Source organism: Streptopelia decaocto, assembly GCF_964273445.1.
Source record: "Streptopelia decaocto genome assembly, chromosome: 1".
Taxonomy (NCBI): Eukaryota; Metazoa; Chordata; class Aves; order Columbiformes; family Columbidae; genus Streptopelia; species Streptopelia decaocto.
In genome coordinates this window covers 117216606-117268217 of record NC_138663.1, presented here as the reverse complement: position 1 = coordinate 117268217, position 51612 = coordinate 117216606, and the positions used below count along the sequence as shown (strand labels likewise).

At 43.0% G+C, this 51612-nt stretch overlaps 2 protein-coding genes across 2 annotated transcripts; one reads left to right on the top strand and one right to left on the bottom strand.

Annotated features, from left to right (window-relative positions):
• Positions 1-9301: 9301 nt before the first annotated feature.
• TMPRSS3 (transmembrane serine protease 3) lies at positions 9302-24920 on the bottom strand (the record flags this gene model as incomplete). The annotated part of the gene is made up of 12 exons (XM_082076336.1): positions 9302-9502; positions 10967-11109; positions 12063-12158; positions 13759-13928; positions 15444-15609; positions 16423-16466; positions 17200-17325; positions 18361-18484; positions 20316-20432; positions 21325-21435; positions 23325-23469; positions 24903-24920. The coding sequence occupies 12 exons, from the start codon at positions 24918-24920 to the stop codon at positions 9302-9304; spliced, it is 1461 nt and encodes a 486-aa protein (XP_081932462.1).
• A 2089-nt stretch (positions 24921-27009) lies between these two features.
• Positions 27010-50380, top strand: UBASH3A (ubiquitin associated and SH3 domain containing A; the record flags this gene model as incomplete). The annotated part of the gene is made up of 14 exons (XM_082076324.1): positions 27010-27122; positions 30553-30606; positions 32104-32290; positions 34584-34782; positions 35500-35669; positions 36733-36941; positions 37802-37928; positions 40304-40412; positions 41826-41948; positions 42756-42848; positions 43926-44070; positions 47501-47607; positions 48122-48228; positions 49097-50380. 14 exons carry the CDS (start codon positions 27010-27012, stop codon positions 49232-49234), a joined length of 1881 nt encoding a protein of 626 aa, XP_081932450.1. The 3' UTR covers positions 49235-50380.
• Between the last annotated feature and the right edge of the window lie 1232 nt (positions 50381-51612).

The window sequence follows — 51612 nt, the reverse complement described above, 5'->3', positions numbered from 1 at the left end:
TGGTGGTGGTGGCTTGCTGGCTTATTTCAAGCCTGTCTGTCTTTTTGAGGCTTCGTTCTTTTCTCCACCACACCCAAGAAGAAAAATCCCTTAAGGCTTGATTGCCCAAGGCCAAAGGATAAGGTGGCCAGCTTGGCTGTGCTTGCCCTAGGATGGAGGGGTGCAGGGTGCCCAGACATTGTGGCCACCAGACGGGGCTGCGTGTGGCTCCCCCTTCCTGGAGTGGGTGACCCGGCTCTGCCAGGCTTGGCACCTGTGTGGGGACAGCAAGAGAGGCTTCATCCCTGGGGGATTGAGGAGTTGAGGAGAAGGAGAAGCTGCTACCTTTGGGAGGGAATGAAGGCTTGAAGCTATCCCATGCCTTGGGGATACCTGTGGGGTTTCACCTGTTTTTTTGCCCTCCTCCTGCCTGGTTTCCAGGTCCCCTGATGGCTCCTGAACCTGTTGAACATTTTAAATGAATTTGAGAGAGAAACTGGAAGATAAACTATTGAAACAGCCATTCTGACAAGTTTTGTGCAAATTTGCAGCTGGGAGGAAGAAAGAGCTCTGAATGACTGTCCCCATTGAAGGAAAAACAGGGAGGTTTCAGGCTTTGGTTTGGCATCAGCAGATCAGCAGTTGTACTGACCGGCTGGCTGCTGCTTGTCCTGCCTCCTGCCCAGCCACATCCCATGGGCAGGGGACACCAGGGGCAACCAGAGGAGGGAATGTGTGTATTTAGGGATACAGAGGAGTGGAGAAAGCAAGGGGCTTGTGAGGCAAGAAAGAGGTCTTGAGAGGCAGAGAGGATCTGGAGGTATTGTAGAGGAGGTGCTATAAAAAGCAGGGATTATGGTGGTGTGGGTGGAGGTGGGGACGCAGTGCCATGGCAGGACAGGGACTGCTGGCTCCCGCTGACATGGCCCTGCCTTACTCCTCCTACAGGGAGAAGCAAGAAGAGGAGGTGAAGGAAACCTTAAATAGAATCATAGAATAATAGAATAGGTTGAGTTGGAAGGGACCTCAAAAGATCATCCAGTTCACACCCGCACTCCCTTCACTCTCACTGCAGCCTCAGCTCAATGAAGTAATTTCTTTCTGGAGAAGCTTAACTTGCATTTTCCTACCTGCTTTAAGGGTTTATTAAAATTAAGCTATCTAAGGGGCATCTGAACATGGCAAGTATCTAGCACTGGGTACCTCTAGAGAAGTACTTGTATGTGAGAACTATATTTTTCCCCTGAACTCTGTAAGTTATGAGGCCATCCTAATCCTAGTAAAAGTGCTAGTAAAAAAAAAAAAAAAAAAGTTTGCTAAATCTCTAAATAAACTTTTTTCTTTCTGCCATTAGTGAGCGACCCAAGATCATTTGTAGCGAAGCTTTTCTTCTTCACTGCTATTATTCAATTATAGCTTCAGTCTCAGACATGAATAGTCTAGCAAGGTAGCTGGAGATGTGGATAACATACTGCTCCACAGATCTTTCTGGATCAAAACCAGCTTTGCAGTTATACCTTACTGCTATTCCGCTGTAGTTCTTTAATATATTAAGTATATCAAATATATCACTTTTAAATGCTTCAAAGCATGAGAAAGCCTGAGGCCATGATTTCCAGGGCATCCCCATACTGTGAGGAGCCAGCAACACCAGCACACAGCACAGCCACACAGTTTGGGGAGCCACGATCAACGCTGACCAGAGACCTGGGCAGGCTGGTGGATACTCTGACCATTCTCTGGGTGCCTGGGAGTCCCCAGTTCTGCTGGGACAGCTGCATCTCCCCAGTAACCTTTCCTCAAATAGCCAAGAGTGCGATGGGGACCATAATGGTGTTCTCATTGCCCATTTCTGGCAGTTGAGGCTGTTTAGTCAATTTAGTCAGTTTAGTTTTGTGGTTTGTTTTTTGGGCTTTTTTTAATGGAGGGTGCAGGCAAAATTTTGAGGTATGCTGCCATCTGCTGTGGGCTCAATATTATCATAAGCATTTCAAATTATTTTCTAATAGAGGTAATACTGCTGAGAATAAGGGTGCTCAAATAAATTATACATGTCAGTCACACTAGTTGTAAAAAGAGGATCTAACACTCTCATTTGACTGTCTATGCAAAAAGTGGGAAATCTTTAGAAAAGAGTTATAATTTACTGGTAATTCTATTTTTAAGTACAAATCATTTCCTCCCTCAAGCACTTTATGCTGTGGTACTTCAAGACAGTCTTACTCTTTATTCTCCCCTTCTAATTTTTTACTCCCTCACTGCCATCCCTCTCTCATTTGAAAGCTTCGAGGGGACCATATTTATTTTAAGATCACATGTCAGAAAAGAAGGCCGCATTCCCACTACTGCTCTTGGGAGCCACTTTAATTTAAATCAACAATAATTAAGTAAATCCTTTCTTGGGAAAGCCACAGGCAGTCACCCAGCCACCAGAGCCCCACCAGCCTGCCCACACCAGGCTCTGCAGGGAACAGTCTTTGAAAAGTGGATGCACAGGGTAGCATCCCACTTGCTTCAGCTTATTTGCATTTATTTAGTCCTCTGCTACAGGACTGAAGCAGTTGCTTTGGCCTTCTAAGGCTGCATTTTATCAAGCTTGTTTTCACCACGCAGCCCTGGCTATGGGGACACACAGATGTGTGCTGCTAACCTCAGAGCAGAATTAATGTGGGTACCTGAGGTGAGGCCAGGCTCCTCACTCAGCTGCCAGTTATGTGCCTGCATTTACCGTGTGTAAATGCACTCTAGCATTAGGAAATATGAGATCATTATTTTTTTTTACTTTTGCCCATTGCACTTTGAACATTCATATTGCTCAGACTTGCAGCTACCAAAGCGCTTTTCAGAAAAAAAAAAAAAAAAAAAGGAAAAAAAAAGGTACAGAGTCAGTTTCTTTTGATTGGGAAAAATTGATCTGAGCATTTTGTGCCATCCACAAGGCTACATTTTTATCTCTCTCCTGCTGAATTTTGAAGCAAGCTGTTCAAAATCCTTCCCAACTAACCAGCCTAGATGTTGGGGTCACAACCTGCTGTCCTCTACTGAGGTTGGAGTTCCACCAGCAAGAAAATGTGTGACAAAAGCAACAAATCAAACTCAGAAGCCTCTGTTTGAGTAAAATACAAAAAAACCCACCACAACCAGAGATTAAAGGCAATGATCTAGTGCGCTCTGTCAGTTCAGATAAGAAAGACTTCCTTGTACCTTCCCTAAAGTTAAACAGCTGAAGTAAGCTCACTTCTTACCGTGCTTTATGCAATCTCAGGCTCCTGCTGCCCACACGAGTGATAGTGCTTCTCACAGGGCTATTTGTTGAAGAAATTTTATCTGCATAACCTAAAATAGTACTACACTCGCGGAGATATTGGAGAGTGTGTGCCTTTCAGTGATCGAACTAGGTTTGTCACCACAACACCAAGATTTACAGTGCAGCACTTAGAATGTAAGATTTCAACCTGCTTTCCTTGGATGTTGAAGGCCCTCAGAAAATTGGATGAGCCAGATCTATTTTTTTTTTTTTTTAATTTAATGTTCAGTTCTTGTATTCACACTTACAGACTTACACGAGTCTTGACAGTGAGGCAGCCTCTACAAGCAGAGCTGTGTGGCATCCCCACCTCTGCGCAGTGATTGCTTCCTGGCGAAGGATGTGTTAGCTTGTTAAAAGCATGTCACCTCTCAGAAAACACTTCTGCTTTCTCAGACACCAAACTTAGGCATTTGTTTTTATGCTTAGGTCTGTGTCTTTACAGAAACTGCCTTTTTTATTTGTACATCCCAAGTGAAAAAAATGAACTTCACATCGGCCAAAGGAGAGTTTATCTATGTGATGTTTTTCAGCCTGTTCAGGAAAAGTGCATTTTGAACACACGTTACATCTGGTTCATCCAAACTTATCAGCTTTGTCTCAGTTTCTGGACTTAAACATCATGATGACAGGAACAGCTGATGAATGGCAAAGGAGTTTTTGGGTTTTTTTATATACTGGACATTTCCTGTGAAGTTATACGCTGAATTAATTTTCTGAGAGCCTATTACATGTTGATGTGAGTTTGCTCCACAGGCTATGCATACAAGCAGGTTGTATTTCTGAGGGATACTACGGCTGTAATGCAATCCTATGGCAAACCAACCCTTTCAACCAGTGATCTGAGTCCACAAGTTAGAAAATGCTTCATCAATTCCACCTCTCTTTGAATAATACACAATGCTCATGTCTGTATAAAACCCTTCCCATAGAAAATGTCCTAAAACCTTGTATATCTTCACTTGTGTTAACACAAAGAAACATGTTAATATTCTGATTATATTTATTTTTTTTTAAACCTCTGGCATGCATGTTAATGGCATACACTGGGGAAGGAAGATCCAGCTTTACGGAGACACTCTTTTGTATTCTGCCTATATCTAAAACACCACAGCAAGGGGCATAACAGAAATCAGAAAGAAAGACTTGCAGCTCTGTGAGCCTTGGTTAAGTCTACCCTTAAGTGCTTGCCATTGACCTGGGGGTGGGGGCAATGTGGCTTCTTGTTCGTAAGAGTTCACTAGCTCTCTACATTTTACATTGGACTTCTTTCTAATACAGAGGCAGACCACGAAGGGTATTTATTGTACAGTTTTTTGTTTGGTTTGGTTTTGGTTTGGTTGGTTTTTGGTTTTGTTTGTTTGTTTGGTTGGTTGGTTTTTTTTTTTTTCTTTAATGTAAATAGAAGGAGTTCAAAATGAATTTTCAGGGGTGTTTTCAGAAATATGAAATAACAGCTCTATGAGCTCAGGAAGCAGTGTCCTTATCTCCAGACTGCTGATAATACTAAAACATGAGCCATGTTGAGGCTGTGAAAATGTTATAACAGTGAACATTAAAACTCTGGTTCTGTCTAGTTGAAATTTACCATTTCATTCCAGTTTTTGTGTCAGCTTTGCAGTAATGCTTCTGTCTTCTTCCCAAAACATGCCATTTCTGGAAGTGGTCTTTCCATTGCACTGCAGTTTCTTTAGCCAGGGTGAAAGATATTGATTCAATGTCCTCTAAGATCAAAGTTTGTATCCACAGAAGAACATGGAGGTTGACAGTTCATACAGGTTTCCTGTTCTTTCTCAATTTTGAGCTAATATGTTGCAGTGAGAAAAGAGTTTCAATTCCACTGATGCTTTCTTGCATCAGTGATGGGTGACAGTGGTGATGCAGATACTGATTCAGAAGCATACAGACTGCATCCAAAACCACATTTCAAGAAAGTCAGCAGCCCTTGACCAGATGATAAGATCAATTTTGGCTGATATTCAAAAACTCTGGCGATACTATCCAGTATTCAGCCTACCTAGTCCCCGGCAGTCAGTTCTAAAATTGACGACTTTCATCCCAGGATTTAAGAAAGGGCAAGTACAAAATGATAGGACACCTTCCAACTTAACAACATGAGGCTGTTCTCTTAAAATGGCTTGTAAAGCAGGAAACCACAGCAGCACTTCAGATATTTTGTCCCTTGCCTGGCTGGCATCGGTTCATCCACACCACTGATGTCACCAACAGGCACAAAGAGTGTGGGATCTTCACTGTCCTGTCTGCAGAGAAAGGGAGGGAAAACAGGGAAGGTGACTCAGTGTGAGTGTATTGGTGGACTGTACTACATGGTGTGAGCTGGGGAATACTCAGTGGCTGTTGCACTGCATGGTACATCACAGGTAGAGCAATGGGTTTGGCTCTCTGGCCTATTGGAGGCAGTAAAGAAGCTCCTCTTCCTTTAAGCTTGTTCTGTAATCTCCGAATTTTTCAGTAAAGTTAAAACCTGTGTGGTGTTCATTTCAGAGCTATTTACCATAAGGAAACACCTAAGAATTCAATTTTTAGGGACTTTGTTCACAGCCACATTATAAAAGATTTGGATCCAGAGATTTTTTCTATTATAAGAAGTTGACCATACTTGCCAAATGCTTGCCAAAATCACCAGCTGCTTGCTTCCTGCTTGCTTTATGGCTTCAATGAAAGATGTTGCTGCCTGTGCAACAGAGCATGAGCCTTATATATGAGTACTTTCAGGAAAAAAAGTATTTTGAAGTCGGTTCTTGGAAGTTAAGTACTAAAGTAATAGCTTGCAACCTGATCTGAAGGTTCTTTAGTCTTTTGCTCATTGTGCCTGCAAAACTTTATCATGATAGCATCCTGGGTTATCAGTCTCAGCATTTTTTCTACATGTGGAATTTGTAGCTGACAGTTGATATGCATGCCCATCATCCAGCCTCCAGCTGCCTCTTCCACCCAAAATAGCCTGATCATGCAACAGTTTTCATTAAATACTGGTTCCAAAAAGGAATGGTAAAAAGTAGTGTATGAAGGTACAAAGCCCAGAGCAGGTGTCCAGAAGAGCGTGGTGGGTCCTTCTGTGGGACTGGAGCATGATGCAGGTTTTCAGAAGCCCAGCACATTGCCGCTGTCCTCAGGTCTGCAGTTCTTCTCTCTGAGAACAAAAATCAGATGTGCATCTATTCAAATATTCATGTTGCCACCTATTGAACTCTGAAAGAGAATGACATTTTTTCCATGCTGTACTAGGATCACCAAAGGAACCAGGGGGCTGCTGGAGCCAGTTCCGCAGCTGAAGTTCTTCAGGAAAACACACGTGCTCCAATTCTCATTGCGTGCACTGTGAGCCTGAGCAAATGCCATCAGCTTGTCTCACCACTTTAATTCACTGGTTCTCAGCTTATGCAAAGCTGAGGAACATAATGCTCATAAAGAACTATGGTTACAGGGCATGGAGGAATATGTTAGTAATAATGCTAGATACTGCATGCATGGGATACATGCATGTGGCGAGCTAAGTAGCCTTTGAAAGGGTTTATTTTGTTTCCTCTTAGTTGTTCCATTACCTTTTTTTTTTTTTTTAATTGGGATGGGAACCTTTCATATCTATTAGATTTAAAAGTTGAGGCACAATATTTCTCAGACAGTAGGTCACTGGTACTCCCCTTAGTGCTATAAACTTTTTTCTTTCTCCCTAATGGGAGAGCTGTTCAAAATGGAGGCAGCAGAAATTCTATTCAATGTGTTGGAGAAACATCTTGCTAAATGACATCAACTAATTTCCACCATAGTGGAAAGCAAGTGTTTTGCACTCACAGGAGAGAGCCTTTAGCAAAATGTTTGTATCCTCCCAAAAATCTGAGCGACGGAAGTGCTTTATTCATGTTTCAAAACTGGAAATGGAAGATCAGAAAACACAAATGCCTCTTCTTTGATCATGGCTTGCATTAGATTATTGGCCCTGATGGCTGAGCTCTTATAAAGCTAATTTCCAGAAAGAAAGCCTCTAAGGGCATGCTGATGGCCAAATTCCTTATGTTGCAATTTTGCATCTCTTAGATCAAAATGGATCTTTTTCCTAACTCATTTGCTAAGCCTTAGCTATGAGAGTTAATTTTGTTTGAAGAAACTTCTGGAAAGACCAAACGAACCCCAGTCCATGGTGAGCAATGGCAGGTAAGAGCAGATCAGCACCATTATGCCAGGTGCAAGCCATTACCTTGGTTCCATTTTTGAAGGCACACTAGCTCTATTTTCTTTCCATTTGTTTCAGAGTCCATTAAAGAGTGTCCATGTTACTGTGCTGTAGTTGAAAATCCTTTCTAAGAGGATAAATTGATTAATTAATGTTTCCCTGTGAAAAATTATAACATCTTAGCATTTAGCTAAACAAAGATTTAGCTGTACTTTTTTTCCCCTTTGATCACTTCTTTATAATAGGAATCTACGCTTTCATTGGATATGAACTCTTCATCTGAAATGTCTGGGCTTCTTAGTCTGCAAATGAATCACAATGATGTGTATATTTGGGGGGAAGAAAAAAAAAAAAGCTAATATTAGAGGTCTTCAAAATTCCGGAGTGCATTAGGAAAGTGTGACCAGCAGGTCAAGGGAGGTTATCCCCCCCTACTCTGCCCTGGTGATGCCACATCTGGAGCACTACGCCCAGTTCTGGGCTCCCCAGTTTAAGTAGGACAAAGAATTACTGGAAGGAGTCCAACAGTGGGGTATGAAGATGATTAGGGGTCTGGAGCATCTTTCTTATCAGGAAAGACTGAGAGAGCTGGGTCTATTCAGCCTGGAGAAGAGAAGGCTGAGAGGGGATCTTATCAATTTTTATAAGTATTTCAAGGGTGGGTGTCAAGAGGATGGGACCAGACTCCTTTCAGTGGTGCCCAGTGATAGGATGAGGAGCAACAGGCACAGATTGAAGCACAGGAAGTTCCGCCTAAACATGAGGAGAAACTTCTTTACTTTGAGGGCACCAGAGCACTGGAACAGGCTGCCCAGAGAGGCTGTGGAGTCTCCTTCTCTGGAGACATTCAAAACCCTCCTGGACACATTTCTATGTGATCTGCTCTGGATGAACCTTCTTTAGCAGGTGGATTGGACTAGATGATCTCCAGACATCCCTTCCAACCCCAACCATTCTGTGATTCTATGATTTGGAAATGTTATTCTATCTTCTTTAGCTTTGTTGAGTGACAGATTGGCCTGTGATAGCATAAATCTTCATGTGTAATATAGGTTGTGAAAACAGAATGTGTCATACAGTATACAGATGGGAGACTGAACTGAAATTACACACATAACCTTATTTCAGGCATTTCCTTGTCTGTGAATGCTTGATATTGGCACTTTGGTTTGAGGAGGAAATCTCACATATTTCACAAACGAGATGGGGGCAGGAGTGGCTTCCTCCTGTGCCATCATGGTGACACAGGCAGCTGTCAGCGCTGGGGGCTGTATTGCTAGTGCTGGAATAGCATCATTGCTATTCCTTCTTTCCTTCCTTCCTTCCTTCCTTCCTTCCTTCCTTCCTTCCTTCCTTCCTTCCTTCCTTCCTTCCTTCCTTCCTTCCTCCCTCCCTCCCTCCCTCCCTCCCTCCCTCCCTCCCTCCCTCCCTTGATCTCCAGCAGCTGATCTGGAAAGTCTCAGATCTCACACAGATCCTCTGTCATATCTACCTGAGCCATTTCAGGGTATCTGAGACATCCCTATGGGGATGGTGGATACAACCTAAGGCTAGGTGCAGATCCTTGCCTTTCTGCAGGGACACCTGTGGGCCAGGCAGGACAGCCTGGGGTCTCTAAAATGCCTCTAGATGCCTCTGCTTAGGCACCAGAACCCTTTCTGGGAGTCAACCTGAAGCACAACAACTCTCCCTGCTCCACTGGCTGAGCCCGGCATCTCTGGCACCACTAGAGGGATGCTGACAGCATAGGACCTGGTCTCTGGAGAGTGGCACACCCTCGGGTCAGGGAAAGGTGTCTGCAGCGTCCCCCCACTTCCTTGTCACTGCAAAGCAACAACCAGAGATGGAGACACAGGGCAAAACCTGACCTCCATCTGTTCGTGTATCCAGTCGAGGAAGGAGGTGGTTCGGCTGTAGACACCCGGCTTGTTCTTTTCTGCACAGCCTACTCCAAAGCTGGTGGTCCCCACCAACTTCCAGATACTCATATCTTCACATGCTAAAGGGCCTCCACTATCTCCCTGGAGGACAAAGAGAGAAAACAAACATTAGTGCCCCAAAAAAGGAGGGGAGTTGTCTGTTTGGGGAGATAGAGGAAGAAGCATAGCCCAGTAATTCAAAGTCTCCTGTTTCTGCTCTGCTCTGGATCCTCAGAAAAGGATATTTTTATTTCCCCAATTAGCAGTACAGTACAATAGAAACAATGCTGAAGCCTGCTATTAAACAACATTTAGGTGTTGAGGACTATGTCTGTCCTGCAAGGCACGGCATTACTAGTCTGCGGTCTCCATGCTGTGGTCTTGTTTTCTCACAGCTGCTTCTCTCAAAAAGCTCATAGCTATTGAGCTGAGCTAAGCCCGGGTGCCAACAAGAAGCTTATAACCCACCTCCTTCCCTGCCTGCTTCTGCACACAGTCTCACACATTGCTTTTCTGGCCCTTCCCAGACACTTTGCTAAGCAGATTCAACTCACTGGACTCACATCTAAGTACTGAAAACTAATAATTTACTTTGCTTGGGCAGTTTCCAGCCCTATAAGCAACAGAGACAGTACAACAAAAGTAAAAAAAAAAAAAAAAAAAAAAGTAATTTGGAATAAGCCTGTCCCTTTGGCAAGTAGGGCTCATTGTGCCACATGGAGCCATGTGCTGAGTGTGCTGCCTTTGGGCAGCTCTCCCAGCCTTAGTGACGTGCTGGTGCTGGGTACCTTGCTGGGGAAGTTGTGCAAACAGGCACTTAAATTAAGATCTATGCACTTAATGCCTTTGCTTTGTCTTGTCCCATGCTTACTGGGGACTGAGAAAATCTAGAAACACAAAATTCTCCCCCAGCCCTTGCTCTTCATCTATGACTAGCTAGGTGAGTCCACATTAGTGTGTATGGAGATGAGACCTGGCACTAGGTGGGCACTGTCATGACTCTGACAGTGATTTTGAATCATCACCACCCTGTGTTGTAGAGGATTCTCTGATCCATTGCTACTGTGAACCCATCTCCCACAGAGTCATTACCAGTCCTCCGAGTTACTTAAACACTTCTCCCTTTTTTCCTTCCCCTGCCTCACTCTACTTTTTCCAAAAGCACACGCTTCTGCTTCTTTATCAGTATGTGCTTTGGCTGCTTTTCACTATGGGGTTTCTACACCTTGCAGGTCTCCCGTGCTGCTCACAGTGCAGTGCAGAGGCCACAGCCAGGGCAGAGAAAGGATGGCACCATGCTGTAGCACAAGCAAGAAATTAAAACAATGTCCTAAGTAAATTTGGTTTCAGAAGCAGCAGATACGGTCTACAGAAGAAACATAAGAAGGGAATTGTAGCATATGAATGCATGCAGTCAGTGATAGATATTCATGGTAAATAGAGTAAATGGCACAAAACTAAATGTTTGCCCAAGAAAAGCCTGGGAGTGCCTTCTGATAGCTTATCACTCATGTTTTTCCATTTCTGCTCTTAATGAGCACAATTGCAGTTTGGAAACTTCCATACCTGGCAGGTGTCTACCCCTCCCTTTAGGAAACCAGCACAAAGCATTGAAGAAGTTATGATCCCACCATAGACATCCCTGTGATTGCAAATTGCATTAGAAATCAGAGGAACACCTGCATAATTCATGATGTCGGATGTATCACCTGTTAAAAAAACAAGGAAAAAAACTCTCTATCCTTGAAACTAATCTCCAATTATAAACAGAAAATATTTTAGTATATGAAGAACAGGCAAGAAAGGCTGAAAGAGATATCATTAAAATGGCAGCATCAAGTAAGGAAACTAGGTGTCTCATCACTTACAGAATCCAGTGACTAGCAACTCTATAAAGATGTAGATTATCATAGGATGTAATATAAAGCTGCACATCGTATGTTTCTACTTCAAACTAGGCAGTCAATGACAGTAATGAAGTTAAAAGCTACTTGGACACTGTCTCAAATTCTAGTCTCACAATTTGTTTTGAATTTATTACCTGTTCTGTCAGTCAGCAAATCATCTGACAACATCTGATTTATTTTATAAATATCTATTTTATTTTATTCAGAGTTTGAATGGATCATTTCTACAAATGAGAGTATTTGCACGCTGTCTAATGTCAATTTTTATGTGGTAAACCTTGCTTTCATTTTTTTCCCACCTATTGCTATTATCTGTAGGTCAGGTAACATACTGTTCTTGTTCTCTGAACAATGGGAACATGTTAAATGAGATTAATTGGAGAATTATAAAAAACAGTGACCTAAGAATTCAAGCATTTTCACACAAAAGTGATTCAGTATGTATTATTGATTAACATGACCTGTGAGTCATGGTAAACAAAAGAAAGAATTCCCTTTTCTTTGTGCCATTATTCACAGATCCAATTTCTGCATCATCCACCCTGCCTGAAAATGCATACATGCTTTCTCTTGAAAAATGCATGGTGGATTCTTGCATTAATGCTGTGCTTTCTGTGCATTTAGAAATAAGTCTTCTTTTCAACCCCAACTATTCCAGAAAACTGACTGCTGAACAATGGTCCAACCAAATCCTGTATTTAGTATATGTGAGATGCTTTCATGTAGTGCAAACAACAGCAGACCATTTAAAATACCTCCTTCCACAGTTGCTCCCCATCCTGACACCCAGCACATTTTCCCTGCTGGGAACTGTTCACCAAAATTAGGCAGACAAATTGGCTCTATGTGACCTATTAAAAAAAAAAAAAAAAAAAAAGAGGGAGAGAGAGAAAATATAAATGCTTTTTAAATTAAGCAAAAATGTTGGCTTGCAGTGAACGTGTTATGAACACCATCCACTCTCCACATAAGTAGTCTGGCAGTTGTGCAGGTCTTTTGTCATTTGGCCAATACCGTAGGTCTGAAACAATACCCACACCAGGCCTAATTAGTTTCTAGTATAAAGCAACAGAAGGAGGTCTTGGCAGGTGAATAACCTGAAGAATGAGCAAACAAGAAATGCACCATTTATGCAGCTTATGGGCAGATCAGACCCCAGAGAAATGGCCATGGCTGACCACAACATGACCACCTGGCACCTCCTAACAGGTTATGTGCAGCAGCACGTGTGCATGTCTCTGTCCTCTTCTGAAAGGGCAAAAAGACGTCTGGGGTGCTCTTGGCATCCCACTCATCAGCTCATAGAGTTTCAGTGCCTCTGTGCTCCAGGGAACTCAATGCCATGCAATATAATCAGTGATGCTTGCAGGGAAAAACTGTGATGTGTCAAGATGAACTGACACTGAGCACAGGGAGGGAAGATACAAGGTATCACTGGGCAACTCCTGATGGTTTGGTTTCCCCCAGTGCAATGATCCCAACTCAAAGCATCAAGCCCCCAATGTGGAGCCTCCAAGTCCCCCAGGCTGCCGTCCTCACCCCAGGGCATAGTGGGTACCAGTTTCAGGTACAGAGCCATTACTGTTCTTGACAGCCTCCCAAACCTATTCCCAAGCAAATGAAAACAGCACTAGCTGAAATATAACAACAACAAAAAATCAAGCTTAATTTCCATTCAAAGTGGCAGTTTAAATTATTTCGAGAGAATTGATTTTGGAACCGACAATCTAGATGCATCAGAGAGAGCCAGCTCCCCTTTGCAGAGAGCTCACAGTGATTAGGACGTATTGGCAGGTGATCATTTAAATTCATACAATATTATTGTACATTATTTCAGTTCACTAACTGTGTCAACTGTAGGTAACATCCTGCTGAGAAAATAAAAGTAGTTTTAATTTAAAAGCATCATTATATTTGAATTGCCTTTTCTTCTCTTTGCAATTTTAGCTTGATTTTCAGCTTTGGACACTGCTGGATCTCCCTATACTCACAGCAAGGACATGATAAAAATCTCCGTGACCTCCAAGTACAATGAGGTGGGGTGTTTATTTTAGATAGGAAAAATATTTAAAAAGAATAAAGTTAATGTTTGCCTATTATTAAATGCCTTCAGTAAGCCAATACTAGAATGGACTGGGAACATTTTGCAGAGCCCTGTGACCACGTTGTTGCTCTCTGTGCCTGGATATCGAGTACAAAGGAGTTCCTGATACTGAGACCGAGGGACTTCTGCTGGGGTAGTCTGAACAGGGATCTCTGCCTTGCCCTCACAGCAGCTATATCTACACTATGCATCTCTCATTGCTCTTAGAGGTGGTGGGTATCTACTCAGCTGTCCTGGGTCAGGCATAGGGCACCAACAGACATTTCCCTATCTGTACTACAAAAGACCTTTCTCACTTTTGTCTAGTAAGGTGAGGAAGTCAAGTGAAAGCTAACAGAAAGAATTACCATTGAGAGGAAGTGTTGCTGACAGTTTCATCAGTGCTATATCGTTTCCCATTGTCTTGGGTTTATAATTTCGATGGTATATAATTTTTTCCACTGAATATGGGTGAACCGGGGTGTCTTGCTGAGTCACAAAACCAACCTGCACACTCCATGAGCTCGGCAAGTACAGGCTGAAACGAAGAGGTAAGAGAGAGTGAAAAACCTTCAAGAAAACCTTCAGGTTTTCTAATTGTCTCCCGGGTTTACAAACCATGTAAAACTCTACAGGCAAGTATCTATAGTCAGCTCTATTTGCTTACTTATCTAGTAATATTGGCTATGTTTTGTGTCTAGTTTCCAAAAATACAGAAAGGGTGACTAATCTTAGTAACACACTGCGTCATTAGTATATTATCTGTGCAGCTTTCTACAAACATATGAGAGTTTTGCATTGGCCTACCTATCTGTCCTCCTGCGTGACCCACAGCAGTCAATGCTACCGCCTGACATGTCTATGCTCAGCCATCGGCTCAGCGGCACTTGTGGCAAAGTCTTTCCAAGGGCAAGACTTTCCTTCTGGAAGGATTTTCTGCCCCCAGTTGATGAGCAGCCACATCTTTCAGCCTCCAGCACACGAGCAGCTCCTCATCTCCTGGCTTCACCCTACTGGGCTAACAGTGGGTTAGTGGCCGTGCAGGGAAAAGGCTCCAGGGATGTGGGTTGTGTTGCCAGCTCCCATCCCCTTCAGCCTTTGAACATGTCAGAAGCAACCGGGTTGTGGGGGACAAAGCTAAGGACAAAAGTCCTAAAATGCTGAATTCCTAAGTAATTATTTTCATGGCAACACAGGGCTCTAAATAGGATCTGGGAGTGGGGTTTGTCTGTCCCATCTCTTCTCTCTATTGGGTATAAAAGCATCCTATGGGACTTGCTCAGAAGCGGGCACCTGTGTTGTGGGTGCGTAAAAGTGGTCAGACAAATCCCATTTTAGCTGTCTAAATGACCTGGGTGAAAGTGGGCTGGAGTTTGTAAGAGGGAAAAGAGCTCTCCTGCACTATTAGCAACAAATGAGACTGCAAAACTGAAGAACTCATAAATAAGAGAGAGGGCTACCTTTACAACTACACAAAGAAGAGGAGTCCAAATAACTGTTTAGTATCTATTTACAACTCAAAGACTACTTCAACAGCATAAAAAGGAGCACTGGATATGTTGTAATGGGCACTAAGTGCAGTACAACTCACTAACTACCACTGATTGATCCTGTCAACTTGAAAAGGATCATGGAATTTACTTTGGAGCCTCTGAGAACCAGAAGAGCCAAGTACATATTCCTCCTGAGCTGTTAACTCACATGCAATGTACAGAAGTTGCAGATTGGGACACCTAAAGACTAGCATTGAAGTGTTGTTTTAAGCTGATTTCCCAGGAAGCTGGAAGTGTCCAGTATATTGGAAAACTAGAGCCCCTGATCTGAACCAATTCTTGGGGAGCCTTTTTCAATAAATACTTGCACTTGTGCAAGAAGAGAAAGAGATGGTTTGAATGTTACAGAGCAATCCTATGAAATAAAGATAACCCAATCTCTCCTGAAGTTTATTTTTAAGACAAAGTACAGTGCATTGGCCTTCTTCTGCAGTGGCCCCACATCCAGACCTGCTGCAAGCGTGGTGAGACACACTGAGCAAGGTGATTTAGGAACTTACTCATAGACGCAGTGGGCGGCTGTGATGATCCAGCGTGGGGTGATGACAGACCCTCCACAGAGGTGATGTCCCTGGAACTGCAGGCTGACCTGCCAGGGCCACTGCCGGGGGGAGGACGCATTGCCCCCCACAATCCGCGGCCCGTAGCTGGCCCGTGTCCCACACACTGCCAGAAAGCAAACGTTATGGTCCGTGGAGGAAACACACTCATGGTTTTGGACACCTTCAGCCCCTCTACTCCTAGCCTTGCTGAGTCTGCGAGGTGTCTGCAGCAAGACTGTGCCCATCCCCATGGCTCACATCTCAGGCTGTGCCTGACCCCAGAGGTTTCTCCTCCCCGCTCCCATCCCTGCAGCAGCATGACAAGCAGCCAGAATGGGGGCTGTGGGGCTCACATCTTCTCTCCTGCAGATGTAGTGCTCAGCTGAGCTGCAAAACCCACTGTTCTGCCCTCCTTAAATGCACAGGGCTTCAGGGGCACACACAGACAAGCTGAAGCATCTCCTCTTCCCTGGTGATTATTTTGCTGTTGTGTGGTTTTGTTTTTGTTTGTTTGGTTGGTTTTGTTTTGTTTTTGTTCTGTTTTTTACTTCTTGTAACCTGATCTGAAAACTAGCTGACATGGAGAGGTATGGGATGGAAGTTCACATGTTAAGACAGAATTTACTTTCTCTTACCAAGAGGTCAAAGAGTTGGACTTAGAATATCAGTCCACGGACTCCACTCACAGTCCTTATATGTCTGCTTCCTACTGTGATTCTCACCGAAATGCTCCTGCTACCTGATGCTCCCAATCTGCCCTCCCAGCCTATTCTCACTTTCTGAAATTCTTTTAAATTTTATACAAGAAATATAAGTTTTCTTTGGTGTGATAAATTGATGGTATAGTATTCCCTGAGTATACCGTTCCTCCCACCTCCTGCCATGCAGTGGATGAAGGACAGTTTATTATTGTATTCTCACTTTTCCTGATTCTTACCCAAACATTTTAAGATGATCACATTGCCAGAAGTGCATTCCTCTCTAAGATGAAAAGACAGTGCAGTATTAGTTCCAGTCCATGGATACTGGTGCTTTTTCTATATTGTTTCATCTTCCTATACAGCTATGTGCACATAAATATAAGTAGCTCATATATTGAAAAAGATACAAAGCCGTGTCCTAATCCAATCTACGTAGGCCATTTGGCTGAAGTACTTAAGTTAGGAGTTTAGACACCATCAGGAGCCTACAGACCATATGTTCCCCTGATGAAGAGTGGTTTGCTTTTCTGTGAGGGGAGGCACATCAGCAATTTTCAACATGTGATCTGTAGTCTCCTTGGATCCATAACTTGCTTCTCAGTGAAAGGTAACTAAGAAAAATAAGCAATCGTCAGGAGGAAGAAATGGACCATAAAGGGTTCATAAGCCCACTGGGAAACATCTAGAAATCTGTAAACTGAAACAAACTGCATCACAATGGAAAAATATAAGTGTCTGGTGTCTATCCATTTGTAAAAAAGGGGATCATGGAATAAATAGGCTTTTCAAATAGCTCATTTTAAATGCTTCATTGATTTTAATGGGCCTTGGATCAGGCTCTGAATTTGCATTCCAGCAAGACTGCTACTGAACCTTGGTCCATGATGCATAACAACACCAACCACTTATGAAGTACTACATGCCTGAAAAAATAGGCAACAATCTCAGATGATTAGTAATTCTCCTTCTATTGATTGCTTTCTTTCTGTCAGGATGAACAGGCTGAGGCATACCTGAGGTTTGTTGCATTGTGAAGTGATGTCACTTGATCAGCTGAAAACCAGTGGCTGAGGGATACGAAATGTCTTTGAAACTGTTTTTCAACTGCAGCCACAGGCAGGTAACCTGAACTCACGTAACTGCAAATAAACCATAAACACAACTTCCTCAGACAGCATTTCAGTAATCTGTTTAAATAATTCAGCGGTTCTGCTAATGAAAACGCAATGTAGCAACCACAATAATCGGATTCTGACACTTGATAAAGTAATCCTATCCTCCCCAAGAAACATTTCCTATAGTGTGCATGTATTTTTGCCATAATCATATGTGGAAGGCATTTAACTGGTAGTGAAAATAAATTTTAATTCGAATATTGCAATAAAGCTTTTATTGCAACAAGTCAACACATTACCTGAAGAACTGACAGGAACATTGTCTCTTTTTTCTAGAGTTATGATTTGCAACAGGGAGGATGAATAACTTGTAATTTTTTTTCTCATCTTTTTTGTTGAACAATTGAGATGTATTTTATCCAACAAGAATGCATTTAAAGACACTTTATACTGCTAACTATAATGTGCAGAAATTAGAATGACACCATTGTAAGAAATAACAGAGCATCATTGTTAGTCACAGCTTCAATCTCTTTCTCAATTGTGTGAAAGTTTGTGAAACAAATGGTGCTTTGTTCAGGAATGGGATCAACTTAGTAAGAATCGCCTCACCAGGATGTTCTCTATTTGTGAGGTGGACCTTAATTCTTAACAGATGTCATGACATGAACTGTATATACAGTTTTCCTACAGAGAAAGTAAAAGAAATGGAAAATGATCATAAGATTTTTAGTGCCTCACTGACAGGCTGTATCACTACTAGAGAGACAAACAGGGTTCAGGCACCTCCACCCCATAGCAAAGATTTAACCAAAACATTACGTTTAGCTGTCATCCAGGGTTTATAACAGTAATAAACGGTTTTTGCAGTGCACAAGTATTCAGGGCTATTTCCTGCATCATCCCAAATCTCTCCAACAGTAGCATTCACAAAGGTGGATTGTTAAGTCATTTTTTTCTTTTAAAGCACAGACTAATACGAAGTTTCATTAGGAACATTAAAACCCTCATAGTTAGTTCAAAATGCCAAATAAAGTTTCTTCCATTTTGTGTTCATACCTTGAGAAACCCAGGTGTTTGCAGGTGGTATTTCCATACTCTGCTTTCCAGTCGTCAGAGCAGACTGTTCGCCAGGATCCAGAAGTGAACACTTGCAGCACTGCTTTCTTACCACTCAACCTGACTTTGAGATTCAGGAGAAGAAAAGCTCGAGTGAGTTCTGAAGAAGAACCACCAGGTACACAACAGAGTCAATGCGCCTCTGTGGCATCTGCATTTCTTGGCTCACTGAGTTTTTACTAATTGTCCTTTCCATCACTAGGATCCTTTGACAGAATTTTTCTGTGTTTGTTTGTTTGTTATTTCCCCTCGAGGAGGGGAACTACGGTATGCTGAGCTATAACAGCCATGAGAAAATTGTCTGTGCTCATGGGAATGGATAGGGGATGGTAGCTCTAATGCAGATGGAGAAGGCAGCCTTGCCCTCCAGTGAGCCCAAGCAAGCCTTGCTGATTGCAGTGAGCTGGAGCTGCAGATGCTTGTCACCAAGGAGACCTACGATCAAGATAAGTGATGAAAGGTGGTTGACACCACCTGAGCTGCTCAGCACAATCAGAAAGGTGAATGCACTTGCACCCAGCCACCCCTGGGCTGCCATGGAGTTTCCTACCTTCTTCTCTCTGTTGAAATGGGGCTGGCATGTCTAGGCTGATGGGCAGGTAAGGGCTGGGGAGATGCGCGGGTTGGGAGCTCGTCTCCCAAGGACTCCCTCATCACACCAGCCTGTCTCTGCTCAGCACAGCCCTTCGCTGTGGGCAGCTCTTCGCACCAGCCCTGCACAGGGCTGAGCCAACCTGTGGAGCCAGCATGGCTATAAGCCGTGCTGTATCCAGCCCTGCAGTAAATGGTGACACCAGCCAAGAGACTGATGGGGAAACACTGCAGGAGGCCCAGGTACAGAGTCATCACCTACAGTCCCTTCATCCTGCCTGTCACCATGTCCTCTGCACCCTGCACCACAGCCACTGCCAGGGCGCAGAGCCACAGGGAGCAGGAAGCACCTGGACCTGGGAAAGAACATGTCTACATGGTCTCCCCAGGGAGAAGGGAGGCCATGCACATGGTCACTAGTGGACAGGTGTTTCCCTCAGGTGCCCATAGGCCAGGGCTACAGCATTGCAAAGGCAGATAAGAAAAGCAAATATATCACCCACAGTTTCTGCAGAGGCCCAATGTCTCCCTGGGGAAAACATGCCAAAGACTGACAGAATTGTGTGGGGTTAGCTGGGGTCAAAAGCTCATGGTTCCTGTCATTCCTCGTATTGCACAGATGGAATGCTGTGCTGCCTCCTTACCACTGGGTACAGGAGTCAGAATTACACATGTACTGATCTAAAAATCAGTTATTCTGTTTACTAATATTTCTCTCCAGTGGCTGCAAACACCAAAGTCATCTTCCATAGCACAGGACAGGGATGGACCATTTAAAATGGCGCTGTGATGCTTGAAACCATTACAGAGGGAAACTCAGTCACAGGGGCATGCATTTCACACATGAAGCAGAAAACTCTGCAGTACTCAATGCACAAAAGGCAGTGCTGATCTCTCCAGTTCCTACGTTCCTTAAGGTATTAACAGGCTTTTGCAGTCTTCAAAACTGATACAGTGCAACTGCGTGCCAGTGAATACAGAGGGTGCTGTATATACAGACTATAATGCAGTGGAGGCAGAGAAAATGCCAGCAGTCAAGAAGCACCTCGACTTCTAAGGGAGAAAGATGCCTGATATGGAAGTAACAATAATCAGCAATCCTCATATTTCTCTTAAAAGCAGTTTGATTTCTCATAAACTGTAAATCAATACCTCAGGGAGACTGATCCTCTGAAATGATTTAGGTAATCCATCAGTGTCTATCTTTCTTGTCTCACCCAAACTCTTTACAACATGCATTTCTTGATGATGTGCCAGATGCTACAGGAGGAGGTAGGAGGGACTTATAATCAAATTTAAATTACCACATCCGTACTCATCCTCCCCTTCTTTACAGTTGAAGACACCATTGCACCTGGCTGATTTCTGGATACACTTAAAGGATGATCGGCAGCGAAACTTCCCAATGCAGTTGTATTGGACTAACAAGAACGAAAGAAAACAGGGTGATGAAAACACATGTGGATATTAATTTAACACTTCTGACTTCCATTATCTGGCCAGATTTCTATCTTGCTAAGCAAAAGACAAGTCCTGTACTCTAGGAACTTTTGAAATTCAACCGGGAGGTTGCTACATGGTGCTGCTAAACTCATCCATTAATAATGACTTCTAGGAAGAATCAGCCTTGCTGTCTGTGCTGTCTTCCCACCTCCCTCTACCCAGTTTATGTTTCACTCCAGGGCGAGCTTCTATCTGGTGCCTCAGCCCCTCAGCAGCAAAGCAAGGAGACCCTTGCAAAATTCAACCAGTGCACTCCCTTCCTGAGGGGATGCCTCAACCTGTCACAAGCTTATCCCTGCTATAGGTGTGCAGGCAGTGTTCTAGCATCAAAGTATTTGGCACCTAGAACTAGGCAGGTCACACTTCCCAGTCATAACTCAACTCATTCTACCTTTCCTTTTCCTTTGTAGAAGTTGTTTGTGATAGGGGAAAGTTCTTTATTTCTTCGAAAACAAACTTAGAGAAGTGAATTACAGGAGAAAAATATGGTGTGTGCTACCTGAAGCCTCCCCCAGTTTCTAACCTCTTAGTTCAGCACCTAAGATGAATCAGTGAAGTTTTACTAGAGAAAGGTTTCCCGGAGCTGTGGGTTGTCCAGTGTTGTAAATATTACACCAATCCTCTCATGACTGCCAGATCTATTTTATCCCTACATGTAAATAAAATTTAAAGCCATCACATCAACAAGATTTTTTACTTCAGCAAACAAGCCACAGTAGCAGTTTAATTCCATTCTAAGTAAAAGGCTCATGAAAAATTAAGCATTTGAATGGTTAAGTGAGAACCTAATGAATAACTAATAGTACTCACCACCCAGGCCAATCGCAACTGCTAGGATTACTGCAAGGAATAAACCACAGATATATGGAAAGTATTTTAGGGAGACAAAAACATGGCACAACGAAGTTGGTTCGATATCTCCTAGAAACCAGACAGAGAGAACAGATTCTATGAAGTTAAACCAGCTTGAGTTTGCAATGAAACAGATTTATCTATTATTAAACTAAATGGCAGTGGTAACCCCTGCATGCACTTTGGGAGCTGACCTGACCTGGATGGGTTTGGATCCCCTGGCTCAGGAACTGAGAAGGCTCCAAGTGCTTTGGGGCTGGCTAGTGCTCTCAAACACCTCTTTAGCATTTGCCACACAAGGTTCTGAATCACGCCCTTACAGAACATCTGGCCTGTCCTCAATGCGAGTGAGAATTTGAGCTCTAAATTTCTATTTTTGTGGGCTACATCACACTGTGAGGTTTACAAGTATATGAGCACTTCTGAAAATGTGAGTCGTGGAATAAAAATGTTTTGTTTGTGTACTCAAACCTGTGTGCAGGGTACAGCTATAGTCTCTGAAGACTTTGGAAAGCTCAAGTGGACTAAAAAATTCTTGCAATAGAAACAGCAATGAACAAACTAGTTTGAGTCTCCTCCCTACAACCGTTCCTATCTGTGGTGCCTCCTGACTCTTGCTGGCACCAAGCCCGTGGTCCCAGTGCTCCCTCCAGTCATAGCCCCAGCTGGATGCTGCTCTGAGCACTGTGGGACAATTGAAATACTGGGACAAGGCTGGAGGCCACATAGCTCTTCCTTGTGCACTGGGGAGCTAAGTGCCATGCATGCTGCACTTCTCCAGAGCTGGGATAACAGAGGCACAAGAAACAATTAAGAGGAGCACAAAGATTCAAACAGGAGCAGGGATATTGGAAAAAGACAGGACTCCAAGAAGGAGGAATGTCACTGGTCCTTTTGGACTTGGAAGGAAGGTTAGCTGAAAATGATAGAAAGCTAAATATGTTAAAAACAGAACCTCCAAACTAGTCTTGAAAAATATGGGGAAAGGCAATCTATCCAAAGTTTTGCTATAAATACAAGGAAAAAAGCTGCATCTAAAGTCAAAATATGCATTAGAAGTAATTGCAGGACATGTTTCATGAGCTGGAGCAGTCCTACTCACTAGCCACCTCCATGGCTAACTGCAACTTAGTGGTATTATCATCCTGGAAGACACCACCACCTTCCACTGAAAATGATCAATGGTCCACTCATTTCAAACGTATTCTGATACACAAAGGGCAAGCTGTGGGAAAATAGCATACACAACTTGATCATGGGTACACACAGGAACTGGCAGAACCTTGTCTTCAATTTTAATTCATGCAGCTCTTCACTCCCTCATTCTTAGAGCCTTGAATTTGAGATTGGCAGACACAATCAGTCAAGGATGAGGAGTGTTTCCCAGTGCTTATAGACTCACAAGCAAATCCCAGCCTACACAGACTCTCTCAGCAGTAGCTAAATAACTGGTTTTGACAATGTAGTTGGTGTCTGGTACACCAAAATTCTTGGACAGCTGTAGTAGCTAATGGACTAGAAAATTAAATTGCTCTATCTTCATCCTCAATGCCCAGCCTGCCTCTGTTGAAGTTAATGATTATTTTTGCCATGAAACCTATAGGAATATATTCAGCTGTATTTTATATTCAGTTTTTCAGCGGACCAATTTCGAGGTTGGTAAAATTTCAAATAAGCCATTCAAAAGTGTATCTGAAAAGCGTGGGCAAATAAATATTTGCTGTGTGGCTGAAGTGTGTGAATGATCTGTCTGTGAAAAATGCTTGCGTACACAAGCTGACACAAAGTGTGATCACCTGTTAATATGCCTGCAAAACTTCACAGCTGGGGGAGTGAGGCTGCATTTCTTCTTCATCTAAGTGATTGCACTCTCTGACTGAGTGGACAAGCATAGTTTTGCAAGGCTAAAGGCCTGCCAGTTAGATAACAATGGTCAAAAAGCTCTGCAGTATCCCTACCAGATCCATCTGCAGTGGGGTCCACTTTCACTTGTGGTATGCAAAAAAATCTTTTGAAGGAAAACTGAATTTCTGGTACTGGTGGTTCATCTTCTGTCACGGAGATGATTTCAAGACTTCCAGAAGTGGTATTTGTTTCTTGTACCTAACTCAACAGGTTTAAAATACAGAAAGGAAAAAAAAAACATATTACCTTTCAAAATGTTATTGTAGAATCATAGAACAGTTTGGGTTGGAAGGGACCTTCAAAGGTCATCTGGTCCAACCCCCCTGCCATGAGCAGGGACATCTTCAACTAGATCAGGTTGCTCAGAGCCCCGTCCAGCCTGGCCTGGAATGTCTCCAGGGATGGGGCATCTGCCACCTCTCTGGGCAACCTGGGCCAGTGTTTCACTGCCCTCAGTGTAAAAAAATTCTTCCTCATGTCTGGCCTGAATCTCCCCTCCTTTATTTTAAAACCATCTCCCCTTGTCCTGTCGCAACAGGCACTGCTAAAAAAAGTCTGTCTCCATCTTTCATATAAGCCCCTTTAAGTACTGAAAGGCTACAATAAGGTCTCCCTGGATCCTTCTCTTCTCCAGGCTGAACAACCCCAACTCTCTCAGCCTGTCCTCACAGTAGAGCTGTTCCAGCCCTCTGATCATTTTTGTGGCCTCCTCCGGCCCCTCTCCAACAGGTCCATGCCTTTCCTGTACTGAGAGCCCCAGAGCTGGAGGCAATCTATTATGTACTTGATGTTCACAAGAGGATCTCTTATAACTAATTTACTAGCAAACTACTGAAGTTAATTTTTGTTCAAATTTGTCTAAGCACTGCAGCTACTTTTAATAACTCACACTGGGGATGTGAATCCATCCCTTGCTCTTTAATTGCAATAGGAAACAAGGCTAAAAAGCGTATGACACCCGCACAGCACCTGACAGGATTCTCATGCAGGGGCTCACTGAATTTTACTCCAGAAAACCTTTGATTGCTTTCTGCACAGTAAAAACAATTAAACCAGGCAACACTAGAATTCAGGGTAAATGGATTTGAAATGCTAATTTCTGACTCTGGTTCTGCACACTGTCACTAGCAAAAGGAATCAGATTTTTGAACTCACAGTGGTGTGAAACAAGTTCAGATTTGTTAAAGACAGTGGAGCTGGTAAGCTGTAAAAGCAGCATGTTTGCAGAGTCAGTCCCAGAAAATGCTTACAATGACATACTTAAGACGAAGAATACATGTTTTATCTGTGTCACTGTATCTTTAAGTCACCTGGAAAATCTTATCACCTTTAACCAAACAACTGCAATAAGGTTTCTACTCTTTCATTTGATAAAATTTCATGTACATGTCAATGAACATAAATTTTATATATTTATATATAAAATTTAATATGGAATCTGCTAGCTTTAAGGCAAATAAAAGTACACTTTGCTGTGCATGACTTTTAAATATTAAAAAAAACCCCTTCTAATTGTTGCATAAGTTGTCCATCAGGAAACAAAACACCATGGTAAAGAACATTACACGAAAGCTAAACACTGATGTATCATTTATTTAGAGGATATTGCATGCTCCCAAAGCTTCACTCACCTCTTCCTGAGAAGTCATAGTTAAAAGCAAAACTGTTTTCTTTCTTCATTATCAAAAGAAACCAAAAGGAAATTCTGAGGTTGCTAAGCCAGTCTGCTCTGGAAAGTTTTTCGCTGAGCTGCCCACGGCTGCCCGTTCAGTCATCTGTTGCATACGGCATTATTATGGCAGCAGCCTGTGAAATTCAACCTGGTGAGGGGTATCGGGTAGCCCCGGATGGCATGGCTGTGGAGAGGGGAAGATAAAAATTCAGCACGCTTTTTAATTAGCCTAAGAGTGTCAGGTAATATTGTAGTATTTGAAAACCTTTCTGTAATCCCTTGGCAAAAGAGCATCACAAACTGTACAGGCTGGCGCTTGCTCATCTTTTATCAGAACTCATGCAGCTGAGGGGACTGCGGGTGGGTTGCCCAAGGCAGAAGCCCCAGGTGCTTCATCTCTTCGGCATGCAAGGCCCACAGGCTCCCCTTGCTCTTCCTTTACTTGGTTTAGCCTTTGCTGTGTGCTTGCAACAAAAAGCACACTTAAAGAGGGTTTTTGAAAGAGACACGTGGTTTAGTTATGGATGACTTTTATAATTAAATATTGCCCAGTGTTTTGGAAGTGCTTTGCAAGCAGTATCTCATGTCTCTGAAGAATCAATTAGTTCGTGTTTTGGGATTTAGAAAATGAAAATGTATGCTCAGCTTCATAAAATGCTCAAGAGTAGTAATAATGTGGCTTATTTTTTTACTAAGAAGAGAGATTGATAACAGAGGGGAGGGTGGAGAGAAGAAGGAGGAGGGGAAATGATGCAGAAAGCCATGGCATTGCAAGTGAAACAAGGCTCCTGAGAGGCCAGGGAAGAAATGAGGGTTGTCCATGAAAAAAGTCATGTCCCTGGAACATGGTTGTGATGAGGAAAGCTGTTCGGTCCCTTTGCTGTGCACAATGGAAAGTGGCACTTCTATAGGAAAGGATGCTACATCATGATCCTGTTAATTGTTCACATCTAGGCCATGACATCGAGAGTTCTTTGTCGTCTCTTATCCCACTCTTTCAGCAGCCTTCCCTGGAAGTGGAAAACACAGGGGGAAATTTAAAAACAAACAAACAAGCAAGCAGACAAAGATGTAGAAAGAAAGCTGTACTTCTTGAGTTTCTCACAGCACTCTGATTTTCTCCCCACTGCACTTCAGAGAAAAATGGTTGGAGAAGCAGCCCAAACTGGCCAGGTGCCCCAAGGGAAACTTCAGCCGAGGGGTGGAAAGTGACAGCTCATTTCAGGGGACCTGGAGCTCATGTGACCCTTTCAGTCCATGGGGTGAGATGTCCTGTCCTCTCCAGGTACCTTCAATGAGGGCAGCCCAGGACAAAGAAAATTTTCTTCAACCATTTCACCTACTCTGCCCACACTGGAAACCCTGGGAACCAGCCAGTGCAGCTCTACAAAGGCTCCTGTGGTGGAACTGGCACCACCAGAAAGGACAGGTTTCTCCCTGATGCCACCCTGAGCTGCTCCAAGCCCAACTGCAGGGGGCTGGATGGGACATTGAGTTTGACCTCGCATAGATGGCCAGCTCATCACCTTTGGCTGAGAAGACCAGAGCAGGAGTGATGCATGATAGGGATGGGAGGATGTAAAAATTGAGCCCAAATGTAAATAATTGGCTTACAGACTGACTTCTTACATGCTGCAGGACATCCCCGCTCACCTCCTCTTCACTGCAGTAGCAGCTCAGGTGGATTTCTCAGCTTTCTGAAGACAATTTAAAATGAGAGACTAAAAGATCCCATCTCAGACCCTTCAGCAAGTCTACCTTGACTGTGGTTTTTATGTTTGGACTGGTAATCTTGTTCTCATCCTGGTGGATGAGAAAAGCCCGCTGATAGCTTTTGGTTTTTTAACTACCCTAAAACAAAAATTCAGAGATACAGATGCTACGAAAACAGGATGTCAGCTTTTGTCAGAAAAGATCACAAGAGGTTAGGGGTTTTTTTTGCTCTAGCTGCCTCATTCTCTTTCTCTCTGTGTCTCATTTTCTCACTCCCCCCCTCCCTCACACTCTCCTCCCACCTCCAAATTTCTGTCAGCACTCAGCACAGGGTCAGGAGAAGAGCGGAGGAGATGGCGGTAGCTGAGACTCAGCTGTACGCAAAGGTCTCCAACAAGCACAGGAGCAAAAGCACCTCCTCACTCCTCGAGTCTCTCCTTGCCAAAGGATTCCCGGCTCATATCGCGTGAGTAATGTGTTTGGCTGCCTTCACACAGTGAGAGGTATTTAAGTTAAAAGAGGTATTTCTCATAAGTTCCTGACAGTAGGCAGTTTGCTGTTTTCATCAAGAGGGCATGCTGCTCCCTGGGGGTAATGTCCCTATATAGGGGTCAGACTTGTCCTGCTTTGGATTTCTTGTAGAGCATTGTCTATTGATCATAATACAAAAGTAACCTCCTCTGTATCTATTTTTGTAAATACTGTGTGTATCTGAAGACATGCCTTTCCACGTCTTCAGGTTGAGAATCTTTGCAATGAGTTAAGACGTTGATGTCCACAGTTTGCTCTTGAGATATACCCTCTATCATTTTTCCTGCTTATCACTGTTACGAGGGAGTTAAATGTGGATTCTGTTCTTCTGTTCAAAGTTTTTTCAGGCCTGGCAAAGATCTCCTGCTGGATCTTGTCACTGGAAACTGTTTTAAAAGAGTAAGCTTTCCTTAACAAGAGGACACATAAATCTGTCAATTTTTCTTCCTTTCTTGAGTCATGACCTTGTTCAAAATCATGTCCTACCTGGAAAATGTAATTGTAAAAAATGAGGAGCTATTCTTGGCGAACCCAATGGATGGGAAATTAACTGGTGGCAGCTAACCAAGTTAACAAAAAAGTGGTGGTCACTCCTCCCCCAGAGACCCCTCTGGTTGGACAGTGAAATTCTGGGGAGGATTTTCCAACTTCTGAAGGGCGAGTATGGACATTTCATTAAAAAACAAAACAAAACAAAACTATTTCTAATGCCAAAGAATCCCTCATAAAAATGTTTTAGAAAGGAGAGCACCATGTCTCCCTTTTGACTGAAAGTTAAGCAAGTTGAAAAGCCTCCATTCATAAATGCTGTGGTGCTTTTTCAGGAACAGCTGTGTTTAGCGGGTCAACTTTAAACACTATGGGCACAGCTTAGAAGGAAACCAGGGGTCCCTTGTTCCCAGTTATGCACAGTGGAATTGTAGCTGTGCAGCTGAAAACCTGGCTCATCATTTCTCTTGTAATACTATAAGTTTTGCCACCCCAAAGTAACAGCAGTTTTCAAATTTTTTGTCCTCTATGTGATATTTTTCAAATTCCCTTTGAAACACTTCCTGCAGTTGCTGAGATGGCTTTTTGCTTCCCAAGCCAAAATCAAGCAGCAGTGGCAGAAATACTATGCAAACTGACATAAAATTACAAAATGCTCAAAAGCACTTCATTTTTTAATTTATTTGCTTTTATTGACTTGAAGACCTTCAAAATTTTGATTTCGTATTTATAAAATCTTTCAGCTGTCTCTGTAGTTCCTGGATTGAACCATAAATGAAAGTATTGAAAAGTTGTTCTTTCGAGATGTCCTGGCCTGAGAAAAATAAGGCTGGGTGGAAATATCTACAAAATCTTTCACAATGCAGAACCAGCATGCCAAAGCAGCATTTCCCCAAAGAACAAAAAACAAATGTGTGAAGATCAAGCCTAGCATCAGATCAATAAAATGGGCCTCCTCTGGTGCTTACACAGAACTGAACTGTGTTAGCAGCTTCTGCTTTAGGGAAGAGCCAGTTTATTCTTACTGTAAAGACACTATTTTTAATGCACATTTTCAATGGTTTATTCTGACCGTCTATCTGAGAGAAATTTGTATGCACTAAATAATGCACTATGCATTATCTTTCAATCTTCACTGCTCATCTTGGAAGCATAGGGTGTCTAATCACAGCCTAATGTTCTCCTGACTCAACTCTACAAACCCCACTGGAAAGCATCCTATGGCCAACATATATGATGAGATAAAAGGTGGAAACAGGCACAGAGAGGAGCCCAAGGGAGCAAGGACATAGTACTGAGCAGCATGACAGTCTATTGTCTCAAGTCTTGCTTGTCTTATTACATTTACAATTTTGCAGACCCTGTGGTAAAGAAAAGCTGAAGTCAAGCTCCATTTGGCTTCAGGGCTGTTTGCACAGAGCTTCTCTCGGAGTGGGAGGAGCAGTGCAGCACAAAGTGGTGAAACACTTACTTTGAGCTGTAAGGAGTGGTTGACGAAGTCTTGTGTCACTGACAGAGCAGCAACAGGCACTGACACTTCAACAGGATATAGCAAGAAGGGCTGCATGGGGAGAATGACAAGAACATGGATCGTTCATGTTTGATGTGATGGAGGAGGGGGAGTCAACAGAGATGTGGAAAGAAATTGTGCAGTGTTCAGTCACAGAGGACACAGGCTAGTTTTAGACCAGCTAGCTCATCACTTTGCATTGATTTGGTTATGGCAGTTGATGGAGAAGAAAGTTAGAAGGTAAAGCTTGAGTGCAAAATCTCATGTTAACCCTCATCCACGATGAACCTCCACTAAAGAGCCAGCCATGGTTGCCTAAACACATAAGTACATTTAAAAGTTTTTAACAAGCCCACGTGTAGTTTTTGCACTAGAGAGAAGACAAGGTCCAGAAGGAAACACCAAGGTTGAATCTGAGTCCTGCTGCTTAATGCACTCATTGCACTGCAGGTGCATGCACAGGTGTCACAGAGGTGGATGGATGAATGGAGGATAAAAATGTGATGAGACTAAATGAATCAATGCCCTCAGGACCCAGTGGCTAGAAAGGATGGTCTCATGAGAGAAGGAAAGAGATGAGCAGATGCCAAGTAATTCAGCAGGTTTTCCTCTATGTCTCTATTTCCCCTTCATGTCTCTTCTGAGAAGGTTGTAGGTGTGTTACAGGGCTGGAAATTGGGTGCATGGGTGCAAATGCTACTTAACCACTGGAATCCTTCACACATCACCTAGCATTTAGTCACAAAGACTTATCCATGTGAAGTACATAGTTGGAATTTTGAAAGCTCTAGTGAAAAGAGGAAATGTGAATCAAATCCAATCCCAGAAAATGACAGTTTCTTTAAGAGAGAAAAAGATGAGATACTGTCCCTCATCTTGCACTGAAATGATGGCTTAGGTCTCATTCTCTGCTGGCCTATGGGAGATCCTCAGTCCAGATTTTCAAACACCAATATAAGTATGTTTTGTTTTGTTTATATGTAGGGGCTTGGGCCTGATATCTTGAACCAGAACAGTATCCTATGTACAGAGCAAACCCTGCTCTTACAGTGTGTGGATGGATGGTTTCCCCAGCCTTAAGGAAATCCATATAGTCAATAGGTCTGCTAAGGAAGCATCTCCAGAACACAAAAGATTATATCCTGTGTGGAGGACAGGTTACCAGTCTTCAAGGAACTGAAGACTTACAGTGGAAAAAACTTCAAGAAAGTTAATATTTCCCAGGAATAACCTCATTGTTAAAGGTCTTTTCTGTGCTGGAAAATAGACTTGATGACCACAGCATGTCCATTCTTTACTTTCTAGGAGTTTTCTTTCTGTTATTCTGATTAATCCATTTTGGCTTGGTTTGTTTTGGTTTTTGTAGGCAAAAAGCTTTGGCTGCTACTGGACAAAAGACAATAGAAGATGCTACAAAATGGTAAGTACCTGTGATTTTCAAAGAATGCTTTGGCATTAAATCTGGCTAAAAATCCTTGTTCATATGCTGATTCTGTCACTGAATTTGAAGTTAGATGCCAAACAAAACCCCTGTATCTGAGTTCTTTTATTTATTTGTTTATTTTGGTTCATGCAGAGAAATAAATAATCATATTTGTAGTTATTATTGGAAACGAGGTTATTTCCAGAAGGTCCAGAGTAAATTAAAAAAAACTGGCAAGGAAAGGAGAGTCTTGGGCAGAAGCATCTACTTTTACCACAGTTATGTTAGTCAGTTCATGGGACTGGCTGCTCGGGGCAGACTCTTCTCAGTTTTAAGCTTATTTGTGCTGCTTATTTGTGGCTGTGGCTGCCAAGGTCTTCTCACTGCCTGTGCAAAGGGCTCCTGCGTTCTGAGCCAGCATTGTGGGCATGCACTGGGGTACATCTGGGAAGGCTCTAGGAGACACCCATGGGGCAAATGCCCTCACACCTCATGGTATGCACCTGTGGGCAATGGGCACAGGATCCAAGGGGGAAACTTGGACTCTTTATCCCAAAGAAAAGGAAGAAGGAAACAGGGAAAATATTTGTAAATCCGCAGTTGCAGTTACAAATCCGTACAGTAAAAACATGGGGTTAAATGGCAATGGCTGAAGGGCATTCTTGATCCCTAGAAAGTTTGTTCCGCTGTACGAGGACTATAGAATATTCATATGTTATTAATATGCTGATAATTGATTCTTTTGTTTTAATACACCTTCAAATTAAATCCAGTCTTTCCTTGCACTTCTGGTTTTTGTTGTTCTTGACTTTTTTTAATTTTAATTGGTTTGATTGCTTTTTTCTTTTTTTTCTATGTATGTGAAAAGCCATTTGAGAATGGCATGTTCTTCCCCAATAGTCAGGGGTACTACCACGGTTTCCAGCAATCACTCCCAATCCCACAGCTGCAAAGCCAAACATACAGTACATGAAGAACAAGGTGAAGGACACAATCACATGAGATACGAGCTCCTGATCTTTGCTTGTACATTTTCTGATTTGTCTTGTTTGCTTTTATTAGGGCGGAATTAAAAGGCTAGCTCTTTTTGAGCATTTTTTAAAATCTTCAGTTAGTTTTCATTTTGTCATTCTTCAACATTTTCTACCCATTGCTTCTTTTTCTGCTTCCATTCTTCTATTTTCCAGTCATGGAAAAGGGGAAAAAATAACACCCCCCCAAAAAAACCCAAAATTCTTTTTGTTGTTTTTCATTTTCAGACATTGAAAGGTGCATATAAATGTAAAGCACACAAAAAATAAGCAGAAAAAATAAAACCATTCTCCATTAGCACTTCAGAGAGAAAATTTCTAAGGAATTTCTATTTTAACTTTTCACTTCTAAGAAAATAACCACCTTGTATTTCCTTTTTCTGGTCTCTACTATGGATGCCTTCAGCACAGGAAACAAGAGTAAGTGGTGCACACACTCTCTGTGATATGCTCTTCATTTCAGGTTGCACTCCCACTGCAATGATCCCTCTTTGGAAGACCCAATCCCTCAGGAGTATGCTCTTTACTTATGTCCAACCGGCCGTTTGCATAACTACCTGGAAGAATTTTGGAAGGAGAGCAAGCGCCAGTGTGGGAAAAACAGAGCCCATGAGGTTTTTCCGCATGTCACTCTCTGCGATTTCTTTACGGTAAGGCACAAAAAATGTGCAAGGGTCTAATATCAACTGCTGGTGAAACTGTGCCACCTGCAATTGTCTTATCCCAGAACTTCTTCTTGGTGATCAAACTGGCATGACCTAGGTCCAGGCATGTTTTCTTAATATTTGAGTGTTCAGCCCCTGTGTAAGCACTAGGGGCTTTCTTCCCATCATCCACTTTAGCTACCCTCCTTAGGCCTTGGCATACCTAAAAATTGGATGCTGAAGCCAGCAGGATACTTCAGGGCAGCTGAGTGACACGTGTTTAGCATTTCTCTACAGCAACATCAGTCCAGGCTGCACATGAACCTGCCAGCAGAAAGCACTGCTCCCCATATGCAGATGTCGGCAGGCTTCAGAGATCATGCCCATTGCTGCACTGATCTAGGATGTTGAACTTCCATGGCCAGGGCAGCAGTGGCTGCCTTCAGCCAGCTCTGATGGTGACAACATTATCAAAGGGTGTAGATAACTATGGTATGGTGCCTACAGGAAACTCAGGGAAACCCCTGCCTTCTCCAGAGAGCCCCAGTCAGAAGGTCACTGCTATGGTGGTGTGTCCCAGTCTTCACCCCTTCTATTGAAGCTTGGATGTTGTAAATAAGAGAGAAGCAGAACACACAGGGATGCAAGGAGCAAGGGGAGCCAGACTGGAGTACAGCAATGCAACTGATTATCTTTGTCAGTAATTTAACATGGAAGTTAGGCTCCTGAGCTGGACTCCTGGTGGGCTGTTTTCTGGTTCTAGAGATGCTGCTGTCCTCCTAGGTAGCCTTCTGAATGCTCACTAACTGTCTAGAGAACTTCCCAACTGAGCTCCTTTTCCTGCATAGGTGAATGTGCCAGTATCAGCAAAGACCATCAAGGAGTCATTGCTCTGGAAAAACTCTACGGCCACCTGAAGTCCAGTTTTTGTATGTTGATGGTGCAGAACATGAACATCAGCTGCAGCTGAGATGGCACTGAAACAGGCATGAGCTAGAGCAGCTGGACAGAAATTTTGCTGTTAATCATGCTTTTGTGCTAAATCATGCCACTAAGTATAGACAGTGAAAATGAGTATTTTGTTGCAAAATATTGCATAGCACCCTGTGGCCATTAATTGCAGTTATAGAAAACAAAAATCATTAACTAATAACAAATATGCTTTTGAAAGGTGTCAGTTTTAAAGGCCTGCCCGTGGAAGAGACAACTGAATTGCAACCCTCACCTTGTGCGTATCAGCCCCGTTTCACGTAGCATATTTCTAGGGATAAATGCATCCTTCAGTGCTGTTCTCTGCTCCTTGGCTGACCTGGCTACCTCACAGGCAGAAAGCAAGACACATCAACCTGGCTCCCACCTCCTCCTCCCCACCCAGCCCTCTCCTGTTTCCTGACCCCCCAGGTCTTTTGCAGCTCTCAAACTCATCAGGCCCAGAGGAGCCCGCTGCAGGGCAGTCGTGGTGCAGGATCCCACGTCCCCGTCCCCCCACAGCCCAGTCTGCCCAGGGTCTCTTTGGTGCATCACTCCTCCCTGTGGCCTGAGACATGATCCAGAGAGAAAGATGGTCTAAGCAGGAGGAGCTTTTTTCTCTCTTCTGCTCTTCCCCTTCAGCAGATTGACCCAGTGTAAAGGCTAAACAGAGCAAATAACCCTGCAGAGGAGAACAAAGCAGCACAGAAATGGAGCATCATTTGTGTTCCTGTCTTTGGCTAGATGGCACAAATTCTGTCTTTGTCTCTTCACTTCTTAAATTGCTTAATTGCCTTTTTTTTTTTTTTTTTTTTTTCTGGCAGCATGGCTCTGTACGATCCCTTAATTTGCTGTGGTTAGAGCATCAAGGATCATAATGACAAAGATGCCTTGTGAATTTTGCTAGGTATGTTGCTCAGCATCTGAGATCTTGAAGTTTTAGCAGAAGCCATTTCAACTAAGGACTGTAGGATAACAATAACAAAATTCTTGCTTGAATTGAAGAAGGAAACCATGATCCCTGCCTCATTTCACACAGGTTCTACTCACCTGTCAGATGGCAAAATCTTTTGGATCTTTCCTATGCAGGCTAGATACACCTCCTGATAGAAGGCTCCATCTCCTGTTATAGCACCAGGATACTGAGCTGATCAAACTGCCCAGTATTACTGTTTTTAATACCAGGAGTTTCAGGGAAGTTCGTGGGTGTGTTTTCTTTCTCAGGAAGTCTAATGTCCACAGTGTTTTCTGGTACTCCTGTATAACACAGGATATGATACTAGCTGTTGAGCCAGTGGGTAAAGCCTGCTCCTCCTCTGTTTTCTTTCAGTGTGAAGACCAGAAAGTGGAAATATTGTATGATGCCTTAAAGCGAGTCGGTGACAGCTTTTCACAGTGCTTTCCTCCATCCATTTCTCTATTACTACATTCATCCAGCAGCTACCTGGGCTTCTTCATTGGTGAGAGCCATGCAAATATCCTCAAAGAGTTTGCTCTGGCATTCTCATCAGAGGCTTCGGCCCTGGCAGGTAGGACCAACACCAGAAGAAAGATGGGTGGGTCATAGCATAAATGTTTAGGCATGATACTGAAAACTTCTCCTGTGTCTCCAGGGAAGCTTAGTTGGTGTTTTACTGTCAGCAAGCACGCTTTCCTCCTACAGATTTGAAAATAGCATGGCTAGGGGAGCATGTTTTAGACTTTGAAGACACAGTGCTTTTGTCTAGAAGCTGAAATGGTTGTCTGTGTAACTTCATATGCCATTGATTGGGATATCCAAGATCGGCAGGGATATAATAGTCCCTGTTCCCAGACCTCCATCCCCATGGTGTTATGGCCCAGACTGATGGTCCAGCTGTATCCCTGAGAAATAGGTCTTAATCCCCACTCCAGTGACATCCAAGGGATACTGTATCACCAGTGGAGACTGAAGGGACACAGCCCCAGCATAGCTTCATCTGGGAGAAATTAGATGAATACATCTCAGACTGGGAGAGGAATTGAAACCTTGTTCATTTTTTTCTGCCAGCTGAAGCCAGAGAGCAAATCCAGTCCAGATTTGTGCATTATTTTTGCATGAGTAAAACCGTGACATTCTGTGAAACCATTTTTCAGCAAAACTATGATCTACTCTACTAATAATTACTATATTTCCTGCATCATGCAATGCATGTAGCATAGCATAAGACAAGAACAGCTTTAAATTATCTTTGTTTCTATGTTGTGAATGATTGTTTCATTCCTAGATTGCCATGTGAAACCCTGCCTAAAACAGCTCCATCTTACCTTGGCTCACAAGTTTTATCCTCACCATCAGAAGACTTTGGAACAATTGGCCAAATGCATTAACCCAGGGGAGGCCTGCCAGTGGGTAGCTGCTCTCTACTCACGGGACATGCGTTTTGTGCATTACCAGGTACTGTCATCAGATATATTTAATTTCCTGAGTCCACTGTCAGACTCTTTGCTACAGTCATCTTGTCTTTTTTTTTTTTATGAAGAAAATCAGTGCATGCACAATACAGTATTTCAGAAAGCATGGCTGTTTCAAGTATCTCTTTGGGTTCAAAAACTGTACTCGAATCAGTACAAGATACTTTTATGGTAGGCTGCTTGACCTGTGTGTCAGCAAGGTCTAATTCCAAACTCCAGCAGAAAAAAATAATCTTACCATGATATGAGAAACTAAAAGAGACAGAAAATTAAGATCCTTGAATATTTACTAGGATTTGTCAGATCATAGCTTTGCAGTAATATTCCATTTAGCAAGATTAGTTTTCTTGATTGTTCCAGCCATGAGGAAAAATGCACAGATTAAAATATCAGTGAGCAGAGCACAGTTCTCGCTGATGATTTTCTACTTAACAGACTCTTAGTAACCAGTCAACATTTTTCCAGTTCTTATTTCCAAAAATGAATTATGGAATGATCCAGATTTTTTAGTCAGATCAGTATATCGCTTTGCCACAAGCCTCATGTTGGATTTTGGTCGTACTCAGGAAAGCCGCAAGTAATCACCAAAACAGCTGATAATGCTTTTGCCATGTTTGGTTTCAAACAAGTCTGTACTAGTTACAGGAGAAAAAGTATTTTCATGAAAAGCAAGTGCCTATTTTTATACGTAATGCAAATGCAGTAATGTCTTCCTTTTTCTCTGCTGAAGCGCCATTAAAGAGCAGGATGCAGAGTGGAAAACAGTACCAGTCACAGTGTCCAGTAGAGAGCTGAACAAGCATAGAATCATAAAATCATAGAATCATCAAATCATAGAATAGTTTGGCTTGGAAGGGACCTTCAAAGGCCATCTAGTCCAACCCCTCTGCCATGAGCAGGGACATCTTCAACTAGATCAGGTTGTCCAGAGCCCCATCCAGCCTGGCCTTGGATGTCTTCAGGGATGGCAAATCACATAAACCACTGCAGTATGTGCAGCAGTGGGCTCTGGGCAGCAGTCTGACCCCACTGCCTGTGTCCCCCAGACGCTGAGGGCCCTCTTCCAGTACAAGCCCCAGAACATTGACGAACTCATGATCAACACTGGAGACTTCATCTACGTTGACCCGACGCAGCAGTCTGACGTGAGCGAAGGCTGGGTGATAGGGACCTCGCATCGGACCGGCTGCAGGGGTTTCCTTCCTGAAAACTACACTGAGAGGGCCAGCGAGTCAGACACGTGGGTTAGACACAGGTAGGCTGGGGTTTCATGAGTGTTGCTTTATGGCATCCGCTTTTCCTGCTGGGGAGCTGTGTCAGCGTTCCTCCTCACCATAAGCTGTGGGCTGTCAGACAGGAGCTGGAGGTGGCGTGGGCAGAGGAGAGAGGGGCCTCAAGGGTCTGGGTTGGCTGCTGAGATTCCTGGAAGAAAACACATAGTACACACACTCATAGACACCCAGAGTTCATTAGTTCATCCTGCTGAAGGGATGACCGCTGTTTGCTCTTGAACAACCTGAACAGCCTAATGAATTTTAAAAGACCACATTCTGCCAGGCAGGCCGAGCCTTCAACCTGGCTCACTGCTTGCTTCTTTTTTTTTTCTCTTAAGTGCTGGCAAAGCTAACTCAAAACCACACAAAGGTTACTCCACCACCTTGAGCCCACCCTTTTCTTGTTGATTTACCCTGTATCAGCAGGCATCTCCCTGGCTTCCTGCACTTTGCTCTGCAGCTGCCAGCGTGCCTGATGCTACTTGTAGATTAGAGCTGCTTTTTCTAAGCAGGGAGGTGTAGGTGCACTTCTTGCTGAGTCCTCAGAGACAGAGAGGGGGCAACCAGGTAGTATTTCCTGTTTGAAGAACACACTTTAGCAGGGCTACACCCAGTATATGCAATCAGTTTGTATTATTAACATTTTAGCCTCATTTTTACTGGGAAGATTCTAAATCAAACCCAAAGTGAAGTGTATTGCTAGTGTGCAAAAAATATCAAATGGAACATGAATCCTGACTTATATGTGTCTGCAGACAAAAACATGACTTAAAAACCCCTTTTATTTGTGTGTGCACACATATGTTTTTGTGTATGCATGTTGCTTCTACTTTTTCTACAGGGAATATGTTTTTGTAACAGCTTCGAGATTCTTCACCCAAACTGAAAATGAACCTAATGTAAAGCTGAATGGAGAAGTCCATAACCCTAGTACCTCAAGGAATGTAACCAATGTACTTTCTGTTCAGGTAATTGGGTTTTTTTTCAATTTCTTATCTTTGTTATGTGCTTTTACAAGTGTACTATTAATTAAAAGTATTTAGTAAATTTAATAGTATCTTCCTTTCCCCCTCACATTTTCATGTTATGTTGGAATGCACATAGAATCACAGAATCACAGAATGTTAAGGATTGAAAGGAACCTTGAAGGATCATCTAGTCCAATCCTTCAAGATATATATATGCACACACATACTCATACACTCATACTATATAGTATAATGTCTCATAAATATAATATAGTGTATTTGATGTGTATTACTCTTTCCTTCTTTCATAAAACTTTTGTTCCTGTCATAATAAAACAACATACAAGTTCTTTGCTCAGGTTTCTCTGTGCACAGCCTTACTGGGCAAGCCGTTCAAAGGTATGGCAACAAGTCTAACAAGCGAAATGCAGGAACAACTTCCACTGACTTTTATATAGGTTCACAGCAGAGTAACGAGCAGAATTAGATTCATTGTTCATTGTTATTTTATGTTCAGGTTCTGTGGATGTCACCTTGGTGGTTTACATGGTCCCAGATCTTAGAACACTTAAATGTTTCATCTTCTCTTGTATATTTAGATACGTAGCCAATGCAAATAACTGCATAGAACTGCAGCAAGAGAACACATAGCTGTAAAGGTTGGCAGCACTGGCGGGATTACATTTATTTTTGTCCCAGTTTCAAAATCAACATGTACAATTTTTTTCTCAGGTTTTCCACTGGCCTCTTGTTAGGAAGAACAAAACAAATAAAGACTCTGGTTTTCTACCTGCAGCACGTTTGCACTTGCACTGCCATATTGGCTCTGTCAGGGATGCCAAGATGGTCCTTTCTGGCACACTGACATGCTGCAGAAATCCCTTTGGGTTTGCTGGCCCCATGGCCTTTCTTCTCATTGTGCTGGGGGATAACCCCAGGTTCATTTGTGTTAGCATTAGATAAACTTGAGGACACCCTGAGGGAACTTCCATCCTGGGCCCTACGAGGATGCTGTTTATACTACTGTAAGACAGAAACTTCTGCATGAGTCACACGTCCTTCCACCAGCTCTTGGTTGCTCTTGGCCTCTCTTATCTAACTCAGATCTGTGGCAGAGTCACCACGTGGCCCAAGGAACATGTTTTGCAGATGTGCACGTCTCCAGTCTAGGAGTTTCCCCAGCCTCTGTGTTCCTCCAAAGCAGAAAAGCAAGACCACAAAACCTTAGTTTTAAACCCCAATCTTGTGGTAGTTGATTCGTGTTTCATGGCAGAAATGCAACAGTGTTTAGAAGAATACATGACTATAAATCTCATGCCACTTCTTAAGAATTTCCTTCTCTGCTGCTGCAGATAGACATCACTAACCTCAGTGCTGCAGCAGTAATGCTGTGATGAGTTACTGTTGAAAAAATTTTAAAGCCTTTGACCTGTTCCTCTTTATCTTCTCATCTGTATTTAATGTGCATTGTATGCTAACCTCAAACTGCTTAGAACTCATTTGTAATTCCACACAGTCAGAGTAAAAAAGTGGCCTCAGAACAGATCTGCATTCACTGTTGATTTGGCCACAGAGTTATGAAAAGTGTAAAAGTAGTGTTTTCATCAGGAAATTAAGAACAATCTTGGTGTAAGTCCTGGTGTAGAAAGGAGCATTACCACTTGAATCTTAGCTAGTTTCAGTCTTTTGTTTATACCAACCATATGATGTACCTTAAATTATAATTTCTTCCCACACTGAAATTAAAAGATCTGTTGTCAGCACTACCTTTCACTAGTGTAAAAACAGAGTTAAAACTTGATCTGTGGCCCATGAAGGTCAGGGATCTCTTTGCCTTCAGTGCAGAGCCAGTCAGGCTTACTATAGTCTTAAAAATAGGCATCTATTATAGCAGCTTCTCTCTCTCCTTCTCTGTGCTTCCTTCATCAGGCAGCATCCAGGAATCCAGACTTTTCATGCAGGTCATCATAGAATCATAGAACAGTTTGGGTTGGAAGGCACCTTCAAAGGTCATCTGGTCCAACCCCCCTGCCATGAGCAGGGACATCTTCAACTAGATCAGGTTGCTCAGAGCCCTGTCCAGACTGGCCTGAAATGTCTTCAGGGATGGGGCATCTACCACCTCTCTGGGCAACCTGGGCCAGTGTTTCACCACCCTCATTGTAAACAATTTCTTCCTCATGTCTGGTCTGAATCTCTCCTCTTTTAGCTTAAAACCATTACGCCTTGTCTTGTAGTAACAGTCTCTGCTAAAATGTCTGTCCCCATCTTTCTTACAGGCCCCATTTAAGTATTGAAAGGCTACAATAAGGTCTCCCTGGATCCTTCTCTTCTCCATATATATAATATTGTATCAAAACCCCCTTTTTACACAGCTGTCTCAGAATGCCACCCTGCGAAGAGGAGTGCTGGTGATGCGCCACGGGGAAAGAGTTGATCAGGTCTTTGGCAAATCTTGGCTTCAACAGTGCTTGACTCCAGATGGTAAGATAATTGAAGGATCTTAGCAAATCAGAACCAAAATCAACTAACCCCAGCAATGGGTACAAGAGATTCCGTGTCCTACATCTAAATGTAAACACTGTCACAAAAGAGTGAGTAACATTGCAAGTCAGGTACAATACTGCTTTGACATGAACATATTTCATAATGTCCAAAAGTGCTTCATGTTTATGTTGGATAACCTCTGCAGAACAAGCAAAGCCCTTGTGATACTGACAGATATGTGTCTTACTGACAGATGTACAAAACATAAGATCTCTTCCACTCATTATGCAAGGTGGTGGTTGACAGACCCCTGCGCCTTTCCATGGTTGAGTCAGAATTGTGGTCAGTTGATCAGAGTCACAGTACATCACTAGTCGAACCTGGGGAAGAAGAGCAAGAGCAAACCACGGCGGAAATGAGATGTCAGCACTGACTTAAATTAAAAGATTAATTTATTGGCCCTCTCTCTCAAAATAAGTATGTTTTGAGGTGAAGAAGGCTGACCCAGCATAGCGAAATATGTGTCAGGATGAAGGAAAGGGACAAGCAGGTGTGAGATCAGAAGGAAGAGCTTTATGCTGAAAGTCTCTTTTGCTATACTGGAGATCTACTGTATTAAGTGTGCCAAATTCACACTAGATAATGAGGGTGATACCTTCTGGCTGCATACTCAATTAATTGGTTTCATTTTTCTTTTGTGGAAATGTTGGAGTTTGTCATTTTGTCAATGGTAAAAGAATATCAATACGGAGTGGATTTTTGTTTTATTTGACTGTTGAAAAGCCAAATTCTCACAATTTCCTGTCCCCTCTCTGTTCCACCCTATTTGCTCCTTCAGAGCTTGCAAAACAGGAGGTATTTTGTTAGGACAGGTGATTTCCCAAGCCAGTGTTATGACCTTAAAATGTGATCTCTTTAAGGTAATAGCAGTCACAGGGGGTTTTTTTCATCAGCGAGACACTGACAATGTCTGTACTGCTACTACAATAACCCTCTAGGCACCAGAGTCAGGCACTGCCCCATGATCCCCCAAACTGCTCAGTTATTAGCTGTGTCCTTGGTGTGGTCTCAGCTGATGGCAGCTCCCTGTCACCCACACCGTTTCCAGGCAAGGTTTGAGGAGGGCACAGACCATAGTCCATCCCCAGTGGACAGACGGCATGGGTATTTGAGGTAGAGGGAAGAGACACTAGCTCCTTGGGCAGATGCCCCACTTCATTGTGTGTCCTCATGGCCAGAGAACAGGCCTTGACCTGTTTCATTTGCCAATCAAGATGCCACTCTGAGCTGAGTTTTCAGAACTAGCCATCCAGCCATTCAGAAGAAATGAAGCCATTATAACAAAATGCCACCTGTGCATACAGCTGCTGTCTCCCTTGTATTGTGACAAAATTTCACACCTCATTTCAGGAAAATACTACAGAGCAGATCTCAACTTCCCTTCCACTCTGCCAAAGCGGAAAGACAGCATGAAGCATTTTGAATATGATCCTCCTTTATCTTGCTGTGGTATTTTCCAGTCAAGGCTTATAGGTAAGCTGGATAATATCCTACTGCAAATGTAAGGGCTTGAGAAGCAGGCTTTCATCATCTGCAAAATGTTGCTCATATTGGCTTTGCAGTAGAAAAACTACCTAGCAGTACTCGTTGTGGTAACCCTTTTCTACAGGCAACCTCTACAAGGTTTTGTTAAATAGTAAAATAGAGAGCAAGACGGGTTGCTCATCTTTGAGACCCATTCTGCCAGTTCCTGGCAAAGAAAGCTAAAAGACAGAAGCTGCAACACTACCTGTGTCCTGCTGCTGCCTGCAAGGGACTAATGTCTCGCACAATTGTCATGGAATGGGCAGTGAGGAGTAAACAGCCTGGCCAGAGGAACCAGCTTTGTGCTCAGCAAAGTGTGGTCACCTCATCACAGGTGCCTGACAGCTGGGTGGTACAGGTTAGTCTGAGTCATTTCACTCACCAGACGAAGTTGTTTCTGCTCCCTGCACAAGTGTGCCTGACTGTGACAATGCAAGTCTGATGTAAATGCTTGTCTGTGATGATTCAGATACACGGAGACAGACAAATGCCTAACTGCTCCTTGCAGATTTGGAGTGAATCTTCCATAATTATCTTATTGACACCCATTTTAAACTTGCTTTTGCCACCAGAATGAGCATTTTAGTGAGCTCATTCAGCCAATAGTAGGAAAAAATGAATAGAAAGGGACTGTCAATGTATCCCATGTCAATGAAACTGAAAAGCTCTAAGTTGTTTTTGCAGAAAGTATTTTGTAGTACTTTTTTGTCTGTCATGATCTGTTAAAGAGAAACTCACTTGCCTGTTCCCATCCAGGGGAAGCTCTGCTGGACCAGGAAGTGACCATCAGCTACGTGTACTCGTCACCTGCCCTCCGCTGCATACAGACAGCTCAACACATACTGCAGGGTAAGGTATCAAGAACAGACAGGTGTTTTGCCACACTGAAAATGTCTTTCTTAAACTTCTGTGAAGTCTCTGAGATGAGTAATTAAGAAGATGTATGATTTTGAGGTTATTTATTGTTGTAATTAAGTAAGGAAGACAAGGTGGTTTTGTCTAGTTGGTAATATAGGCAGTAATAAACCTGCTGCCATGTGTATGGTCTGGAGAGTACTGTCCCATTAACTCTAGTCCTCACTAGTTAAAATGGAATCTAATGTTATATGAAACAGAGGTGTTTCACATCAGGTTGAATTCAACATTAGTAGCTGCTCACCAACTCAACACTGCCACCTCTTCCAGAAGATATTCTGAGCCAAAACCCAAATGCTTCTGGTGCTCTGAAGGATATGTATGTGAATCAGGGAAGACAGGTTTGCCCTGAAAGCATTTGCCTTTGGAAGCCAAACTGTTTTAGCTCCTTCATATTGCAGAACCTCTTTCCTTATCCTTCTCCCCCTCCCTCTCCCTTTTTTAGTTTTCCCTGTCCAGTCCCCTTTGACAGGTCTCTCAGGGATCCATAGCTCATTACCGTGTTTACATCAAAATGACAATATGAGTGCATTTCTTCTGGGAACTAGTGCTACCAAGCAACCTCTCAAGAATAATCAACAAAATAATGTGTTTTCATGGAACAATTCAATTTGTAGCACTGTATGACAATTACTACCTCACCAAAGACCACTGAGCAAAATGTTGTGTAAAAATTGTTAAAAAAATTCCTGTCTAAAGTTTATGCTCATGGCAACGTTACTGAGGTCTTGTCTTCTGTTCTCTCCTGTACATTGCAGATCATCACAAGTAAGCTTCAGAAATAATAATAATAACAACAACAATATTAATATAAGAATTCGTAGTGCCTTAACATTACTTAGACATGAATATAATGTTGGCTTCATTTAATCAGCTCACTCCTCTTTTGTTTGACAATAAGTAATTATTTTTCACTAACGAAAATATTACAGCAAACAAGGTAGAATGTACAGCATGAATGTAACACTTCAAGTGTACCTTTGTCTTCTTAAATATTTATTGTTCTTGCAGGGCTTAAATTAGATCAAAAAGTCAAAATCAGGGTGGAACCAGGATTGTTTGAATGGACTAAGTGGGAAGCAAGCAGAGTAATTCCAAACTTCATGACTGTGACAGAACTGGCAGAGGCCTCTTACACAATAGACATAAGTTACAGGTAATTGCTCCACATCTAGCTGTTAAATTTGTATTTTTTTTACCTGAGGCATTTCTTCATATTTTTATTTGTCATAAACCATTATGAACACTGCAAAAAATGGGTGATTCTGATCAAATTCAAGTCTGCATGATCTGTTCCTAAAATATGATATGCTATTAGCTGTCTTGTGCCAATACAACTTCACTGCTCTGGCACAGAGACACATACATAAGCTTGGGAACATGCACACATGTCACACAGGGGTGCACATGTACAAACATCTGACACTCGTGGATGGAACCAGCCCTGCTTTGGTGTTGCCATCAGATCCACCACCTCAGGCCCATGGCTCGTCATGAACTGCCTATATATACCTGCATTATAGGCATTAGTGTCAGGTACCAGGAGTTTCATTTTTACCTTTGGCTCATGCAAAGCACACTTTAGAAATGTGAAGAGTAACCTGATGGGTAAATAAGATGCTGCTTTTCAGCAATGAAGAAATGTGACTTTAGAAAAGGCAAGTAAGCCCTTTGTTTAGAGTCTGCTGGGCAGCAGCAAGAGGTCTGCCCTGCTGCAGAGGATGAGCCCAGGCTGGGAGGTGGCAGGGAGCACAGCTCCACACCTGAAACATCACTGGTTTGTGTCACTGGAGCAACAGCTACAAGAGGAAGGGAAAGTGGGGGTCACCCTGTGCAGCCCAGGGCAGAGCCACGCAGGGTCTGGGGAGAGAGAGGCGAGGCAAACACCAGACAGCTGTCCTTTGGTTTGGGGTGGAGGCAGGGTAGTAGCATTTCACTATAATGGATGTTTGTGCCAAATTCAGTCAGGGAGGGGAGTGGTTTTAAGTTGCTCAGAGATTGCTACGATGCTCAGCAAGGACTTTTGGGGGCCCTTACAACTTCATGGTGGTGGGGAGTGATGCCTTTTCTGAGTGCTAGAAAACCACAGCGGGGCAGGAAATGATAAGCCTCCAGTTCAGTCTAGCTCCTCATCTTGCTCACAAGCCAGGCTGCTCTGTGTTGGCAGTGCACAGCCAGATCCAGGAAATTACTCAGCTAATAAAAGTGAGTGTCTCTGGGGTTTCCCACATATACAAGAAAGGGGGAAAGGAAATTTCTCATGTATTAATGCAGTTCTTACAGCCAAGAAACTGTCATCATTTGAAATTGCATGAAGTAATAGGATCCTTAATTTTCTTGGGTCATTGTGCTTTCTGGTGTGTTTTACCACCAACCAACTATTTTCTATAGTACTTTTTTATAAAAAAATCACTTCTCTCAAACTTCCACAAAGAAAAGGGTGCAAATGCAGAGCAGTGGGAAATCCAGAGGGGAAGCTCTGAAGCAGTGCAAACTACAGAGATCAGACCCCTCACAGATCACTCAGGTCCAGGAAAAAATAGGAAGGATGAGCTATGAACTTGCACATATGATGCCAGTTTCTTCCCATCACGTGCAGGGTTCAAAATCCTCAGGTCTCAGGGACCGACTTTACTGTATTCTACCACTGCAAATGACAACCTTCAACCAGGTTAAGTCCCTGATCATTCCCTATCAGCAGTGGACCAACCCAAATTCTCCTGTTTCCAGTGCCACTAAAAGGCAATGTGAGTGGTGCTGAAACATTCGCTGCCCATGTGTTGTGTGCTCAGAAATCACCTTGATGTTTGCAGACGTCTGAGTTGGGTGCCTAGACTGTGATGCTTACCTAGGAGCCTTCTTGTGGGTAGAAAGAAAGGGTCCCCCAAGACAGTGATTTTCCATCTTAGATAGCCTATGCCAAACACTTAAGACGGCATGAAGGGGCTTACTTGTCCCCATTGACCTGTCCAGATGCTTGAGTTGTAGGTAGCTAAGGTTGGTTGAGATTAACACTGCCTCTCTCTCCTCTCATGCTGTAACAGGAGCAGAGGGGTGGTAGACACTCCCTGTCTCAAAGCAAGATAAACTCTGCCTTTGCCATTCCAGTTGTTAAAGACTGCCAGTCACAGTGTAAGCCACTTACTACTTTCCTATTCATCCTTTGCATGGAGGACAGACCCTTCCTTTCCTCTTCACGACAGCCTTTTGCTGACTATCATTATGTCCTTCTTCAGCCTCTTCCTCCAAGCTGTACTGTTCCTATCTTCTCTTGTAGGCTGTGCTTTCTGGATCCCTGTTCACTGCTCCCCTCTGGATTTTCTCCTGTTGGTCCTCATCTTGCACTGTAGCACTCACAGATGGACACAGCAGTCCCAACCAGACCTTAGCCTGGGCTGAGCACCCCTGTTGCTATTTAGTCTGGAAACCACTCAGGCCAGTGCTGGGGATGTTCAGTTCTACTGCACAATGACTGGTTAATAACAGGGTTAATACTGAAGGGACTGAGGCATCAGCAGGACAGCACATTTAAAAAAAAATGCAGCCCTGCCAAAAGGCAGACCAGTTTTGAGTACTTCAATCTGGACTTCTCCGATCTGGCCAGGATTAAAATTAGCTACAATTAACAAACCATCATGAGTTTTTCACATGGTTTTACCACCTCTTTTCTACTGTGGTTTATGCTGAATCAATGTATCAAGGACTCACCTGCAAAAGTACACTGTGACACCATACCTTACTACAATATATTCATCAAATCTTTCTCCTGCCTATTCACTGAATAAGGACACAATCAAATCAGGGTGAGGGGGGAAGCTGTTTGTAGGAAAAAAAATAGCACACTGCATTGTGTCCCAACATATGGCTAACAATATTTGCCAGCCATAGCAGTCAATGCCTCCCCTTCCAGAGAAGACAGGTTAAGAGGATTACATGAAAAAAATAGACAAAACACAGAAGAAAAGCTCAGACACTTAGGAGCGGTACATCATGATTAATGTCCTTGGAAACACTTTTTTTTTAGCTCTGGGAGTGGAAATCTTTACTACCCATTCGTACAGCTAATGCAGATATGCCTCATTTGTTGTTGATTTTTGTTTTGTTTTGCTTTGTTTATTAAGGAGACAACCACTGAGGTGAGTGATTTTTAAAGCATTCACGCCATCAGTGTCTCACTTTGATTTGGACTCAGTCAGGATTGCTAGAACTGGGCTGCTCTGCAAGTCTGCAGTCCACACCTGGGCAGTGGTCCTTGCCAACAGAAGTGCTCAAAGCACAATATTTCCTTAGACATGAATCCTACTTTAAGTAATATCCACTGTAATCAAAAAGTTTTATTAAAGTATGGGTTTCCCTGCATCTAGTGCTTTATGAGCTACGAGATTTAACCATAAGATTTAATAGAAATTACTGTGGGGGAAGCTAATGCTCCATGCAAGCTGAGGTAACAATATGACAGCCAAGTCAGGAGGTAAACCTATATATCCTTTTAACCAAGTGCCTTTTCTCTGTTGTAGTAATTCAGTACTGCTAACAGTGCCCCCATAATCATCTAGATTAACATATATTTGTGATTTTATTGTCAGGGGTAACTTCCCACTCTCTTCTTTGGTGCCATCAGAAAGTTATGAAGAATACGTAAGCAGAAGCTCTGCGGTTATAAAACAGATCATCACTGCCTGCCCCAGCAAAGGTAAAGGTTTCAGATCTTTGTATGTTCCATCAGACACTTTCAGAAACAGGAATAGGCAGAGATTTTCCAACAGAAGAACATTTAAACATGAGTTGTTGGTGTTACACAGAGCTTAAGGTAGTCTCTTAGTCTTTGTCCTGGCCTACACTGAATCAAAATACTTGCAATTTATGGAACAGAAATGAAAAAGCAAAATTAAAAATAAATTTAAAATTTAGTAGAGTACTAAATTGCACAAATATACTCTTTGCTTGATCTTTCTACGTTGGGAAGTAGCTCAGCGTAAGATAATATACGTTTCTGGAAAGCTTTTTTTTTCCTCTTCTCCTAGCAAATGCTTTCTATTGCTAGCTGGCATGCCTACAACACACCAGGCTTTTTCTGGCCAGCACAATACACCCTGCCACATTATCAAAGAGGTCTGCCAAGATCAACAACCCTAAAAGAGCTGATAGGTAACTTGACAGTACTGCAGCTCCCTAACTACTTTTCTTTGCTTTCTCTGGTCTGCCAGGAGTCATCCTCATTGTGGGCCATGGCTCTTCCTTGGCATCTTGCACCCGACCTCTGATAGGGCTCCCTGCCAGAGACAGCAGCGACTTTGCCCAGGTGGTACGAAAGGTGAGAAGTTTTTTCAGCAGGAAGCTTTCTTTTTGCTTTATTGTACTTTTAATTAAGAGCCTGCTTAAACAGCAAGACATGCATATAATGCATGTCAATACCAATGGCATTAGGTTTTTCATTACAAAGGGAATCTAATCTAGTTTTAGCAAGGTCAAGAGAAGGGATTTTCTCCTGGTGAATATGACTAGCAGCTAAGTCCTTGGAGAACTTCATGCAGCTCCCCTGGAAGGTCAATGCCAGACAACACCTAAAGGCAAGAGGCACAGTTGGAAACCTCTCCACCTGGAGCTAGCCTCCTCCCTTTAGCAACAGTGCTAAGAGTCTTCCCTCTCCTCCCCACGGTGTTGGGAGTGTAACCTGCAGCTACATTCATTTTGTCACTCTTTAAAAAGCTGTGTGGTTTTCCAGTCACTGTAAGTTCACAACTTTGGTGCTCAGCTACAGAATGAAGTGGAGAAGGGTGTTCTTGTCAGCTTCACAAGTGGGGCCTGTACTTGAGATACAGTTGCCAAGGATTTTTTTTTTTTTATTTGTTTATTATCACCAGTGGGAGAATTCTTCACCCCAGTTTTCCTTACCATCAGCCTTGATATGGCCAACCAGAGAATTCAGTCTTTAGACATATTTTTACTACCACTGTCAGTGCATAAGGAGTGAAAACATTTTGATCATCAGATCCAAGTATGACTGTGGGGTCATGACACAAGCTAAGCTATTGCCCCACAGGCCTCCAGTGTGGTTTTAGTTCATTTCAGAAGTGGCAAATTTTCCCAGCCTCTCTTCCCAGAACAGTCTGCTCTCTTCTGCCTCCTTCACATCAAAGCAATGACCCTGCTAGTAACTCTGTTGGTAAATTCTTTCCTAGATCCCTTCACTGGGCATGTGTTTCTGCGAAGAGATCAAAGAAGAGAACAAATGGCAGATGGTCAACCCACCAGTGAAGACATTAACTCATGGAGCAAATGCAGCATTTAACTGGAGAAATGGTATCATGGAAGATTAGAAGGCTGGCTCTGCCTTCAAAGTTGTCAGAAACGAGCCAAAGACAGATTATGGTTCAGCACAGCCCAGAGATTCATCCAGAAGACTTACAGAGGCTGTAAAATACCTTCTCTGAGATGTCAAAGAACAGAAAAACACTTCCAAGTTTGGTGCCTGAATTTTGTTTTTATTTCAGTGGCTGAGAAGAAATAACCTATGGAATGGTGTGCAAGTGAGCAATAATTCTTCTGGTGGTGAAGAAAGTAGCTTTTCACCTTTTCTGAGAGTACCAACATTTAATGAATATGGAACTACCTGATTATAAATTCCACTGCTAAAGGCACTAAAGGCACTAAATCAGATAATGTTGTGTTTTCCAAGATCAAAATACATCCCATAAGAATTGCTTTTTGCATGCACTTGCTTATTTTAAGACAAGCAGAAAAACTGGGACTGAAAAGAATATATTTTCTATCCGAAGAGGAAACCAGCTCTACCCAAAGCCACTGGGTTTCCTGTTTGCTCCGACAGTTCTGCAAGAGCAAATACCACACTGACTATTTATTTACCTCTTCTACAAAGGGGGCCAATTTTCTATCACAACAGCTCCCCACTTAGTGATTCCCAAGTGATCCATATTGCACAAGGGACTAAAAGATTCCTTTTTGAAGAAAACCGAACTGATTGCTTTACTGTTGCTGGGACAAAGAAAAATGCCCTGCTTTACTGTACTGGTGACAAAACCGTGATGTGAGCAACTCTAACTGCTGAACACTTCCTGAGACGGCACTCGCAGAACAGCAGCTTGGTTTTGTGCTGTTCCATGCCAAATTGTATAAATAGTGACACACCTACTAGATGGGTCACCCAAAAGATGTCTGCAGCTCTTCTCTTGGTGATTTGTTTAATTAAGGGAACATAGCCCTAAAATTTTGTGCACAAACAGGTACATGCCTTTCCACAGTGTGTTTTCCTTTCTAATTTTCCTTTCTAGTTATCCTCTCATATAACTACCTCTGGGAAAGCACAAGCATTTCTTTCAAAGAAAGGAAGAAATAGAGGTTTCTTCTTCTCTTTTAGTGTCACTAAAAGTGTTTTCATTTTCACGCTTCATCTCCCTGCTCCTTCTTGAAATATGTCTGCATGCATGCCATAAGCCATCAGGGCATGTCATAAAGCCCACCCAACATTCAGGCTTTTGGGCTGAGAGGTATCTGACAAGAACCCTTATCTGTGGGTGTGAAGATTTCATATCTCAGCCTTGCACCTGAAATGATTAATTTTGACTTTCTAGCTCTGGTGAAGTTGCTTGAGCTCTTGCTTTTCTGACAGTGCTGTGATTTTAAAGTGAAAATCAAAAGCCCCAGGGCCAAGAGAGGAGCTCTTTAGCTAGCAAGTGACACAAGGGAGGGCACAGGACTGCATCGCTAGTTGCAGCTTGAGCATCTGAGCTGGGTGGCTACAGACAAAACCCTGGAAAAAAGGTAAAAACCTTAAGTGCCATCACAGCCCCTTATTGCTCCAAGGGAACAGGATGCCACTGCAGCACTGAGAAGACCACGGTTTGATTACTTCTCTGCATCTTGCCCCGTCACGTACTTGCTGTTAGCTGGGAGGGGTGGGTGTGGTGAGGGATGGTTTTGACCTGACCCCTGAAGGCAGTGCCAAGGCTCCTCTGTGGTCTTCAGGAAGGGCTGTGAGTCAGAGGTCTAGCTGAGAAAAGGAAATACGATAAAAGAAAATCAGCATGTAGGGGAAGAGCAAGATGATGAGGGAGGAAGCAACATATCTGCCTTGTGCTCAGCCATGCTAACAGCAATCAGCAAGGGTCTCCCACCACATTGCCTGCACCCTTGGACTGGGCTCAACCTTGCCACAGGGGCAAGCCCAGCCCTTGGTTGCTGAAAAGCAGCCCCTCTGGGCTGCTTCGTCACCAAGGAACCTGTCCAAGTGGGAAGGGATAGGGAAATGGGGACAGTGGGACAATGGGGGTGGCATGTGGCAAGGATTTGGCCCCAGGCATGGCATATCTCCAGTCACTCCCAGGAGGTTTGACCTCAATGCCCACAAAGGAGTCAACTTCCACCTCACAGTGCTCCTGTGGGTCTTTCCTCTCTATGAAAGCTGTTATTTTTTGGTGTGATTTGCTCTGATTTCATCAAGTGATTTCAAGCCATAGGACAGGTGTCGTCTGAGAAGCTGTCACCCCAGACTAAAACCCCCATGTAAGAGATGGTCCCAGCTCTAATCAGGGCTTGGAGATGTGCAGTACCAGGGTTGTGTAGTTGTTGGTGTGTGTTTCTGGGTCAAGCTTTTGCTAGGGATACAGTCTCTGGATAGGGATCTGGCTCTGTTTCAACACGTGATAGCAGCGGCACTTGTTAAAGTTCAGGCTACTGT